The sequence below is a fragment of the Lupinus angustifolius genome, unplaced genomic scaffold (genome assembly GCF_001865875.1).
Source record: "Lupinus angustifolius cultivar Tanjil unplaced genomic scaffold, LupAngTanjil_v1.0 Scaffold_520, whole genome shotgun sequence".
NCBI lineage: Eukaryota > Viridiplantae > Streptophyta > Magnoliopsida > Fabales > Fabaceae > Lupinus > Lupinus angustifolius.
In genome coordinates, this window is record NW_017727878.1 from 71,449 (window position 1) to 143,537 (window position 72,089).

General features: G+C 32.5%; 4 protein-coding genes and 1 long non-coding RNA gene across 6 annotated transcripts; 2 read left to right on the forward strand and 3 right to left on the reverse strand.

The window, feature by feature from the left end:
• Nucleotides 1-10,434: 10,434 nt before the first annotated feature.
• On the reverse strand, nucleotides 10,435-13,738 carry LOC109341603 (cytochrome b561, DM13 and DOMON domain-containing protein At5g54830-like). Its single transcript, XM_019579546.1, has one exon. It carries the CDS (start codon nucleotides 13,499-13,501, stop codon nucleotides 10,847-10,849), a length of 2,655 nt encoding a protein of 884 aa, XP_019435091.1. The 5' UTR covers nucleotides 13,502-13,738; the 3' UTR covers nucleotides 10,435-10,846.
• Nucleotides 13,739-15,778: 2,040 nt separating this feature from the next.
• LOC109341612 lies at nucleotides 15,779-16,373 on the forward strand. Its single transcript, XR_002106970.1, has 2 exons — nucleotides 15,779-16,004; nucleotides 16,116-16,373. It is a non-coding gene; the product is annotated as an uncharacterized LOC109341612 (long non-coding RNA).
• Nucleotides 16,014-35,750, reverse strand: LOC109341611 (F-box protein SKIP19-like). 2 transcript variants are annotated; one of them, XM_019579552.1, is made up of 3 exons: nucleotides 35,330-35,750; nucleotides 32,762-33,374; nucleotides 16,014-16,144 (listed from the first exon to the last, which is right to left on the reverse strand). In XM_019579552.1, the coding sequence occupies exons 1-2, from the start codon at nucleotides 35,677-35,679 to the stop codon at nucleotides 32,771-32,773; spliced, it is 954 nt and encodes a 317-aa protein (XP_019435097.1). In that variant the 5' UTR covers nucleotides 35,680-35,750; the 3' UTR covers nucleotides 16,014-16,144; nucleotides 32,762-32,770. The 2 variants fall into 2 exon arrangements, with proteins under 2 accessions (XP_019435097.1, XP_019435096.1); XM_019579551.1 differs by lacking the exon at nucleotides 16,014-16,144 and adding an exon at nucleotides 32,370-32,608.
• On the reverse strand, nucleotides 16,067-19,527 carry LOC109341609 (putative F-box/LRR-repeat protein 23). The gene is made up of 3 exons (XM_019579550.1): nucleotides 19,023-19,527; nucleotides 16,270-16,894; nucleotides 16,067-16,215 (listed from the first exon to the last, which is right to left on the reverse strand). The coding sequence occupies exons 1-2, from the start codon at nucleotides 19,394-19,396 to the stop codon at nucleotides 16,306-16,308; spliced, it is 963 nt and encodes a 320-aa protein (XP_019435095.1). The 5' UTR covers nucleotides 19,397-19,527; the 3' UTR covers nucleotides 16,067-16,215; nucleotides 16,270-16,305.
• Nucleotides 35,751-50,234: 14,484 nt separating the features above from the next.
• Nucleotides 50,235-51,399, forward strand: LOC109341604 (RPM1-interacting protein 4-like). Its single transcript, XM_019579547.1, has 3 exons — nucleotides 50,235-50,481; nucleotides 50,617-50,805; nucleotides 50,990-51,399. Exons 1-3 carry the CDS (start codon nucleotides 50,473-50,475, stop codon nucleotides 51,017-51,019), a joined length of 228 nt encoding a protein of 75 aa, XP_019435092.1. The 5' UTR covers nucleotides 50,235-50,472; the 3' UTR covers nucleotides 51,020-51,399.
• Nucleotides 51,400-72,089: the final 20,690 nt, after the last annotated feature.

Consider the following 72,089-nt stretch of genomic DNA (forward strand, 5'->3'; position numbering starts at 1 on the left):
TTTCACCAAACCATCACTTATATGCTACTAACCATTTTGATTCTCCTTCTTCAATTGACTATTTCTTTTGAGTCTTCACTTTTTTGGCATGATTCACATTTTATTTCCTTTCATTGCTTCCTGCTCATCATTCACACATAATTGAAGAAGGAGAATTTTCGATTCACATTCTAACTCAGATAGATAAATCATAAATTCATCCATTGCCCAACATAACAATTAAAAACCATATGAATTAATGATCTTTCTCCATGGGGATTGATGTATTTCATCATGACTTGGGTGCATGATTTTCAAAAAGAAATTTTCAGCTCAAAGGGGCTACAAATAATTGGATTCATGATTCATAAAGGTTGGTTTTTTTGCTGTAGCTTAACTCTCCTAAAACTAGGCCTTAATCATTTCCACGATATTCCATGCTTAATGGCAATTAACACAAAAATCAAGCAAATCTAATTGACAGAACCCACCAAAATCACTTATTTGTGTTTGGATACACTCTCTCACCAGTTTGAAGGTTCTCTTCCTTTGAGTTAACTGTTCATTATTCAACCTATCTAGTTTGTGTCTAATTTATGCGTCCACGTCCCTAATCACTTGCTACTCACAAGGTCTACACAAAAGAAATTCTAGCTTGAAAACACAATTGGATTTCTTTTTTGATTTTCTTATAACCAGACACACTTTATTGAATTAAACATATTACTACATACAGACAGACTAACACATACATAATTAAACACTTGAAACAAAAACAGCTATATACATAGTCACACATAACTACTTAAACATAAATAACTTGAAATAAAAGAACTTGAAAAAAGGAACCAGATTGTTGTTTTTATCATATACTCATCATCATCATCACATCATTTCTTCATCTTCTTCATTTGCATCATCATCTCTATCTACACCAAAACTAGATGGTCTGCCAACTTCTCCTACTCCACCATAAATGTAGGCCTAACCCCAGGCCATGGGAATCGGCTAGCAAAATCCTTTGGGCTCATATTGGTTATCTGGATACTGAAGCTGATATGCTGCATAAAAGCCCTGTTGTTGGGGCATTTTCCCTTGTCTTAGGATGACAATCTGCAACAACGCATGCTCCATATGAACTTTGAGCTAATTAATTTGTTGCTCCAATGTCAAGTTTTGAGGTTGATATTGTTGATGGTATGGTTGTTAGTGGTGGTGTTGTGGTGGATGTGATTGTCCCGACCCCTTTTGTCAACAGCATCCTTTTTCTAGTTTTGCTGGTTATACTGCCTAGTTATAGGCAGAGATATCTTCTCAATTTGGTTAACCTGCACTCATTGTTGAGCACACAACGCTATAATCAACTATGGGAAACCCATAGTCCATTTCTTGCCCCCCTTTAGCTGTAGTTTTGTAGATTTCATTGGCAATTGTCTCAGCAATATCAATATGATACCCTCCAAGATGTTGTAGATGAGGTAGCACTCATACAGGGGTAGGGAGGAGACATGGTTGTTTGGGATAACATTATGAAGCAAGAAGATCATCCAGATTTGTGTCATTGTGGTCATGTGCTTCTTGTAGATCCGCAAGGGTTGACCATCACTGTTAGTACTAAATGACCTCCCCGGAATGCAGAGAAGCGCATTTGTGGCATCATTTGTGAACCCATGAGAAAGGGTTCCGGTCTCTGCCAACATCCGGTGGTAATCATCCAGGAAGTCATCACCCTTATCATAGGGTTCATTCAGCAATGCATTGATTGTTTCACTGTCGTATATGATGATCTTACCTATAACCCAGGACTTGTGTTCGATCATTTCCCCGTCCTCCTCCGATGGTACACGTTAGCATAAAACTCCCTCACTACATCTGGATCAAACTTCTCATTTGGAGATGCTAACGACCACCATTTCAATCTGTTCAGGTGTCTAGTGAACTGTGGGTAATCATTTGACTCCAGCTGGACCCGTCTCTCAGGCACAAAAACCCAATTGAGGAGGATAATAAAATGTTCCACCCTCTCTTTGGTGGTAAACTTGCGCCTGTCAAAGGATAGAACAGTTTAGCAACCGTTTTCATTCGCATTTGTTGGCTTATAGTGGATGAGTGAGTGTATGCACTAATTTGAGGAAGAAACTAGCTTTAGAGCTCTTGGGAAGTATTTTTGTCTTCTTCTCTCTTGTTTTTGAAAGGGGGAAATTAGGGGTTAGAGCCATTATCCCCCTTTTTAAAAATAGAACTTGTGCCCTCTCGCTTGAGTGAGGTGTTCTCGCCTAGGCGAGAGACTCAGAGTTTTAAATTTGTTCTTCTCGCTAAAGCGAGGTGGTCTCGCCTGGGCAAGACTGGGGCAGAAAAATTGGGTCCTTTCATCGCTTAAGCGAGGCTAGCTCGCTTGGGCGAGAGGTTCAGGGTTTTGAACATGTTTCTCTCGCTTGAGCATGGTGGTCTCGCTTGGGCTAAAAATACCCATTCAAAACCCAGAAAAATAACTCATGCATATTTTTCTTCTTTTTTTTTCACTCACTCTCACACACTTTATGTACATCATGTCTTTTAATGATTTATATACAACAAAAACAATAATGGACACAAAATTAAAGAAAAACGAAAACCGTTAAAGTTGGATTGTCTTCCAGGTAGCGCTTGTTTAACGTCATTAGCTCGACACCTATTACTTTATGCATTTGAAAGATGGATGATTGTGGTGAGTTGCTCGATGTCAACAACCAAGTATGGTTTAACCCTCTGGCCATTAACTATCCAACTTCTCTACGATGATGGATCCTGCAATTTGATCGCCCCATGTGACTTTACTTCCTTGACCAAAAAGGGTCTTGACCACTTTGATTTGAGTTTTCCAGGAAATAACTTCATCCGAGAATTTAACAACAATACTGATTGGCCTGGATGGATATCATTTTTCCAGATCTTCCGGTCATGGTATAGCTTAGCCTTTTCAAGTCTCATTTCCTCTAGTTGTTGCAGTTGTACCTTTCTTTTCTCTCCGGGTGTTTTTTGATCCACATTAAGATGCTTCAGGGCCCAGTATGCTTTGTGTTCAAGCTCCATGGGGAGATGACATGTCTTTCCATATACCAACTAATAAAGAGATAGTATAGTAGGTGCTTTAAATGTTGTCTTGTAGGCCCATAGTGCATCATTAAGGCGGAGAGACCAATCCTTTCTTGAGCTTGAGATTATCTTCTCTAGTATTATTTTGATCTCTCTATTGGAAACCTTCACTTGTTCATTTGTTTACGTATGGTAGGCAGATGCAACCTTGTGTCGAACTCCATAGTGTTGAAGGACTTTTTCAAGTTGTGCATTGCAAAAGTGTGATCCTCCATCATTAATAAGAACCCTTGGTGTGCCAAACCTATTGAATATGTTTCTCTTTAAAAATTTCACCACGGTTTTGGCATCATTCCTTAGTGCAGCTATGGCTTCAACCCACTTGGACTCATAATCCACCTCCACAAAATTATACAAGTGAGAATGTGGTGGTGGTAATGGTCCCATGAAATTTATTCCCCAACAGTCAAAGACTTCAATCTCCTGAATACTTGACATAGGCATTTTATTTCTTTTAGAGATTCTGCCCGACCTCTGACAATTATCATATTGTTGGTCAAACTGGTGTGCATCCTTGAACAATGAAGGCCAATAAAATCCTGAATGGATGACTTTGGTAGTTGTCCTCTCTCCATTAAAATGTCCTTCATATGGCGAACTATGACAGTGTCATAGGATACTTTTGGCTTGTACTAAGGATACACACTGCCTCAACAATCCATCAGACTCGATCTTGAATAGATGAGGTTCATCCCAAATATACTAACGGGAATCTCTAAAAAAATTCTTCTTTTGGTGCCAGTTGAAATCATCAGAGATCACCCCCGCAGCTTTGAAATTGGTCATATCAGCAAACCATGGCCTTTCTTGTATCACCAGGAGTTGTTCATCAGGAAACCCCTCTACCACCTCAACTTCATTACTCGTCACCTCCTGATTCACTAACCTTAACAAATGATCTGCTACGTAGTTCTTGCTTCATTTCTTTTTCTTGATCACCAAATCAAATTCTTGCAATAACAACACCCATCGAAGCAATCTCGGTTTTGAATCTGATTTGGTTAGCAAATACTTAATTACAACATGATCTATGATTATTATAACTTTGGATCCAATCAAGTATGATTTAAATTTTTCCAATGCATACACAATTGCTAGCAATTCCTTTTCTGTTGTGGCATAATTAATTTGTGTCTCATTTAATACCTTGCTAGCATAGTGAATGACATGGAAAACTTTAGATCTTCGTTGTCCTAGTACAGCTCTGACTGCATAATCGTTGGCATCACACATCAGTTCAAAATCCAAATGCCAGTCAGGAGCTACTATGACAGGAGCAGAGACGAGTTTTTGTTTTAACATTTCAAAAGCTTTTACACGCTCGGCATAAAAATGAAAAGAAGTGTCTTTGTTAAGCAAATTGATGAGTGGTTTTGCAATTGTTCAAAAATCTTTAATGAAACGTCTATAAAAACCTGCATGTCCAAGGAACTTCTGATTCCCATGACATTTGTTGGTGATGGCAGCTCCTTAATGACTTCGATTTTAGCCTTGTCCACTTCAATACCCCGAGAAGAGATCTTATGCCCCAAGACCAATGTGTGAAATTTAAGAATAGTAACTTTTATAATTTATCGAAACTTTTATAAACCAGAAAATGGTAAGTTTGTCCAATAAACAGTATTTGACATTTCTTGCTAGTGACTTTTTGTATAAAATAATTTGAAAGCTCGCTGATAAATGTTGTGTAGAAAGATTATAAAATAATTATTTGACAAACAAAATACGTAACTCTTGTAAGAAGTGAGGTGGCACACATAAAAGAATAAAGTAGATATTATCTATGATACTAGATGGAGATCCTAATATATGACATAATATTTTTTTAAAGTTCAAATTTTAAAATAAAATTATATTAAAAATTATCAAACTTATTATTTACCTCATAATTCAGTATTGGTCTCTTCAATACTATAAAAATCTGAACCCAAAAGAATTGATGTAGTTTCCTATAGTTGCTAGTAGGAATTTTTATGGTATCTCATCCTCTGCATTTCTTTTTACTAAAGATCGGACTTATAGAAGGTTATTTGAAAGGGTTGGGATATTTTTTTAGAACTTTAAACAAGACAAATCACTTCATGAACCAAATTTATATTTGGAAGAATATTAATGCACATTAATAAGGTACATACATAATATACTAAGTATATAGGCATGGTTTGACATTTGAGTTTTACCCAATTTCCTTATTGAAGCGTAAATAACAATATAGTATATTATTTCAAAACAAAAAAAAGCAATCAGACTTAATTTATGTGTGATAAATATCAAAATATCAGGTATTTAGCGATATAATAATGAAATGTATCTAATAGAAATGTTAGCAGCATATAATTCGCAGCACTTACCAAATTGTATCATGTTCAAGTTCAACCTATTCGATTGCTAAACTAATTAATCTAAACATATAATTTTAAGCCCAACTCACTTGGTTTTATAAGGTAAACAAACTAATATGACAAATTTTCCCATTTTGTTGATTCTGCCTTAATTTCACCTGATTTGCCATCTGATGAATATAAAAAAGAGGGAATAACATGAAGTTTTCACGTAGAAACAATTTTAGTAGATATAAAAGTAGAATTCCAAAGTTTTAAATAAGGGTGCAAATAATTAATTTGACCTTTAAGGAGTTTAGTAAAAAATTACGTATATTATCCTAAAAAATCAAGGTTCCTATCCAGACCTTTCGCTATATCCATCTTTTTGTTGGAAAATCTAGAGAAAGAAAATAGCCTATTAAATCTGTAATAAATGTATGAGTTTTTAGAGTGAAACAATTCAAGATCGATGATAAAATGACATGAAATATGAAAAACGAGAATTTTTATAATAAAAACAATATAAATAAATAAAGAATTATTATAACTTGAAATCTCGTAGATCGCTTTGTGAGCAACAATGCTCTATTTGCTTTCCGCCCTCGTTTTCAACGATTATTCACTTCTTCACACCAAAGTAAAGTTTATTAAAAATATATTTAAAAACTAGTCATATATAAAAAATGAAAGATAGATAAAAATCTAAGTTGGTGTCACCATATGTAAGTAATGGAGTTCTCTAAAAATAAATCAAATTTATGTGATCAGATGTTAAATAATTGTAAATAATTTTGATATAAGGTGATAGAAAATAAACCTAAGACGAATCTGTGAAATTTCAGAACAATACATATTATAATTTATAGACTTCCTAAAATATTATAAACCATAAAGGAGTGAGTTTATCCAATAAACAATATTTGACATTTTTTGCCATTGTCTTTCTATATAAAATAATTCGAAAGCTGATTGGTAAATATTATATTAAAGATCCTAAAATGATTATTTGAAAAATAAAATATGTAACTTGTACAAAGTGAGGTGACATATAAAAGAATAAAATATAAATTATCTCCAATACTAGAGGGAGATGATGATACTTGACATGAATTTATTTAACAGCTCAAATTTTAATTATTTAAGTAAATTAATATTAAAAATTATTAAACTCATTATTTACTTTAGTATTTGACTCTCCAATATTGTAAAAATCTGCACATAAAAGAATAGATGTAGTTCGCTATCATAGCTAGTAGGAATTTTTATTTCATCCCATCCTTTCCAGTGATTATACATTTCTTTTTACAATGAGACTTAATAAAAATTATGTGAAGGGTTAATACATTTTTAGAATTTTAAACAAGACAATCGCACTTCATACACAAATTTTATGTTTTGAAGAATATTAATTGCGCATAAATGTGATGCATACATAATATACGAAGGATTAAGGCATGGTTTGACGTTTGAGTTTTATATCCAATTGCCTCATAGAAGTCTAAATAACAATATATTATTTCACAATAATTCAAAACAACAAAGGAATAAGACTTAATTTATGTGTGGTAAATATCAAAATATCAGGTATTTAGAGATATAATAATGAAATGTACATAATAAAAATGTTAGAAGCAGAAAATTCTCCACACTTATTGAGTGAATTCGTAGGAGTCACATTACTCCACTTTCTATTTAAATGGTTACACACATATGTTCCATAATATTTAATATTTAAATTTTTAACTTAAACATATTTTTTTCAACCAACCAATTAACTCATAACATATAAAATATCACAAGATGTGAAAGAGAAAATATGCTCTAGTTTGAAAGAGAGCTATGCTAACTAAGGAATAATCCACTTGCATAAAAAAGACAAAAGTAAAATTGAGTCTTAAAACAAAATATTCTTTACACACGTGGTATGAAATGAATGTTTTACATCATGTTCAATCAATCAAAAACATGCTCTCTAAAATACAAACAATTGATAGTTTCAGCTCATAGTTAAGGGATGAAAAACATAATAAGCAATGAAAAATGTAATAAACTAAAAACAGTCCTGAAGGATATCCATGTTTTTTTAATTACAAGGGTATCATCATCTTATGCTAAGGAACTAATCGCTTTCGGGATGTGTGACTGCTCTCCCTACAAATGTTGTTTATATGAATCGAACCTTGACCAGTGCTTTGTTGGTAAAGGATATCTATGTAAGAAAACAATCCTAAAATCACCAGCCAAAGGGAAAAGAGAAAATATGACGAATTCAAGAAATAGGTCATGATAAATCTGTTTTTATGTTATTGAGTTCTGACATTTACTAAGAACTAAAATATATCTACATTTAGAGTACCAGCTTTATAACTATCCTTGTGAAATCTATTGTGCATACATGCATCAGACAAAAATACAACTTGTAAGCAACATAGGAAGAAAAGGTGTGCTATCATAAGCTACAGACACATGATACAGCCATAGCATCATTTTAGTCCTTCAGGGCATATACATGTTATTCTCCCATTGTAGACATGACAAAAACAACAATATTTTCCCCCTTGGCTGTACTTCAAAGTTTAAACAAGACCCACATTAAAAATGGCTCCAAGTTTATGTTTTCCCCATTCCATTTCCATAAAAATGCTTCAAACTTTATGTTTTCTCCATTTCATTTCTATAAAAATGCCTCCTTTAAACAAATTTCATTCTTTACTCAAAAGTTTAAACCCCAAAACAAAAAAATGCAAGGTTGATCCACTCTAAAAGTAAAAGCCTTACCTGGTGGGAAGAATCAGTGAGCTCAAACTTGGGCTTCTTTTGTTTCTGTGTTTTTGGTTAGTCCTTGTTTTCGTTCTTCATACATGTTCAGTTTTGCTGGTCTATACCTCTTGGACCTGAACTTTATGGTAGTATGGTGTTGTTGTTACATGTACAGAGGCTGATCTTGACCTAAAACTTCGGGATAAAGAAATATGCATAATTGTTTCAAAGTTTCAAAATAACAATAAAAGAGGTTAGAATGTAACTTCATTTAAAGTATGTTTCCCTTTCCTTCTTTTAAAAACAGCGTCATCCATGATTGAATCAGAGGAAAAAGTTGGTAAGATAAGACAGGTCACTCGATTAAACAAGTAAACATTAATGCATCATTCGCTATAGAGTAGTCTAACTATGAATGAATTCATATAGTCTCTACTCATGGTCTATTGTTTTATGGTGATAAAATATATTGGAATGAGTTCATCCTTAATGCAGCAGCTTTAGGCATGACTTCTTTAGAGGATAGACACTGGTTTACTGCACCATAGATTCCTATGGTTTTCACGTTGCCACTTGCAACATTTTTGCAGCAATAGTTAAACATTACTGGTCAAGGGTTATGGACCACCAGTTAATACAATGCTAGCATTCTTAACTGAAGAAGGATCATGTTTAAAAAATGCTCCCCTTCTCCTCACATTCCTTTTCTATGGCAACATATATCTAACTCAAGATTATCATGTCCTTAATTCCTTTTTTCTCCTCTTGATGCACTAAATAATCACCTATGTGGACTGATGTAGATAGAGAGAAAGTGTCAACGGTTATGAACCAAATCTACCTTCGAGAAATTTCTCTAATAGACAACCTATGATTTTCAGAATGGCAAATCTTACTACTATATTACTGGTTTATGTAACTCCTAAAGCAATTACCACTGAACCATAACAGCAGAGATTGAGTTTCATGCTTCCCATTTCAAACATTCTCCTTTATCCTTTTGGTTTTACATTATAGCAATACAATCAGAAGTAAAGCAGCAAATATACAGACATTATGGTAGTGAGAACCGAGAAGGCTCAGAACAAGACATAGTCATAAATATGATGTCAAGATAAGCTGTAAACTAAAAACATAAATAATGAAAGAGATAGTACAATAATTGGGTCCACTGTGTATTTTATTTCATCATAAAAGTATTTGAGCTTTCCTGATCAATGTAGTAGATCTGACAAGTCTCGTTATAGATAATGGCTCCAAGTTTTCAATGCAAAGATCACAGCTTTCATCTCTGTGTTGTGGGTAGGAAAGTTTTGTTCATGCATATTGAGCAGACCAGAAGCATATGCTATCATCTTATCCAACTGTAAAGACGTCACAATACACATCACTTGTAATATCCTAACATACAAAAAGAAGTATCTAATCTGTAGGAATAAATCCTGAATGTGATATGGCCAACTCAACATGGCCCCCATATTCTGATGATCCAGAATTTCAGATAAATACCATCTTTAGCTATCACATACTAAGCACCTGATAATAGTCAATTGAAGTTTTCACATGCTAATTGCACTCCATTTCATTCATGGAATAGACCAAGATGTCCTCATGCATTATAAAGGTCGAGGTGACATTAGATAATCTGGAAAGTGCCACTAGAAAGCCATAATGGCCTCAGTGAGCATAGAAGGCTGTCTTTGTTACGCTTTCTACAAAATTTTGATATGATGATATTAAGCTGACTTCCTAGTCTTAAAGTCTAAAGCCCTAGGCAAAAGCATGTTCAAGTAAACAATGATCACATCTATAACATTAAAGAGGAAATTCTTAGTCAATTGTAAGAAACATTTTCTTTCTCAATGATGGTACACTTAAATGATTAGTTGAAAAATGAAATGATTATCAGAAAAGGAAGGATCCTAAGCTGCCCTTGATTTAAATCACATCAAATTACAATGATATCATCTATACATATCATGCTTCAGTCCTCACGAGTGCTGATTGCAAATATTGTAAGCTTATATAAGACCCCTCTCCTAATAACTAAAGATATTGTAATGATTCCAGGAGGTACTTCTATAGATTTCTAAGCTCAAAAGACTTGCCTGGAGTTTCTTTTATTTATTTCTAAATGTCAAACTTAAGATTGATATCATGGAAGGCTCATGGATCAATTAAGATAAACAAAGACGAAACACACAATCATATTGAATCTAAAATTATGAAGTTATGGACAAAATGAACGGTGTTGCATAAATATTCTGCATCTCATAATTTACAGCAATGTTTTTGGTCGGATGGCAGTCATCTACAATACTGTCAAACGAACCATACAGAACCTACATTAGTCCACAAGAAAGTGCCCACCTTGTAAAGTTATAATTTCTTCTTCTTTAAAGGGGCCGGTAAGAAATTATATAACCTATTCTGCCAAAGATGTATCACTATAAAAAAATATATGTTGTAGAGAAGCTACTCTTCATAGAAAGCACATGTGACTGAAAAAGAGATTGATATGTGCCTCCCTTTACACCTCAAAAACACCTCATAACTGATTCAAAAAGCCTAACAACTCTTAGATTAAACTAGAAATTTGCAAAATTGGTCTGGAATGGTGGGTTTCCATCAGAACTTTGAAAATATATCTATCTGTTCAAAGGTTCTAACTGGACTTCCATTCTCACAGAGGGTTGTGACTCATTATCTGCAGGTGTTCTGACTGGGCTCAAGAGATCAAGTGAATCATCTTCGTCAAGATTACCAAGCACCCAATTGCTTCTTCCAAATATATGATCCCTTACTCGCTGTTTTTCACGGTATTCTAAATAAATAACAACCAACACGCCAATTAAGAACCAAATCGCCATAGCCCAGTTTGGTCCCTGGACATTCTGTGCACCATATCTGTCTCCCAGATGCTTCACCCCGCTAAAAAGTGCTACAACACTGACAACAATGGCTGATCTACCGACAATTACGTGAAAATATTCCCAAATAACCCTTGTGAGGGGAGCCTGCTCCCCAATTTCTGGTTTTTGAGGACTTAGGAATGCATTTACGGGCTGCATACAAGCTAAAAATATTGCAGCAATTCCAAATTTAACATGTGCTGAGCTGACATGAAATCCCCTAAGCTCAGCCACAGCAAAAAGAAGGGCAATTAGAACAACTGTTAACCCTGAGTATTGCAAGTAAACATGAATCCGATACCATCCATTGTTCTTAACATGTTTTAAGTATCGGGCTGCCAATATCCCTCCAGGAAGCAGGATACCCCATGCAAGAAACATCATAAAACCATGAACAGTCAAAACAGGAAGTAAATCCTGCTCAGCTTCAGCAGAACCACGCATCAGCAGTATACGGACAGGCCTACTACTTGTAATGGAATGCATATTACTATCACTAAGATATTCATTAGTCCATTTAGCACCCATTGCCCAAACAACTTTAAGTGGAGTTGTGGGATCAATAATATTGTTACATTCTGGCCTATTGCTCTCACTACAGGATGGGTTTAAGGGACGTATAAACTCCAACGTAATGATTCCATTTTCTGTTTTACATCTCACATATGTCAAATTCTCATATGTAGGGTGTATACTCAAAGCATTCTTTCCATCAATCCAGTAAGTGTTTACACGACCAATACCAGTATCATCGATCCAACCTACATACGCATAACTGTTTTCCATACCACTTCCAAACCCTATTGCTAGATAACCACTTTTTTTCTCAGCACGAGCTGCCATAGATATGGAATCCTTTGACAGTGTCCAAAAGAAGGTAACTTGTTGATCATCCAGAAAGACACTACTATTATACATGTCCGATAGACCTCCATCAACCACCTCAATCCTCCAACCCATTTTCTGTTCATATAATGAATGGTAGAAAATGTGGTCAGGTGTGTTCCTGTCAGGAGCCCAAACTAACTCTGTAGGACTGGATTTAACTCCACTGGCGTCCGAACCTCCAGCATAAATAGTCTCAGTCACATTCCTTAATGTAGCATTTCCACCGATTGGATCTGAAGTTATATAAAGGGCAACATCATGACCAGCCTGCATAGAAAACTTGACCGGCACCCCTCTTTCCACTCTTAAGACAGGAGCTTCTTTTTTATTAATGTAAAGAACCTTTGCGGGGTTTGGAGGGTTCGGATAATGTAATGCAGGACCAGATGTAATAACCAATGTTACATTTGCATCTGCTGTGATGAGACCTTGATCCTCCTTGTCTTCCGCATCCAAGGGACCTATACACTCATTAACATGCTGTGATACATTCAGAACCAAATGGGAATAAGTCTGAGATGGAAAAGGCCCGTGATTCTGAGGAAGATAGTAAGGACTAATAGTATCAGGTGGTTTGATTTTCCCTAAAGCCCAAATAACTTTCATATCTGCTGAATGATTCACAGGGTGGTCATACTTCCCATCCACCCTAGCCAACGGCCTCCGGTATCTAACAAATGATACCCCATCCCTCCTATGACCATAAATCAACATTGAATTGTTCTTTCCACTATTTGATCCTTCATAAACTGAATCAGGACAAACCCCTCCGGCCGATCCATCACTATTTGTAACACACTCACTATACTTTGTAATGAAGAAATCGTCCACGAAGGGCAAACCATTCTCCTTAAACCCTGCCACAGCCACATCAGCCCCAATCATGAGTTGAGAATCATCACCATTCGGATTCGCCCACCCGAAAGCCATGTAATTCATTATCCCAGTTGCAGCCTCCAACCCTATTTCAATTGAATCATTCTCCACATCCAAACTCCACCTCAACCGAAAATCATTCGACAAAACCTTACAATTCTCGAACATAGTAGGCTCCATGTGAGCAACCCCAATCTTTGGATCACTCACTGCCGAACTCTCCAACACTGCATGGCCGAAATCGGAGGCCGTGGTGCGATCCCAAACAGCCAACACCTTGATCATCTTCCATGTAACATTGTCCATCAAATGCACAACAAAACTTGAATTCTCGTAGGTGTGGTTCAATTGATAATGTGAAACGACGAAGCCAGTGGTTAGGTTTTGGAAATCAGGGGCGCGTGCACCCCACCACTGAACATAGTCTGAACCACGGAGCATGTCGAATCGAGAAACCCTAAAGGAACAATCATCAATGATTTTGAGAGAGCCTCTGAGCTGGTGTTGAACCATTTTGAATTCGGATTCAGAATCAACGAGCGGATTGACCCGAGTACAATTCGGATCAGCATCCGCATAGCCGAATAAGAGGAAGAAGAGTGCTACCAAGATGGATTTGAGAACCATGAGGGCAAAATCGTCTTAGTATTTTGAGAATCGTATTATGAGTTTGGATCCTAATTGGTTAAGGAAATGGGAAGAGAGTGGAAGTGAAGGAGATACGTGGTGATCGGAGAAACGCCGTTATGAGCGGCGGCGGCGGAGGAGGAGGAAGATGAGAAAGGTGACGTGAGTTGCACGGCGGGTTTTTTAAAAGTTTGTTGGATGCTGGGGATGCGCGGCGACAAGTTTCTGTTATTCAAGTGGAGAATTTTAAGTGAGTTTCTATTGTGGTTTGAAAATAAAATGAGATATTATATTACATGGTGGACCATCATCAAATTCATTCTTCCTTCAAAGAAAACAAAAGGATGAAAATAAAAAGTAATAAATTGAAAAAACAATATTGGTGCATGGTTATAAATAGTTAGATATGCTATTTCAACTTATAAACTGATCATCGTACATTTTGTCAATATATGAATATGTAAAAATCAGTCAAAATTTAAAAATATTTATTAAAATATATTTTTTCTTCATCCTTTTGTTGATTTGCCCATGAAAAATTCATATTTTGTTCAAAATTACACATTCAAGATTCAAATCTCAAACAGTTATTTATAACAAGGTCAATCATTATCCCATATTAATAATTGAATTATCTCTTGTAAATGATAATAATTTATAAATTTATTATAAAGTATATAAATTAATTGGTATGTGATTTAATTATTAAACTTTTATTTGAATCATTATCAATCTTCTAACCGTTATGATGATTGGTATGATATTAATCACATTTGTATTAATGTTTGTTTATTACCAAATGACTTTTCCATGTTAGTATATATAAGAAGAAAAAACATTTTGGTCTCACTAAATTTTTAATGGCAGTTAAAATATTTATGATAAATATAAAAGTTTATCTACATTTTATTCAAAGAAAGACTAATTTGATTAGTGAGTTGAAGTTGGGGTTTTTCTGAGTGGTTTCTAAGAGGGGATTAGAAACAAGTCAAATTAAAGCTCAATTTGATATAGCTTGATAAAAAATTGTTCTACTCAAAATCCAACTTAGTTTGAAACGAGCTACTTTTGCATCTTGAGTTTAGCTCGATTGAAGTTTGCTAACTGTTAGTTCTGACTCGTCAGTTCAAATTAGTTTAACTTGTCAGTTCAAATTAGTTTAACTCATTAGCTCAATTTATTCAATCTGTCAACTCAAATTATGATTATTTATTTAATATATAAAAATTAAATATTATATAGACATATTTATACACATTCATAATCGAGCTAGCTCATAATAAACCTAACGAGATGAATTATATTTAATAAGTTCAACTCATTTATTTAACAAGCTTAATTTGTAGCTCAAATTCAATTCATTTGGTTCATAAATCAAATTTATCGAACTAGATAAAGAATCGAGTTTCAAATGGATGTCGAATTGATTTAATTCATTGTCTACTAAGAGGCAAAAAAATATATTATATACCATAGATTGGTTGTGACCTACATGTACAAAATGACAATGACAACAAGATGTCTTTAATGATAAAGATCTCATGATACTTGTTGTCAAGATTATGTTTTTGGTGACTCCCAAATACACCGGAAACGAAGGATGAAGGCAATATCCAAGTAAAAGTTTATGGCCAATAAGAAATAAGGAATAAGGGGTACATGAAATAATATAAAATTTAAGATAAAAGATGTGACTCTATCCCACAAATATAATTGTGAGACAAAGAACACAAAGTGACAAGGTGAGTGAATAAAAGTTTTCACAAAAGTGACCATTATAGAATTCAAACCCCTAAAATTCATTTTAGAGAGCATAGCTCACTTTGACCTTAACCACAACAAAACACCATCAAGTTTACATTTTACTTGTGTTATTGTTACTTTTTATGTCATTTTCACTAACATCTCATCCGTCCCTATACAAATTTATTTAACAAAAATTTGGACAAAATCCCAAGTATGATTTTAGCATTTCGCCAACTATTGAGTGCGCATTTCGCCAACTATTGAGTGCAAAATACGTATCTCCCATTGCTTTGATCTCATACCACATCCCCAAATATATTTCAAACCCAAATTAATTTCACCATTTAAAAATAAGTTAGAATCATTAACCCAGAAAACCAACAATACATTGGTCTAGTGATGTAAGTTAGAATAAAAAATAAGCAAATATTTTGTGAGAGGATCAATCACACACCCGAAAGAAATTAGTTTCTTATCCAAAAGATTAAAAAATATTATTAGTAGTACCCAAAAAAACCACAAAAACAAAGCTCAAATGAGAGGCCTTCTGGGGCTCTTGGCAAATTTAAGCAAATAGTTTTGCACGAAGAGAACTACTCCAAATGATTCTAGCTTCTAATTTTTAAAAACAGGTTTTTGAGAGGGTATTTTAAGAACATGCAAGTTAAAACTTAAATTAAACAATTAGCCAAACATAGTCTGGGAAAGATGCACACAAATGTTAATGGTACTATCCAAAACATGAAGAAAAGTAAAAGTTCAGAGTCAGAGAAATGCTTCTTAGTATTTAGATAAAAACAGCTAGCACTCTGTGCAATGCACCTAACAAAGGTTCCAGATTATAATCAACAATCTTTTCATGTAAAAGGGAGCAAATATGCCACATGCTGTCTCCACCTACAAAATTCATTAAAATAGAGTCTATGTAAGAGATCAATTGGAATGCACTGATAAGGTTTTTATGGCTGTACTTCTATCCGAATGTTAAAAGAGAAAATGAAGAGGAGCCAAGACAACTATTCACTTCACCTGTTTTCCTCAAGCTGGATGTTTCAAATTTATAACAATCCAAGATAATCTTCAACATCACACACTACTGTGTCAGATATCCCAGACGAGTAGTCATCATAATGAAATTCAGGATCAAATTCGTAATCAAATGCAGTATCAAATTCGTAATCAAATTCAGGATCAAATTCATAATCATCAGTGGGAGCGTTTGGATTACGAAAATCCTTGATCTCTTCAGCACATCTCTTTCTCAAGCTTCCATCCAAACAAACATTGAAACACTGTCTTATGTCAAGAGATTCAAGGTGAGGACAACCATCAAGAATAGCAAGCACACCATCATTAGTCAGCTTGTTTCCAAAAAGCTGGAGATGGCGTAAGTTAGGCATGGTTTGTGCAATAGCAAATGCCTCATCATCAGAGGCAAATTGTGGATGTCCACAAACTTGCATATTGAATTTCAAGGATTTCAAAAGAGGGCAACAATGGCCAATAACCTCCAATGCATCCTTAGATAAGTTGCTGATGGTAATATCAAGTTCCTCCAACAGAGGAAGCTTTTTTGCAGCTTTAATCATTCCTTCTTCTGATATATCATTGCAACTTAGAAGACGCATGCGTTGCAAATGATTTGTGCTACAAGATGGTAAAAAATATACAAAGTCTCAGCCATAATACAACTATTAAAAACAGTTATCATTAAGGACATGTTTGGGTAAACAACTTACGTAATCACTTTTCAAATAAGCGATAATTAATTGAGCGCTAATGGCCTTCATATAAGCTCTGTTTAGCTTATTTCATATGCTTCTCCGATATGCTTAGGTGTATTAAAATAAACATCTTAATTATGCACCTCAGATAAATTGTCTCCCCACTTGTGGGGGTAAGCTGTGTATTTACTTTCCCTACACCCCACTAAGTGGAAACCTCATGTAATTGGCCGCCTTTTTTTATTCAATGAGTTTCTTGAAATACACTAAAAATAGTTTATGGGAAGGTCATAACTCAAGCAATTTTCACAAGTTAAACGTGTATCCAAATAAGCTTTCTATAAGCTCTACCAAATGCACCCTATTGAAATAAGCTAAAAAGAGCTTATAGAAAGGTCATAACCTATTTTTATAAGCTCTTCAAAAAATGTGCATATATGATAAGAAATGCTCATGTAAGCTGTTCCAAATGCCTCCTAAATCGAAGTATAATTTTGCAACCTAGTCATAATAAAATCAATCCCAACCAATGAGGAAAAGGGGCATGTATTCTAGCTTCACTGTCTTCCAAACACATAACAGCAACCACTTAGTGCAGAAATTCATTTTGCATTGTAATTTTAATTTTTCCAATCCTTTTCATAACTAGACTCATGTATTGGACTGCCTTTTTTCACAACTAGACTCCATTGTTCTTCTCATTTAAGACATTTGTTCTCATCCTCAAATGGATATCCTACTCTTTGTAAACTATTAGTCTAAATATCAGACCTGGTTTGTCTGACCGTCTGAACCTACTACAACAGACAACTTTTTACTTTAACCCTAAACCCACTTCCATCCTCTATATATGCTTCGACTTCGTACATGAGCATGTCTTCATATCCTTGACAAAACTCCATTTCATTAATGCCAACAACCAACCGTTCTAGAGTTTGTTCAGCTAAGGAGAGCTAATGAGGGAATGGTAGTGGATAATTCCACTTATTTGAGAGTTAAAAGTTCATGAACCATTCACCCTCAACTATCAACTTTTATGAGCGATAGTTTCTTAGGTGTTCCCAATGTAAAGAGCATTTTCTAGTGTAAAACGGTAGACAATGATCATCCACTACATTGGCATGACACATATTTGATGGTACATAGGAAGAAAAATCTTACTTCATGAAAACCTTTGGCTCTGCTTGTGAGGAGGGAGAAGGGAAAGAGAAGACTTCAGTACCATCTTACAAGTGTAATGCATGACTCCTAACTTTTCCATCCAAAAGTTGTTGTTTTGTGAGATGGGTCTCAAGTCTTCACTTTTAGTTCTTTCTGCTCCAAAACTCAACTTGCAACCTGAGCCTAAGAGTTTCTTCATTTACTTTTCCAACTCAAAATTGTGATGAATGGGGAGGAATAGCTTTGCTTGTTATTTTAGAACTTGTCATTTATGATTTTACCTCATTAGTCTCACAAGTTACAAGCATCCAAGTTACAAACTTGAAACTCTTCTATCCAATCTCATTCATCTCATTATATTTAAGAACTAACCATCAAACCCTTAGGTTCTTTTTGCGAGTTGTTTTTTGGAGCGTAAGGAAATGAATGGAAAGGATTGAGAACTATTAAATACACTCGTAAGTTGACTCTCAAATCCAAGAACTAACCATCAAACCCTTAAGGTCTTTTTGTGAATTGTTTATTTGAGTTTAAGGAAATGAATGGTTTGGGAGTCATTAAATACACACGTGACCCTTCCAAGACTAAACTTCCAAACAGACCCTTAGTAAGGTTTGTTTGACAAATGAATTTTGGAGGGAGGAAGAGAAAGGGAAATTTTGAGGGTCATGAGACACACTTCCAGGATGGCTACACATCTCCAGGATGGCTACACACCTCCACAGGATGGCTAACGTATTTCATGTCTTCCTCTTCCAAAACTCAACTCACAAACAGACCTCGGAAAACAAAATAATCTAAACAAGTTTGCAAAAATGAAATGATATCCATCAAATAGTCAGCAATCACATTGAAATTGAAACCCGGAACAAACAAAACGGTGAACTTACGAATCAGTGATGTAAGTAAGAAGATCATCGGAACAATAACGCTCAAGAGTGATATCAACCAAATTGCCGCGGCTGCGATCGATAGCGTGGCGACACATCTTCTCCAAGTAATCGAACTGCATCTCGTAAGGATCATAAGAATTGCGCATGTTAATGGTGTGCCACATGGCGGGGTCATAGGAGATGGTTCGCCACTGCGTGCACACGCGCTGCGCGTTGTTAAGGATCTCGATTGAACCCAGTTTCAGAAGAATCGTTAATGTAACGTCGCGTGGTAGATCGAGCCAGTTACGGGTTTCTGGATCTTCGGAAATGGGAGGTTGGGTTGAAGAGGAAGATGAATTGGACATTGAAGAAGAAGAGGAAGACAACATTGGAAATTTGATGCAGAGGTTTCACTCCATAGGCATTTTTTAAGATATTATTTATTTGAAATTTGAAACTGGAGAGAGGGGTTACCAAATCAGTTTCGTTTGCCTTTTTGTTTTCTGATGTTCCAAAATACAAAGATAGTAAGTGAGGAGAGAAAAAAGTAACTACAAACAGAAGAGGAAAAAAAAAGATGGGGGCCTCATGATGCAACACTTTTATGTAAATACTTTTATTTATATCTATATCTATACTATATATAAAGTCAAAACTTGAAATAACTTCCCTCATGATGTAATTTTCATTTCCTATTTAGCCATTCACATTATTTAATTTTTACAAAAAAACTATATAATCCTAAGCAATCACCACCAATACATTAATTAATCATATATCTCACCTTACATTAAACATTATTATAAACACACACAAAATATAATATAAAATACACCGAACACAATAAATACATTCTAATTCAAAAAAATGAAATATATAAAAATTGAATATGTAGTAGTACACAATATTCGTCGGCAGGCACGAAGTGCCTGTACACACTAGTTATCTATAGTGGGAAAACATCTTTTAACTGCCAAGATGGAGTAACTTTTTATATCCCATAATAGCCCTTCCTAATAACTATACCTCAAAAATCAGAAATAGAGTTTTCACAACTCCACCGCTTAAATTTATCTTCTTTTCTCTAATTTTTCAATGATAGTTAACATTTTATCTATCCTATTTCAAAGTGCATTCTTTTCATTCTATCTTCTTTCTCTAGGCTAATGGTAATGGTTGATGACACATCCACCGAGGAAACCCAAAGATGGAGATAGAGAATGAGTTGGAAACAACAAAAACTAAATTTTTATTTTTTATCTTCTATGTTTTTACTTCTTTGTTAATGAAGAATGAGTACTATTATAACTGCTCATCCTTTTGTCAGTAAATATTTTTAAAAACCACTTCTTCAATTCATTCTCTCTGTTTAATTTGGTGGAACATTTATTATAATTGTGTGTTTATGATGAATATGTTAAGTGGTTCATTATTCTTTGATATTATGCTTCTTTTTTCCCTTTTTGTTTCATCTTCCTTACCCATTTCTTATCTTTAATTTCTACTTTATTTTGGTGTAGTTTATAAAGAAAAGTGTGCACAAAACGTGTTTGATGAAATGCTTCACCCGCTGCATGCAAAGACAACAACCATAAATATGTAGAGGTATGCACATTTTTTCCCAATGTTTGGTGTGGTTATGGTGGTACCTTGACTATTAGCGATTCAAATTTTCTACTTCAAGCTTTGTAATTTTTATTTTATTACTAATTAGTTGATAATAAATATATTATACATATTTTGTTTTCTAATAAATATGAGGGTAATGCAAGCATTTTATAATATCATTTTTTATTTGGTAGCATTTCTAATCTATAAATTTAATACATTGAGTAATAATTTCATAATGAATCAATGAAAGGATACAACATATCAATTATTCACCGTTAAATTGCTCTTACCATATCCTTACTTGAAGGTTATATGTGCTCTTTGTAAAAAGAAAGGGTGACTCTAATAAGATCATCAAAGTTGTGATATAATATTTATATGGGATATGATGATAACTTTGCAATTTGAAGATAATGTTTTTGTTCACAACCCCATTCAACATGGTTCATGGTTTAGAAGATTATTGGTTCACTAAAATATGGAGCAATATCATTCAAGTGAAAAGAGAAAAAAGTAATATCAAGACTACGACATGTTAAAATCTGGTCATGAGGTATGTGCTCAATCTGAAAAGCAAGAGTTTCTGGAGTGTAGAATTGTAAACAAGATTTCACAGGGTAGGTTGTATACAAGCTCTTTGGTAGGTAGTTGAACTTTGTACAAGTGACCATGCTAAAGTATATTGTATACAAGATTGAGTACATACCAGTATAAATAATTTTTTATTACATTTGGTCTAAAGCACAAGTGAACATTTGACAACTTATTTTTTCTTATACATGTGTAATCATATACTGCCATGTAGGTCAATTTGAAGTTTAATATTAAAAAGTTGGTTAAATTTTATAGATTCAATGGTATTATTGATATCTGCTGGTGCAAATTAGCATACATACAACGATTTTTGGAAATGAACATGCCAAATAGAAGAACTCATAAACCTTTAGATAAGAATAGAAAAGGGACAGGAAGATGGTTCTAAAATTTGTGTGCTAATTTCTATAATCTTGTAAACTAAAATAAGTTCATAAATGAAGAAAAAATCATAAGTTCGATAATTAATCCACAAAGGTCATTTGCACAGAATATGATATTCAAAAAGCAAGATAAAATACAATTTTTTATAATGCACCAACCGAAACAGAGAATTGTCTATCAAAATTCTTCTAAATCCTTCATTGAATTCTCTAGATAGTAGTCCTTGGATTGTAGTCAGATTCGACTTATTAATAAACTACCATTTCCCCACAAATCTGGTGAAAATTATACAGCTAAGTTTGCACATATGCATTCTTGAACCAACCATCATAACAGTTAGCAATCATGCATTCGTAGAAATAAGAAAGAATTCAATGAAGTGATTTCTCTTGATGGTTGAAATGCTCCTGAAACTGTATGACATAAAATATGAGACTCCCACTTAGTGACATAAAATCCTCTATACCTAAAATATTTTAGATTCAATGCTATAGTGATAATTAACAATTTTTCTTGCGTATTGTTGGAATTGGCAGAATCCTTGAAGTACAGTTTTGCAGTATCAACTGCTCTTGCTGTGGTATTTGTTGGCATATGTTTTGGGTTTACAATTGTTGCTCTCGTGCAAGGGATTTTTTTCAAACTCCAACGTTATTTCCCAAGTTAGGCTATCAAACTTTTTTCTTTGATCTCTTCATTGCAGTTCCTATTGTAGTGACAAACCTTCACATTTCATTTTAACAGTACTACTTAGCTTGCATTACCTACCAAGAGTGATTCTGAAAAAACCTTACATGATGTAAGACTAAGAAAATATTCCTATTCTCAATCATTTAACATTTAGCTCATTAGTGTCATGTTTTAATAAGTGAGTCTAATTTTGTCATGTTTCCAATAGTCTATTTTAACATATACTGATACTAATCCAGATTGAGTACGTACATATCAATATATAATTACATAGATGGTCATGGAGTAAGTCACTATATGATTACATATTGGTCATGGAGTAAGCCAATAATCTGATGGAAATTGATTGTTTAATCATATATTGCATTAGGCTTTCAAATGTAATCATATATTACACTGCCATAATAATAGAGATATGTAATCACATAAGATACATGTAATCATAAACCGCACTACCAAAATCTAAAAAAACCACTATAGGTAAAACACAAATAGATCAAAACTTATGGATAAATTGCAACATCTTATCAAAGAATCCTACAATGCAAGCCACATACATTGTTAGTAATGCACTTTTTACTGCAATTTCAGCCTTAAAATTTGTAAGTAGTGCATTCCTTTAGTTTCCAGTTTAGTATGAAGTCATGAACCACTTGCACTCTTCGGGACATGATTTCTTCACCAAGTTTAATAAAAAAATCATTATTACTATGTGTGCATATTTTCTTAAATATTAGAAGCTATAGTTATATTAATTTAGTAATATCACTACTATTAATTACTACGATCATAATTTACAGACTAGCAGGATCGAATCTATGTAGGTAAATGTTCTATATAAAGTATAGGAATAAAATTGTATATTAACTTCGAGATTAATATCAGCTTTTAACAACTTCTACCATAAATCATATGTATATTAATATAGAACGTATCTAATACTTGATGTACTAACTCTATACAAATAACTACTAAATATTTCCCTACCTTCATATCATATGGTCAAAATTTTCTTAACTAATTACTTTAATTCTCTCTCCTTAGAGTTAAAGTAACATACATTTAAATCATTACTTCAAAATTAACGAGAAGTACATTGCCTTCTTCAACGTACTAGCAGTGTACCCGTGCACTTGCACGGGTCGCTTCTTTGTTTATGCATAATGCAAATATAATATACATATATTTTATAATATCAATAAATCATGTATTGAATCATTATATTTTTTTCCATTTATATAGTTGCAATATTAACATTGATTTTTGAGTGTATATGTAGAATATTAACAATTATAAATGTATAAATATTTGAATATATTTTTAGCATTCAAATATTGTATAATTAAATGTTATTTATTTGATTATGTTTTAGCTAATAATCATTGTATAAAAATAACTCATAAATTAAAAACACATTAAGTTAGGATTTGACGAATATTTTTTTCTGATAATTTTAATCAAAATAATAAAAAGAGTCTAATAATTAATTTGTTAGTCTTATATATTCCTAATTAAAATACATATATTTTCCATGAATATATCTACCATTGTTATCTTTTAATTAAATAATATAATGATAGTAATTAAATATTTTGAAAATTCTCATTCGTTATATTCTCATATGTTATACTAATATATATTCAAAAAAGTTATGATTTTTAATCTTCAGAATCTATGAATGCTAATAATATATTCTTTAGTAATTTCAAAATATGAAATAGTATTAATGAAATTTGTTACTTGAAATAGTATTGATGAAAGAAGAGTGAACATTTCCTTCAATAATGGTGTCATTAATGGTATGATCATGCTTCCACAAGAATTGATAATAGAATTATTGTGATAATTATAGTCATTGCTATTAATGCTAATAATATCCTCATTGGTAACATGCTTTTGGTTGGTTAGATTTTTAATTTTGTGAAAATTAGACATTAAAGTTGAAATCGAATTATTCTCTTACTGTTGGCTAAGGAGGAAAATGGATTAACATCTCTCAATTTAATTTAATTAATATTGACATATTATTTCTTAGAAATCATCTTTCTAGTAAAGCAAATTTCTAAAAGTAAAACAAATTCTGAACAACATATGATAATACAATATTGTTTTTCTCTAACAGTAACTAAGAGAGAGATGAATAAGTATGAAAATAAAAGGAGATTGTGGAAATTAAAAGTTAATATTTTAAAAGCTAGTAATTATCATTATCATTATTAGAATTTAATATTTTGAAAACGTTAATTTTTTATGTACAATTATTATGCACGTTAATTGTTTTAGGTAACAATTGTTAATTTAACCACATTAACTTTGGAAAGTTTAATATTTGAATCATTTAATATTTTGAACACTTTATGTATTCAGATTATAATAATAATAATCATTTAATATTTTGAACACGTTATGTATTCAGATTGTAATAATAATGTGTAATAATAATAATAATGTAAATAATTTTGAATTATTGATAGTTAACACGTTAACAATAGGCAAAATATTAAATGATTTATGCAAAATATTATTTAACCACGTTATAGGTTAACTTTTTTAGGCAATTGTTAATTTAGCCATGTTAACTTTTTGGAAGTTTAATATTTGAAGCATTTACACACGTTATGTATTCAGATTATAATAATAATGTAAATCATTTTGAATTGTAGATAGTTAACTTTTTTATAGCTAAAATATTAAATGGTTTATGCAAAATATTATTTAACCATGTTAAGATTATTTAGGTAACAATTGTTAATTTAACCACATTAACTTTGGAAAGTTTAATATTTGAAGCATTTAATATTTTGAACACTTTATGTATTCAGAATATAATAATAATAATCATTTAATATTTTGAACACGTTATTTATTCAGATTGTAATAATAATGTGTAATAATAATAATGTAAATCATTTTGAATTGTAGATAGTTAACTTTTTTATAGCTAAAATATTAAATGGTTTATGCAAAATATTATTTAACCATGTTAAGATTATAAAAATAATGTGTAATAATAATAATGTAAATCATTTTGAATTGTAGATAGTTAACTTTTTTATAGCTAAAATATTAAATGGTTTATGCAAAATATTATTTAACCATGTTAAGATTATAAAAATAATGTGTAATAATAATAATGTAAATCATTTTGAATTGTAGATAGTTAACTTTTTTATAGCTAAAATATTAAATGGTTTATGCAAAATATTATTTAACCATGTTAAGATTATAAAAATAATGTGTAATAATAATAATGTAAATCATTTTGAATTATTGATAGTATTCTTCTTCATATATAATAATGAGGTCATGACACATATCATAGATGATGTGAATTCAGGTGATGACACATGTATGTGTAGAATGTAATTTTTGGAGGGAAAAACATAGATTCAATGAGGTCATGACACATGTCATAGATGATGATGCAATTCAATGAGGTGATGACATATGTATATGTAAGAGGTTTGTTGGCAAGAATTTTTTGGAGGGAAACCATAGATTAAATGAGGTGATGACACATGTGATAGATGATGTGTCAAATCAATGAGGTGATGACACATATGTGTAGGAGTTTTTTTCTTAAATAGTAAATAGATAGATAGATTACTATTATGTTATTTATCTCTCACAACTATTCCACTACATCAATTGGTGTTGGTAATTAAATATGTCCTCCCAATTGTTTCTCAATTTGATCATACCAAATAAAAATCATTTGTCAATCTATAATATCTACTAATTTGTACCATCATTACTACAAAAATAAGAATGTAGTTGATAAACATTTCATTTCATCACAATCTCACATATTATGTTCTACATATGAGAAGTTTATTTGAATGAATTAGCTTTGAATTATATCATTTATATGCTCTACCTACTTTACAAATGATTCAGTTAGTCTAATGAACAAATTAAAAAAATAAGATTGACTAATTACTCGATCGAACATACTCAACTATATGTTACTATTTTGACATTTATAGCATATAAATTGTATATCTAATCCTCAAACAATAAGAATGTGGATTGACAGGCACGGTAGTGTCTGTCAACACGCTAGTATATAAAAAGTTAAAACTACAAATAGTTATTAAGATATAATTTTTTTACATTTGAAAACTACTCTTTTGTAACTCCTCAAATAATAATAATCATAAACTTTCAAATATTATTTTTATTCTTTTTCACAATACATCATTATTCTTCCACATATTTTCTTATTTTTATTTTTCTTCTTCAATTCTATATTTGATTAATCTTCTGATATATTTGGTCTCTATTGAGTTTCTATGTAACATTTCTTATATTAACTTTAAAGAATGTAACGCAAAAATGATACATATAAAAAAAATAAGAATGCGGGTCGATAGGCACGAAGTGCCTATTGACACAATGGTTCTTAATAAAGTCAAAACAAGTAATAACTACCACCATAACATAATTTTTATATTCTAAAGTTATCTTTTTAACCTCTTCTTAATAACTACTATAAACTTGTGCATACTACTTCTATTGCTTTCATTTTTTATATTAATATATCACTAATCTTTCACACATTCTCTTATTTATATCTTCACTCTCTATTAAGTTCATATATTGCATTTCTTATATTTAAATTGTTTTTCTTAAATAGTATAATATGATGATGATACATACTATATAAAAAAATAAGAATGCGGGTCGATCGGCACGGAGTGCCAATCAATACGTAGTATAAATAAAAACAATAAATTTTGTAATAATATGTGTAAGTACAACACAAAATAGAAAGAAAGATAGTTAGTTTTATTTTATATTATTTTTAACTTTCTCATAAAAAATTTGGACAAATTTGACTTGATCAAATCAATTTTCATGGGAGTTGTTGGTGCATCGGAAGCGATCGCTGCGTAACGTTGGTCACAAGCAATCAAATAATATGTATAGAATAAATAGAAGATAAGAAACAAGAGAATTTGTTAACGGGGTTCGATCAATTATGCCTACATCATCGGGAGCGTTGAGCGGCTACCAAGATATTATTAGAGAATAAGGATTACAAACCTAGCACACTCATGGGTCCACCTGCCCATGAGGTGTTTTTATTTGGTGCTTATATCTGGTGCACATTACAACAAGGGACATGAGTCCAATATATAACATTGATACTCTACTCTATTCTAATACTAGGCAATGTGAGACTTCATATCATAATATATTTCAAACAATCCCAACAATTGTTGGGTTTATTCAAATCTGAAGTCTCACATTGGATATGCGTGGAGGAGTGAAAGAGTTTATAAGTAGGAAAGGCTCATGGAACTAATGCCTTAAGGTTTTGATTCAAGACGTGGTGTCTCACTTGTGACTCTTCACTCTTCCCATACCCATGTAACAATGGAATTCCCTAGTGGTTGGAGGCTCCCCGGTCCAACAAGTGGTATCAGAGCCGATGGTTCAACTGGGACATGATGGACTCAAGGGGGAGCAGACTGGAAAGTGTGTGGTACCAACACTTGATGGGGAGATTGTTGGGTTTATTCAAGTGTGAAGTCCCACATTGGATATGCGTGGAGGAGTGGAAGAGTTTATAAGTAGGAAAGGCTCATGGAACTAATGCCTTAAGGTTTTGGTTCAAGACGTGGTGTCTCACTTGTGACTCTTCACTCTTCCCATACCCATGTAACAATGGAACTCCCCGGTGGTTGGAGGCTCCCCGGTCGCAGTCTGGTCCAACAGGAGCTTTAATAGGTTTAACTAGATATGTAAGGATCGAGTCAAGGATGATTTGAGAGTGAAAATTTTAGAATCTTTAATTTAGCTCTATTAGGTAAATGGAGATTGTGTTGTCTAAGTGAGAAAGACTATTTTTTAGTTAAAGTTTTGGAATCCAAATACAAATTACAAGGTAGGTATGAGTTGGATGTTAGGGAGTCAATTGGATATAAGGAATCACTTTGGTGGAAAGATCTTAAGAGGGTAATGGGTCGGTCATGTCCTGACCAATTGGGTTGTTAAGTCGTTTTAAAAAAGTGGTAGGGAATAAGGAGAAAACTAGATTCTATATGGATTTTTGGGTGGTGAAATATCCTTGAAGGACTCTTTTGAGAGACATTTTAAGTTGAGTAGGATAAAGAATCATGTGTAAATCAAATAGGTCACTAGGTGGGGAGAATGGAAATTGAATTTAACATGAGGAAAAAACTTTTTGAATGGGAGAAATATAGGATAGAGGAGTTGGAAAAACTTATTAGTCGTGTTAGAATTAAGGAAGATGTAAATGATCGATGGAGTTGGATTTGTGATGTCTCAAACACATATAGTTAAATTTGCATATTAGATTACTCGGCAACACAATGACCTAGAAATGTGAAAGGAAAGCTTCTTAATATGATTTGGAAATTCTTGGCACATTTGAAGACTCGAACACTAGGTTGGAGAATTATGATAGATAGAGTACCGTGTAAGACAACTTTAGCTCTAAGTGGTATGGTTGTGACTCGTAATAATTTGAATTGCATCTGGTGTAATGTCCTACATGAAATTGTAGAACATCTCATTTTTCTTGTACCTTTTTCTATCTTGTATGGCAAAGGGTATACCAGGGGATGAGTTTAGAATCAGCGCTACCTTCAAGTGGGAAAGCTCATTTGCTGCAACATTCACTCTCAAACAAATGTAAGAGCTTGAGAAATGTGTTTTTTTTTAAATTTGGATGGTTGGGATTTGGACCTTATAGATGTGCATGAATGCCTCAATTTTTAATAACAAGCAAGTGTGGGTATTATTGTTGATGAAATCATGACCAAGTCATGGCAATGAATCAAAGTAAAAGGCAAGTCTTTCAACATCTCTTCATATGAATGGAACTCTAATCATGATATTGTGTTTTCTTCTTGTATCTTTCTGGTGTTCAGTTGATGACATTTAGGTAGTTGCTACATGGAGAAAACAATTTTATAGTCTATGGAGGAATTGTATAGGATTGAGTAGGTTTTGGTTTATGAGCTTTTGTATGTTGTACTATTAGGTTGGCCTTTTTATGTTTTTCTGCAACTATTTGGACTCTTGATATTCTCTTCCTATGGTAACGCTTTTACTACACCTTTGAATGAAATTTTACTTATATAAAGAAGAATCAATCATATAGTGGGCACAGAGATCCATGAGTCGAAACACTAAAAGGCAAGGTTCCATCTCGGCCGTACAAAATAGCACTCGAGCATGATCTAATGGTGTCCCAAGAATTAAGGTAGTTCATTTAATGTGCACATGAATCAAAGCGACTCATTTAATGCACAAGCTGAAAAGACTTGAGGGCAAGTCACACGTCATCAAACGCCACCATCGTGCACACGGTACAAAACCCTAGGTTCCCCTAGCTTACCATGTGTCGAAGATTCGACAAAGCCCTCATACATTAAACAAAGATTGTCATAGAAGATCAAATGGCATCCGGATTATTGCGAGATTTAGGCGAGCAAACCATTCCTCAAACCCAACCATTTACCCAGTAGATCCCATCACCCAACCACGTAGTCAAAGTCTATTGACACGCCCGACTTCTGACCGTACCAACAGTCAAGAAGCAACTTTACTCCCTCAATTTTATATAAAACTCCACTTTCCTAAACCCTAAGAAACCAAAAGATCCAACAAAACAACAAGGAAGATAGAAAAAAAGATAATTGAAGGCCATAGAGGAGGCGTACAATAACTGAAAACACACATGAAGCAAACAGAGAAAATAAAAAGGAGGAAATACATAATCAATCAAGTCTATTGGCATGCACGACTTCCGGCCATACTAATAGACTAGGGCAACTGTTCTATTCCGATCCAAAAGACCTGTCATAGTCGGACAAGAGCAACATTTGTCAACCTAAGGTGGGACAAGGCGAGTCCATTCTTAGCACTCGTGTATCTCGATCGGTCAATCAGACAAATCAGAAAGATATAATGTTGACTGAACAAGATCCAAATGATAGTAGAAGGACCACTTTTGTCATCCGTCTGTCACGTTGCCTGTATAGGATTGTCACACCGTCTGAACAACACAAACCTCTGCCACAAATTGCATGCCGCATGCACACTACACCCACATTCTTCCAAGCGAAAATGATAGCCTACAATACAACTACACATCTTATGACAGACTATAAGCCAATCCACATAGTACGGACCTGCTAGAGCCATCCAACATAGGGAAAACAACCTCTACTTGTTTGCAGTAGACCCAACAAGGCCAGTTGGATGGCCAAACCAACAACATCTACAAAGAAATATTTCACACACCTTTCCACTATAAATAGGGGACTCCCTCATAAGGAAGTTACATCCTATCTCTTGATCTTAATTCTCTTACTCTTACTCTGACATTTTATATTCTCATACATCTCTCAAATACTAACTTGAGTGTTTGAGAACCTAAGTAGTAAGCATGTGTTTATTCAATGTTGACAAACCTCTTAATAAAATGTGTGTATCTATCATTTCAAAATGTGACCTCATATATAATTATTGTACATCTTTCAGAGCGACAATATTTTTCCATTGGGTACGGTTTCCACCCGTACTTGAGCTACTCTATGAGGGACTCAACACGTATGAGAGCACACTAGCATGTAGCAGTATCTACAATTGGTTGGGATCAGTTTTTAAGTAAAAAAATCATCTGATTCAAATACATAATTAACTTACAATTGGATCTATTTATTTATATTAAGATGTCTAATCCAATCTGATCTAGATATTATATGTAGTTTTGACTCATTTGTTATAAAAAGTTGACATGACACATACATTTCAAAACTCATAAAAATGACTAATATATTAAGCGTAATACACTTTAAATATTAAATGTAATTTAGAGGAAAAAACAAACAATGAGCACCAACAGCAAAAAAAATAGCATTTAACAACAAAATAACAAAAAAAAAATAATGTTCAGCAACAACATAATAGTAGCAAAATAATATTCAATAATAGCAAAACAACATAAAAAATGTTCAACAACAACGAAAATAGCAGCAAAAAATAGTATTTAGCAACATCTTAACAACACCAAGTGTTATAATTTAAACTATAAAATACAGAGTTTTGTCATATTACTTCAGTGCAATTTGGATCGATCTAGATCCTAGAGTTTAAACCAAAAACCAAACAGGATTGCTGTTTTTTTTTTTAAATCCAACACAACCAAAACATATTTGATTTTTGCAGTTTCAATTTATTTTGGATTAGTATTCGTTTTTATTTTTTGGATCCGTCTAGTTTTCGATAGCATCATGTGTGTGTACTAATAGAATAAAAAGCAAAGCCTGATGATCAAAACCCAACCAGGGCCAACTTTGGTCAGAATATACAAACTCTTGGGTTGGGCTAGAAATGCTCGGATTTAATTTGGGCTAAAATTTCATTGTCTAAGTCCTACTTTTTACAGGATTAATCAGAACGGTTCTAGATAAAATCATTTTTTAACCAAATGCACCCTTTACACATTAAGTAAAAAATTAATCTTTTTTGAGACATATAAGTAACTCCAAACAACTATGGCTCATATTTGTCAAACTTTAGCCTTTGTCTTAAATGAAAACCTGCACAAACTCTAGATGAATCATTTTCTCTTCAATGTTGTAAAATAAATTATTTCGAATCATTTTCTCTAGATGAAATCACTCTTGATAGTTAATTTTTTTACTACATAGAATCCAAATCCGGAATATGAGGAATAATAAATTTGAAACATTTACAGACAACCCCAAGACGAAGGCAATGTTTATGAGAGGTCTGTGCGGTGAAAGTTTTGCAAATAGTTTAAAACCAAGAGAACTACTTCAAATGGTTCACTTTTAAATTTTAATTGTTCAAGACAAGTTTTAGGGAGTAAATTTAAAAAAATAGGTAAGTTAAAACTTGAACAAATATTTTATAACTTTTATGTTACTCAAATTAATTAACATATAGTCTGGGAAACAGAACCAGGTCCTTTCCATTTTCTTGGTAGCTAGGAGGCTTTCACCCCTTAAATAATTTAGTTATATGATAAAATAGTGAATCAAATTTTGGTTAAAAAATTGTGACCAATTAGAGATGAAGAAATGAAAGCAGAAAATGAAGAGGATCTCCACTCTTGCAAAACACAATGCCCACAAATAGTAATGGTACCTTCCAAACATAGAAAAATTCTGAAGTTCAGATTCATAGCTTTTTCATATAAAGCAAAAGAAAATGATTTTTTACATACTTTAATAAAAACAGCTAGCAAACCATGCATGCACCTAACAAAGGTTCCATAAGATTATCAGCAATCTTCCCATGTAATAGAGGGCTGTCTCCACCTACAGAATTCATTAAAACAATATTAGGAAATTAGAGTCTCTCTAGAAGATCAAATGGAATGATGCACTGGTAAGCTTATTTTTCTGGTTGTACTCTGATTCCAATGTTAAAAGAGGAAAATAATGATGAGTGGAGACAATTAATCAGTTTACCTGAATGTTTCAAACATGTAAAAAATCATCATAAGCATCATAATCACTTCCATCTGAAAATCCATAATATTCATACTCATCATCAGAAAGTATATCTATGTCTGACATCCCATAAGAGTAGTCATCATCGAATGATTCATCAGTATCGAATTCAGCATCATATGGGTAGTCATCAGTGGGAGCATTTGGAATACGTAAATCCTTGATCTGTTCAGCACATCTCCTACCCAAGCTGCCTCCCAAATTAACATTGAAACACCGTCGTAAGTCAAGAGATTCAAGATGAGGACAACCATCAAGAATAGCAAGCAAGCCATCATTAGTCAGCTTGTTTCCAAAAAGCTGGAGATGCCGTAACTCGGGCATGGTTTTTGCAATAGCAACTGCCTCCTCATCACACTCAATGTGCGGATCTTTATAAGCTTGCATATTGAATTTCAAGGATTTTAAAAGAGGGCAACATCTGCCAATAGCTTCTAATGCATCCTTAGATAAGTTGCCAATGGTAATGTCAAGTTCCTCCAACAAAGGAAGCTTTTCTGAAACTACATTCCATACTTCATCTGATATGTCCCAGCAACTTACTAGGTGCAGGCGATGCAGATGACTTGTGCTGCAAGATGATATAAAACATACATGTTTTTAGCCATACATACATTTATTATAAATAGTCACCATCAAGGAGATGTTTAAGTAAACAAAACAGTTTTCGAGTAAGAGCTTATCACATGAGAGCTTAAGAAGTTATGATCTTATAAACTCTTTTTAGGTTATGTCACAGGCTTCTTTGAAACTCTTACGGTGTGTTAAGATAAACATCTAAATTAGGGGCTTATTCAATAAGCTTTTTCAAATAAGCTAAACACAGTTTATTTTCATAAGCCCAAATAAGCTATTTATAAGCTCTACCAAATGTCCCTTATTGAAATAATCTAAAAAAAGATTATAGAAATGTTATAAGCTTTTCCAAACATTTTCTTAAGTGCTTATATGCTGCGATAAGCTCTTCCAAATGCCCCCTAAATCAAGGTATCAGTTTGCAACACAGTCATTATAAAATCAATCTGAACAAATGAGGAAAAAGGGCATGGATTCTATCTTCTTTATCTTTCAAACACATAAAAGCAATCACTTAGAGAAATGAAATTAACAGACATTAATACATATTGTTTTAATTTTTCAATTGTTTTTTCATAACTATACTCCATCATTCTTCTCATTTAAGACATCTGTTTTAATCTTAATATTGGATCTCCTACTCTGTACACAAGCATGCTAGAAAAGACCAAAATCCAGCAACTTTTAGCAACAATTAACCCGAAACTCACTTCCATCCTATATAGCTGCTTCAACTTCGTACACAGGCATGTCTTCATATCCATGGCAAAAGTCCAGTTCATTACTGCCAATGGTCAACCCTTCTAGAGTTTGTTCGGATGAGGAGAGTAATGAGGTTAATGGTAGCAAATAATTAGACATCTTTGAGAGTTAAAAGTTTAGGAAGGGGAAAGTGATGGAATCATTCCCCCTCAAACTATCAAATTCTTTAGACATTCACAAGTGTTCTTGAAGCAAAAGTTTTTCTTCTTTTGTACCATCAAGTATTCGACAATTAGTGTAATGGGAGATGATGATGATGATGATAGCCCACCAGGCTGGTATTCAACACATGCAATAGTACATAAGATGGAAAATTTCTTTCTCTAGAAGCACCCACGTAGTATTTGGTTCATGGAATGTTTCTAAATTCCCGAGCATCTCTGCTTGGGAATGTAACCTATCCATGTTTAGTAGAAGATAAGGAAAAAGATGTCCAACAAAGTGAGATCGCTTTTACATTCCCTGGCAATACATTTCCAAGAATGTGCTCAGAATTATGCAGGCAACCAAACACTACCTAAAAATTTCTCCATTTTCTTTTCCACCTTGGGGGTAATGTGGGGGAATAGCTTTGCCTTTATTCTATAAACTTGTCACTTAAGTTTTTTAAAATCTTACACTTTAAAAAGTTACAACCTTTTCCCTCATCCATGTTACAACTCCAAATTATTTTTCCATTTCATTCCATGTCTATTCAATATCATTCATCTCCTTCCATCTCAGAACTAAAAAACATAGTCTTAGAGTCTGTTTGCAATTTGGGGTTTCCGCAGAGAAGAAATGGAAAGAGAAAGCTTCTGTGTCATCTCCATCTCACAATTGTATTCCACAGCTCTAAGTTTTTTCCATTTCTTCTATTACCCTCCAAAGACCAACTCGCAAACAGACACATAAATCTATTTGAGTTAGGTTTTGAAAAGAAAGGTTTGAGAGCCATGAAGTAGATCGGTGAAAGGACTCTCAAGTCTTCCTTTTCCTTGCCTTCTCCTCCAAAACTCAACTCATTTGCGAATTAGGTTTTCGAGACAAAAAAAAAAGAGAAATGGAAGGCTTAAGACCCGGCTAAAGAATGTAAACAAAATATGCAAAAAATGAAACCCCATTCATCAATGAAATTCAGAAAAAACACAAAACAAAACACAAATTCCATAAAAATTACAACACTGCGTAAGAAAATGACGAACTTACGAATCAGTAATGTAGTTAAGGAGATCATCGGTGCCAAACTCCTCAACACTGATATCAACCAAATTGCCACGACTGCGATCGATAGCGTGACGACACATAATCCCTAAATCGAATTCCATTTTGTGAATATAACTCGAATTAGACATGTCAATTGTGCGCCACATAATAGGGTCATTGGAGATGCTTCGCCATTGCGTGCACACGCGCTGCGCGTTGTTAAGGATCTCGATAGCGCCAAGCTTCAGAAGAATCGTTGCGGTAACATCGCGAGGTAGATCAAGCCAGTTCCGGGTTTCGGATTCTTCAGAATTGAGAGCTGGGTTTGAAGATGAAGGTGAAGAGGACGACATAGAAAAAGTGCTTTTTTTTTTGTCTCTCCTTTTCTTTTCTGAGAAAATGGTTCAAGGGTTTCACACCTTAAGATTTTAAACGAACATTAAAATGAGGAAGCAAATTAGTTTCGAATTCCCATTCCCTATATCTTTTTAAAACTTTTTTTCTTGATTACGTCAACGACTACATTATATTTAGAGAATTAAACAAATCATCTCAATTTTAATGAAATTATATAAATCACTCAAACCTTTTTAAAACCTACACAAATTACCTCCAAGTATACATGTATATTATATTGACTACCCTGTAAGATATATAAATGTAATTTTTTAAACAAAAAATAATGACGAATGTAATTAAGTCAAACAAAATATGATATATTGTGAAGAAAATTTTAAATTGTATAAAAGTTGATGTACATTCATTATTTTTATGTGTTATAAAATGCATCAATAAGTCTAAGGAGATATTTAAATTAATTTTATATTATATTGTATCTAACCAAAATAAAGAGTAGACATCAAATCTTATACTATTTGGACTTGTCTTCACAATATATTATATTTTGTTTGACTTAATTATATCGTTACAATTTTTTATTTAAGAAATTACATTTATCTATCTTACATGGATAGTCTGTGTAATATATATGTATAATTAGGGATGATTTGTGTAGGTTTTAAAAAAATTTAGGTGGTTTGTGTAATTTTACTAAAACTCAGATGTGTCAATGTAATTTACTCTAATATTTATTACAATGTTATTTCATTTGTAATTTTTTTGAAAAATTAATAATAATATAATAATAATGTATAAAACTTATATATTATTCTTGTACACATTCTTTCTCAATTAATACTAGTATGTTGACAAACACTATCGTGTCTCTCAACCCGTTTTTCTATTGTTTGTAACGTGTGATCTACATGTTTTAAATGTCAAATATATTAGTTGAGGTGAAGTATATGATTAGAGTGAAATAATTGAAATAAATTTATCATGTTTAGAACGTAGTATGGAAGGTCATCATGAAATAGTTTTCAATTGCGTTCTTAATTGTGTATTAATGATTGCACAAATTAATAGATATGATAAACCAAGTAAAGAATTTTCTATAGGTTATGAATCATGAAATTGAGAAATAATTCTTTAATTTAGACATAAGTTGTGAATATTGTAGCCACAATGTCCCATTAAATGGACACTAAAATTGATATAATTTTTTTGGTGAAGATATAAAAGGTAATTTGCCTAATATAATAAAATTTGGTAAAGTAAATATAAAATGCATACATGATTTGTAATTCAAAGACAAGAAAGTAGTAGGATAAGATGGAGAAAAGAATAATGTATTCTCAAAGTAATGATGACACTATTCTTGATACCTCATTTTAGGAAGAAACAATTTTCTGACCGGAAAACTTATTGCACATGAAATAGTAACTCTTATGCATAGTACAGAATAAGATATGGTAAATTTGTGACTCTCAATAGATGTGTGATTGTTTAGAACCGTTGGATTGTTCCTTACAATCTTTTGTTGTTATTGTTTCTTACAATCCTTATTATTCTACAATATCCTATAGCAAGGTAGAATGCTACCTTGACACCTTCTGCGATAAGACCCTCAGCAAGAACAACAACTATGGTGGTTCCATCACCAACCAAGTTGTTTGTCTTACAGCTGCCTGTATCACCAACTTAGGTCCAATGTTCTCAAATGGGTCCTGTAATTCACATTTAAAAGTAACAAAGTATTAATAAAAATATTTATAAATTCACTCAAAAAAATCACACAAAACATAATATTCCTAATATATAGTAAAACTAAAAGCATTAGATAATATTCATAAACAATCATCATAATCCTAATATTCCTAATACACAATAAAACCAAAACATTACTTATTTCACCAACTTAGCTCCAATGTTCTTAATTGGGTCCTCTAACTCATCCCTTAAAAGCAACAAAGTATTAATAAAAGTACCCATAAAATTCGCTTAAAAAAATCAAACAAAACATAATATTCCTAATACAATAAAACCAAAATCATTACAAAATATTCCTAATACATGATAAAACTAAAAGCATTACATAATATTCATAAACAATCATCACAATCCTAATATTCCTAATATACAATAAAACCAAAAGCATTACATAATTCAAAATCAGATTTAGATTATAAATTTAAATGTGACAAATATATCATCACACAACATATTACACACCTCTTTTCGAAAATTGCCCATTTTGCTTTCCAACAAAACATTTTCTCAAATTTGGTCCAAGTGTGACATCGACCAGATCTGCAAACTTGTTCACACCACTTTGAAAGTCTGAATCACAAAAAATAAAAAACAACAAAACAAATATTACATGAAAATGTCATGAACATCTTCAAATACTATTAGATAAAATTACCAAAAAGGATTCAATTCTCATCCAAAAATACTTAACAGAAAATTAATTAATTGTTCATCTCCATTGAGTTTTATTTCAGTTATTTCCAATAATTCCCTGATTCCACTTGAATTTAAAAACCGCTCAACAACTTGATGACTATGACTTTCACTACAACTACTATACCTGGAGCTTCCTGATAGTAGAGCCATCCTTATTGAAATGCAACTCCTTAGCCACATGAGAAACCCTATCATATTATCACTTTCACATTTGCTTGATATAATAGTTTGAATTTATACATTAACCAAACAAAAATAACAATAGAGCCTGGAAAAAATGAAAAATTCATTAAAAAAATCAATTCTTTGTACATGAAACTTATTAACATACACAATAGCAAACAATGTAAGCTTTACTAATTACGACTCTAACGTGAACCTCATAAATTGAATTAGTGTGCTTGTCATACTAATAGAATAGAGGTATGCATTGTATTATATCATCTTATTAATGAGTGTAACATTAGGTTGACTTGATAGTCATATGAATTGCCTAAATGGTGATGAAAGAATCTCATCCAAAGTTGAAATTAAATTATTTAATAAAAATGACCTTAGAATTTAGAAGGGAACTCATATTTGTTTGATTGTATTCTGTTCTCTCCAAATATAGTGAGTGAAATATTTCGTCAACCATATTTTGCTCACAGATTTCTTCATCCACCTATTCTTCTCCGTGTTATAGGAATGCAAAAGAGATGATTGTTAAAAATTGGGAAACAAAGAGATGATTGTTAACCTTTTTATGTATCAATGAAATGCATTCATGTAAATTTGCTTCCAACTGATTATTTGAGTTCCATTCCTCTAATGAATCTGAATTCTTTCCAACTGTTTATTTGCTTCCAACCATTTATTATTCATGTAAATTTGCTTCCAAACAATTTATTATTCTCTGTATATAATTTATTTTATTTTTCAGAAAGTCTCGCTGCATAAATATATATATGTATATGTATATAAAATTTAGTTTTCTACAAATATTTCAACTATCATGTAGTTGTTTTATGTGTTTCTAATTTCTATTAGTATTAGTATAGAAATTTATATAAAATATTTCATCGTTAGTTATTTAATGTTTATTAGTATTAGTATATATGAAGATGAAAGAAGTTATAAAATATAAAATATGAAAACATAAACTACTTCATGGAAGTTATTTTATGTTTCCCCTTTAGTAACAAGGGCGTCTCTTCACTCTATGGGTAAAGAACTAATCTCTTTCGTAATATATGGATGTCATTCCCAACAAGTATGACGATCATAAATCGAACCATTGACCTTTCAGAACCTACTCCATTAGTTTTTAGTTGAAAATATGTAAAAGTTTTATTATATTTATATATTGACAATGTAAAAAATTATATATAGTCAGTGTATTATTCATCATTCATTTAGATTTTTTTATTTTTAGAATAAATGACAAATGATAGAATGACAATATAAAAAACTTCTAAGCATACATTTTTTTCTCTTTACAAAATTCTTAATTTTGGGTTTATGTATATTTTTAAAACATGATTGAGAAGTTGATGTACACATAACAACTTTTCTACTCCCATTTTTTTTGTAAAACACAATTGAAAAGCCAATATAGGTTGTATCGAATTCTCATTGTTCAATTTATAAAAAAAAATTAAAACACATTTAAGATATCTAAAAGATCATATTAACATTTAATGACACAATTCTTTAAAATAGTTTATAAGTCAGTTTGGACTATATTAATTACACAACTAACCTTTTTTTTAATATTAGTATTATTTATAGGGGAAAGATCCTCTTACTCTAAAAAATAAGTTTTTTAAACATACTCTTCATTCCTGCCATTAATTTTATGAAAATCCAATGGTTTGAATTAGTGAGTAGATCTACTCCTCGTCTCTCCTCTTATTTATATTACAACAAAATTTTGGTTTTTGAAAGTAAAAATACTTATATCATAATATATATGTATTTTAAATATAAAAATTTATATACAATCAATATATTATCATTTTCATTTATATTACTCTTTTTGAAAAGTTAATGATAATTAGACTTGAATGATTGATGATACAATAATAGTGTATCAAACTCATGTAGGAATGATTATACATTTTTTCTCATATTTATATTATAAAGTGACATTGGATTTAGTTTTTTATTTTATTTGTAATTCAATTTTTTTACTTTAAACGGAAAAGCTTAGAATAATATATTAAAAGCTAGGAAATTGATTATTTTTATAGATTCGTTAATTAAAATTTAATCTTACAATGACAAGTGAGATTAAAAAGGTAAATTGTATGACATATTTCACACCGATGCTAGTTTTGTATTGAATACACAAACCGATTAGTATTGTATGACATATGTTCACACTTATGCTAGTTTTGTATTACATGGTAGAATTAATGTTTATTAACCATGACGTTACCAATTCAACTTTGGAAATTCTCCTTAACTTTGGAAAATTCTCCTTAACTTTGGAAATAAGATTCTACATATCTATCATTTTCATACCCCACTAATGAGAGTGATATATATGAGGCTGCCATTTTTTAGTGGAACATAATAAACACAAAATTGGATGCACCCTTTCCTTACACTATGTTTGGTTTAGGAAAGAAAAGTTAAGGAAAGAAAAGTTGAGGAAGGAAAAATAAAGAAGAGAAAATGAGTAGAAAATGTGACGATTTTTTAGTTGTTTGGTATGGTAGAAAATGGAGGGAAAAATATAATTATAATTAGAGAGAAAAATGTATAAATTTTATACATTATCGTTATGTTATTTACCATTCATGTTTAACATCATTGACTTTTCCAAAAAAATAAATAATACTAATTAATGTGATAATATATTGAATGTGTATAAATCTTTACATTGACGGTACATAGTTATTACACTCTTATAACTAATAATGTAAAAGACGTGGACAAGAACATGAAGACATAAGTTCCACTATATTATTGTATTTGTTTGCTTTCTTCACTTGAATCTTCCATCAAATACTGAAAAGAGAACATAAATGTATGAATCATATCATCTTTTCTCGTAATATAAAAAATAATCAAAGCAATAAAAATAACTTAAATTTTTTTAATACATCTAAAAAGTTTAAAAGATGTAAGAAATAAATTAATTATTTTAATAAAGTTATAATTTTTGTGGTAGATAATAAAGTTTTAATTTTTGTAGTAGATAATAAAGTTATAATTTGATTTATATTGTATTTGGTTTAAGAGGAAAAATGTATGAAATGAAAATTGAAGAAAAGAAACATAGTAAAAAAATAGTGATTTTTTAATTATATGATATGAAAGAAAGAAAAAATGTATATAAATGAAATAAAAATTGTTTAAACAACAAAATACAAGCCTTATTAATATAAGTTAAGAGTCAATTTAATTTTTCTATTCATTTTCTCTCCATATATGAGAGGAAAAGTTTTTCCCAAACTATTTTTTCTTTCACCCCTTTGTTTTCTTTCAAACCAAATAATGGAAAATAAACTTTTCTTCTCCTTTTATCTCCTCTAAGTTTATAATAAAATGGGGCAATGATAATTTTGCCAAACTAATGATTTCACACAACTTCCAACTCTAGATGGTAAGCATTTAATGCACTTTCCACAATGTATATATCACATATGGCCTCTACTTGACGAGTCTAATATTGGACTCAGATTCCGGGTATCTAAAAAAGCTTAAGAGTCTTGATTTAATTTTTAAAAAATTAAATAAATGAAAATTTTAAAAAATTATCCCCTTACATTCGAGTAATGAAGAGTTTAGTATTAAAAATGAGTTCTATTGATCATGGGCCGGACTCCTCTCCAATATTAAAGAGTTCAGTACTGAGCCTAGATGCTGACATGTGACATCCAAAAACGCTTAAAAGTCCTGATTTAATTTATTTTTAAATTAGATAAATGAAAATTTTAAAAAAATTATCTCTCTCTTCACATCACTTGGAGAGTCTAGTATTAGTAATGGAGAGGAGTTCTCTTAATCACATATAGTTCTCATGCAATTAAAAGGAACTTTTGAACATGCAGAGGAAATGAGATGCTTGAAAGAATCTGCACTCACATTGTCAAGCATATAAGTTAAGTAATTTATTTATACCCTTAGTGATACAAATACTAGGTTATTTAGTTCATTAAGTCTTTTCCTTGTTCCCGTTACTATATCCTCCTAGAAAACGTGTGATTAGTAAAACTAGTGGCCTTAAACTCTTAATTACATTAGAACTCAAAAGGGAAGAAAATAGACTTATGCATCAATAATATTCAATATACTTCTAATGCCTAGAGAACAACTAGGGCAATAATAAAACATTGGGATGTACTATCCATTATTATGTTGTTAGTCCTAATTAAATTACAATTGAAGATTGTTGTTTATGTTTCAGGGAAACCTTTGTTGCTCTTGCTTATGCATATACTACAATTTTATCCTCTAGCATTGGTTCCTAAGGCTGCTCTTGCACTGAACAACCTGATTGAAGGGCTTTTATGAGGTTGAGCTTCTCTCAAGTATGGAACTCAGATTATGATACATAGTAGCTAAGAAAATGTAAGGGTCCAGATTTTCTTTAATTTTCTTAATTAGATAAATAAATAATATATAAAAATATCTCCTTCACATATTTTAATACGGGAGAGGAATTCATTTCTTTTTTAATGGTGGTACCCATCAAATACATCAAAACAGTAATAAAATGAGGAATTGCCACCTTAACAACTTAATAACATCTATATACAAAAAAATGGGGTGAAAAATTTATGGTGTGGGTTTGCTTTGATCATTTTTTATTTTCATTTTCAATAAAATCAGAAAATGAATATGGAAACATATTTGCGTTGTTGTTTTCATCTCATATTTCAGAAAATATGAGCTTCATTTTTTGAAATTTGGAAAATGAAAAAATGTCATTTTCAACAATGAAGCAATGTCATTTCATTGAATTTTTAAACTTTTTACTTCATTTGTTCCATATCCTTCGATGTTTTAACTTTTCCATGTTATTGCAAATATTTTGATGTTTTAAAAACCTAATACACATTTATATTTTACTTTCCAACCATACCCTTATATATTATCTATTTTTTCACTACATGTTCCTTTATTTCTTTTTTTAATACAATTTTCAAAATGCATTACATATAATTATTTTAATTGAATTGTATCGAATTTTTATATAATTTAATAATTTCTTAAGTATGTACACAATCTTAAACATCATATGATATTGCTCTATCACTTGTCAATAAAACACCAAAATCAATCAATGAGTACTTTCATACCATCATACATCCTCATAATATAATTTATTTCTTTATCTCTTAACATTATAACTTTTATTCATCTCTCTTATGATATTGTTAAAATAGTTCAACGATAAATATGATTATATATGATTTTGGTATAAAAATTGACGTCTCTTACCTTAATTAAATAATAGAGTACTTGTATATTACAATATTTTTGTTAAATTTTAATTTTTTTGGAGAGCACATACAACTGCATAATGTGTGTTATGACATTCCACATGTCTTTGCGGTAGCTAATGATTAAGTCCATCAATTAAAAGTGATTAATATATTATTTATATAAAATCTGTTGAAAATGAAAATATCAAATATGAACATTCCATGAAATCCATTATGAAGTTTACGGTGAATGGTTTTAAAAATAAAAATGAAAATGATAATAACAAACATATTTTCAATAAATGAAAACATAAAAATGGAAAAAAAGTTAAAAATAAAAATAGAAACATAAAATATTTCTTGAAACCAAACATATGTGTAGAAGAATTTAGATACATACCAATCCAAGTAGTTTTGTTGGATAAATGAAACAATCATTAAGAGCACTGGAAAGTTCAAGTTTGTATATTTGATTGGTGTGTTGATATATGTATATTTTGATTTTGACTTATAATCAACTATTATAACATTATTTGATTCATGTCGCAAGAAATTTTAAGGCTTGATTCTTGTTTTATATTAGTTTCATATTGTAGATTTGTACTGTAATGTTATGGAAAACTATTGCATATTTTTTTTACCACAAATTGATAACTATAATTTGTAACTTGAACATGGTCACTTGCCTTGGGAAGGGGATCAGTTGTCCCCAAACTGGGACAAGCGTGTGTTGTTTCAAATGGTGTTTCAAATAGGAGCACATCTATTGTCCCATTTTTTGTACCACTTAATGTATTATCAATTCTGATTGGTTGAATTTTTTTTATTTAAGTTAAAATTATAATTATTAAATATTTTTCTGGCAAATCATACATTCTGACACATGGAGTAACACAAAATAGTGAGATAGTAGATGTACTCACGTTTCAAACTATATCACAGACTAATAATATTAAAGCAAAAATAGAAAAAATAATGAACATTTAATTATTTTGGTTAACATGACATGTTTATATTAGTCCGAGACATAGTTGGAGACACCATTTGAGACAATAAATCCTAGTCCCCCAAATTGTATCTCCAATTGTATCACATCCAACCGGATTCTGATATTTATTAAAAAATGAAGTAGTGAGAAGCAAAATTTAAATTGTATAATATTTTTATTATATGTCAAAATCTTATTGAACGAGATTTAAAATTTAAAATTGTGTCTCCAACTGTATCACATCCAAGTAGGGAAGTTCGATTGATTAATTAGTCGGTTGATTGATTACTCTGTTAAACTATTTCGGTCAACAAGACTTACAATGTAGACAATAGATGGTAAGATCAAGAACTTTCATTGATAAAAATAGCAAGTACAAAATACAAAAACAAACAAAGAACTAAAACTAATCTCCCCTGCCACCGCTGGCCGGAACTGGGAGGACAATAGGGCCTTCATCTTCGTCCACGACGAGCTCACCCTCGGGGGTGACCCGAGCATCTATCCTCGTCCAAGACCAATTGGCACTAGGAAAGACGAAGTCAACCTGGGAAAAAGCATTGTCCCAGCCAGCGTTGGCCGCCCCATCAACCTCATCTTCCAGCTTCAGATAGGCAGTCTTCAAGTCTGCGATCTCCTTCTGCACCCGAGCGGTTTTATCCTAGGCAGCATCCCCTCGACCCTCCGAGGTTTTTAACTCGTCCCAAAGTTGAAGCCTCTCATCTTCACCCATCTGAAGGAGATCAGTAAGAGAGGTCACCTCCCGTTGAGCGGCGCTCAAATCCACATTGGCTAACATCGCAGCCTCCCGAGCATCCTTCAGTTGAAGGGCCACCGTGGAAAGTTGCTCAGTAGTAGAGAGGTTCTTGGCCTCCATTCTCTTCAAGGCCTCGGCATGCTTATCCTTCAGCTCATGGATCTCGCATGAGTGAAGTTCTTGGAGGTGGGCTAGAGCATTTTGACCAACCAAGGTGGCGAGCACCGCCTCGCCTCGCGGTGCTTAATAACTGATGTCACCAAAACCTCAGCCTCACGGGTTCTCCACAACAGGCCCACCAGAGGAACCCCATATATAATCTCCTTCACTATTGGGTTGACCAGACCTTCCTCGACGGCCCTGAGAATGTTGTAAGTAGATTTGAGGCGATGAGGGGCCGATTTGCTCTTGTCTAAAGATTTACCCGACCCTTTTCTCTTTGGGCATGCATCCTCCACCTCAATCACTTCAGAAGGTGTGGCAGTTTCAACAGTCAAGTCGATCAATGGACCAGGAGATGGTGCAGGGGGCATGGCGACGATAGGCACTTGCAGGCCTAGGGCAACTTCCTCCAAACCGTCGACATGACCACCTTCTCTTCGAGGAGTGGATGGTGGACCCTCAGATCGGGTTGATGAGCTCTGCCTGGGTCGCTTGCTAGTTTTTGTGTCCCTCCTTTTCAGGGCAACCCATTTCAAGAGCCTGCTTCGGTCAGCTTGATCCCACATGGCCATTGCTGAAAGAAATAAGCAAGAAAAAGTTAGACATGGGTTATCATGATAAACTAAAGTTACAAGACGAATACGACCGGAAACCTACCGACTGCTTCCTCAAACACCTGGTCACCTTGGACAAGCTTATAACACGGGATTACTCGCTCCTCCTCAATCCATGACAACATCTCATCTGTCGTCCTATTGGGCTTTTGGTGGATTCCACCATACCAAGAAAAAAGGAAGATGAGGAGATAGTCGAGGCCATATGCCCAGGTGTAGCGTGTCCCCCGACCTTCTACACGGAAGAAGCCTCATTTCCCATTTTTCACCGATCCTTCAAAGGGAAGGAAAAGCGCTTGGCCGTTCCGAGATTGCAAGGATGTCCACCCTAGGCGCCAAACCCTCACTTCGCCTTTATTGGAGTTGTGCGTCACGTGGAACATCCACTATAATAACCGAAGTGTGAAGGGCCGCTCCATGACCCCACAAAACAACTTGTACGCCTAGATAAACCCCCAAGAGTTGGGATGCAGCTGAGAGGGGGCCACCTGGAGATGACGTAGTACTTCGATATACCACCCATCAAAAGGGATCTTTACTCCTATCCGCCGAAAGACGTGCTCATACATGTAAAAGCTCCATCAGTTCTTGGTCTTCAAGATGATATATTGGCAAACCCATTCCTGAGTAGTAGGAGGATACCATTGGATATCGTTCGTCGGACATGTCAAGGCGTCTACAACCGGGCGCACGTCTGGAGGGAAATAGAACGGGATGCCCATAACTTCTTAGTCGGTCCACCAGTTGTGGGAATCAAGACCTGCCATACCCTCCGGGATAGAGAACTGGTCAGCACGATCGGCAAAGTTTCGCCCCATGATAGACCTGTCATCAATAGAAGTGTCAGAGTCCGAGCTGTACATACTATCCAAGATCGGACGCCACTTCTCTGAGAAAGCCACCCAGTCCACCAAGGCAACCTCGCTACCAGCCTTCTCTCGTCTCAAGGTACGTAACGAGGCTGATATGGACAGTTGTGTTGGTCGCCTCCACGGGGACCGACTACTGCCTAGAGATGGAGCATGCTGAGCTCGCTGACGGTGATGGGGGCAACGTTAATAAAAATGGGTGGAGGTCCGGACAAGATCTCCAGCCCATCAAGGATAGACTCCCTGCCCAACATCAATCCGACTCAAAAGTACTTATTTAGAAAAGAAAAAGAAATGGAATTATCAAGGTGCTGAGAGTTGGAAACTTCGAATTGAGGAAAAACTTTGAACTTCTCAAAGTCGGGATCAGATAATATGAGAGCTGGGCAGGAGTATAATGTCAAGAAAAAACTAAGTGATGAAGAGTGAGGGAATGAATCCCATATTATAGAAGAGAAGTTGGGCCCAAGCCTAACCCCAAAAATCCATCATGTCCATCCATTGCTACTCAAGGCGATTCGACGGTGGCCCAACAAACGAGGAAGAGAAACCGAAATGAACTGACATGTCGGTTGAACACCCAAGGACACCAAACGTAACGCTTCCGACCCCCACGTGTTAACCCAAAGCAGACAATCATCATAACCTATCCATAGACGCATAGGCTACTCAAACAGGAGGCCTAGATAGGTGAGGAATAGGGACTACAATCCCAACACGTGTTGGGCAGAAGACTATGAGTCTACTAGCCCGCCCAAATTTAGGTGCCCTACTAGACTGGGGGCAACTATTCCACTCCATTTAAATCTGGGCTATTTCTAACCTGAGCCAGACAGATGACTTGGAGCATACTACCCCTATTTATCTGCCTAAGGCATGCCAAGCTCGTGTTAGTGCCATAAATGTCTCTGACACATCATCAATACGTCTCTGACTCCGCCATTAATGTGTCGTTGGTTCGCATTTAATGCAAACTGACATTCCACCTGCCACGCTGCCTGCACATTCCGCATGCCCCCCCCAGCCTTACAGAATGAACAAGTACAACCCATCAAACCTTCTTTATACGCACCATGTACTAACCAATAGTCAGACACCATATAAGCAACCCCAAACTCTACAAATAGAGGATCTCACATAGAGAGCAAATTAATGATCATTCCTCTCATTTATTACTATACTTATTGCTATTTGCTCTAACTTCACTCTTATTTACTCTCATTCTTTCTCTAAAACACTTTATTGACTTCATCATCGAAGAACCTTTTCAGGTACCTCCCTCGGCGGGTCCAAACGATATTCTGACCAAGACTCCTAATCTCCTCCACTCTACCGGACATCTTATACTGACCATCCCTTTTGAACACTAAAGAACAATAATAACAAACATGTTTTCAAGAAATAAAAACATGAAAATTAAAATAGAAACATGAAATATTTCTTAAAACCAAACATATATCTAGAAGAATTTAGATACATACCAAAACAAGAGGTTTTGTTGGTATAAATGAAATAATCATCAAGAGCACTGAAAAGTTCAAGTTTGTATATTTAACTAGTGTGCTGATATATGTATATTTTGATTTTGACTTATAATAAACCATTATAACATTATTTGATTCATGTCGCAAGAAATTTTAAGGCTTGATTGTTGTTTTATATTAGTTTCATATTCTAGATTTGTACGGTAATGTATGGAAAACTATTTCATATTTTTTTTACCACAAATTGATAACTATAATTTGTAACTTGAACATGGTCACTTGCCTTGGGAAGGGGATCAGTTGTCCCCAAACTGGGACATGCGTTTGTTGTTCCAAATGCTGTTTCAAATAGGAGCACATCTATTGTCCCATTTTTTGTACCACTTAATGTACTATCAATTCTGATTGGTTGAATTTTTTTTATTTAAGTTAAAATTATAATTATTAAATATTTTTCTGGCAAATCATACCTCCTGACACATGGAGTGACACAAAATAGTGGGACAATAGATGTACTCATGTTTCAAACTATATCACAAACCAATAATATTAAAACAAAAATAGAAAAAATAATGAACATTTAATTATTTCGGTTAACATGACATGTTTATATTAGTCTAAAATATGAGACAACAGATCTTGGTCCCCAAAATTGTGTCTCCAATTGTATCACGTCCAACCATATTCCGACATTTATTAAAAAAAAATTAATAGTGAAAAACAAAGTTTAAATTGCATAATATTTTTTATTATTTGGCTTTTTTACTTAATGGTGCACCTTGGCCAAAAAATTACAGTTTTGGTACACCTTTTATAAAAATTACCAAAATAGTGTAAAATTAAATACAATCGGCGTCTGCGTTGCCGATTTATTTTTTTTGTTTGCTCCCCCCAAAATCGTCAATTGGGGAGGGAGTTTATATATTTTATTATTTTTTTTCCTCTCGCTATATATTTAGTTATAATTTATTGTATAGTATATTTAGTTATAGTATATAGTTATATTATATATATTTATAGTATATTTATTTATAGTATTCACTTCACACAATTGTGTAATATATTGTTTTCTTAATAACTTGTGTTGGAAGAAAAATATACATTAGTGTGTTGTGTGTTGTTAGAGTTAGGGTTTGAAAATTTTAATTATACAAAAAAAATTAAAAATTGTTGTGTTTTGTGTGAACAATCATAGGGGGAGAAAAAATTACAAAAAAATTAAAAAACTCCCCCACATTGCCACTTTAGGGGGGAAACAAAAAAAATGGAAAACTCCCCCATTATCGATTTAGGGGGAGACAAAATAAATAAATAAATAGAAAACTCCTCCATTACTGATTTAGGGGGGGCAAAAAAAAATAAAAATAAATAGAACATTCCCCCATTGCAGATTTAGGGTGAGGAAAAAAATAATAAAATATATAAACTCCCTTTATTGACGATTTTGGGGGAGAAAACAAAAAATATGTAAATCGGCAACACAGAAGCCGGTTGTATTTAATTTTACATCAGTTTAATAATTTTTATAAAATGTGCATCAAGATCGTAATTTCTCGATCAAGGTGCATCATGTAAGTAAAAAAACCTATCACAATCTGATTGAATAAGAAAGTGCTTACTTTACAATTGACGGATATCTAATCTCCATTCGAAGCCTTAGTTATTACCTATTTGTATTTGTGAGTCTCTATTTTTAGTATATGGCCTCAAATGCTGGGACTCTAACCCTCCACTTTCTGTTACCCTTTTGAAGGACCATTCCCCTAAAAATAAAATTGAAACAAACAGAAAAACAAAACCAACCCATGTATTAGATGAGTTAGCCACGCAGAAAGGTAAAACCGTAACAGTTAGCTTGTGTTTCGCTTCATTTCCTACTCCATCACCTCCTTTATAAAATGCTTCATTCCAACCTTTTCTTTTTCATCCATTCATATCAATCTCTTCTCTTATATTTTCTTCTTCTTCCTCCTCTTCTTTGTTGTCTATTACTCTATCATTCCTTCTCAGAAATTTGGGTAACCACTAAACATCACAAAGCTTCAATATTATGGCTTCGGTAAGTTAATTCCTCGTACCATGTCATATAACAACAATACCTATTGTTCCTCTTACCATGTCATTTATCATGTTCAAGATTTTTTGATAATGTTTATTTTATCTTTTGTTCATATTTTCATGGACATGCATGCAGGGTGAAAACCAAGGAAGGCCTCTACCCAAGTTTGGGGAATGGGATGTGAATGATCCTGCTTCAGCTGAAGGATTCACTGTTATATTCAACAAGGCCAGAGATGAGAAGAAAACTGGTGCTGGAGGATCAGGTCGAATTACATCACAGCGAAAACATGATAGACAAAAGGATGAAGATAAATCCTCCAAGGTACGTAACCTAATGTCAAGCCATTTTTTTTATCAGTAAATGTTAGTATTTGTTGTGGGTGAGATTCGAATAATAAATACTATAATTAAAGCTCATATAATTAAATCTTAATACGATAAAAGTACGTGACAATATGATTATGATTATTGATATTGATGGTTATACATATATATTTTGGACGCAGAAAAAATGGTTTTGCTTTGGACCTTCTTAAACAAGGATGTGTTATATTTGTGCTGCTTGGGAGGTATATCATGATTCTAGTAGTTTTGTTTTGTGGCCCTACATCTGTCACCAGATCGCAAAGAATAGAGAAGAAAAGAGAATAGTTGAAACCATCTTGGTTGAATCATCGTTTGTAGCTTCTACTAGTTGTTTTTCATTTCCCAAGCCTCCAACCTAATATTACAATATTTCATGGTTTCTTGCTCCAACCAAGAAGATAAATGTAAAAATAGATGAATCAATGACAACTTTTTATGTAATGTTTTGTTTTCTTTTCGTGATATTGATGTACTCATCAACAAGGAATTTGTCTATGGTGTATTAGAATAAGACTAAAAGTCATCTTTATAGAGGCATATTTTATTTAAATATACGACGAATATATATGACTGGGATTGTTCTTGTTGAAGGAAGATCAAATGAAATTCCTTATGCCAGCATCATATTGCCGATGATGTTTGTTTGAAGTGATGATTATGATGGTTACTGAATGTGTAAATAATTTGTATATATATAATGTATATGGTATACTATACATTAATAGAATGATGATTATTTCTTATTTAATTTGTTTCGTATTTAACTTTTGGCAAAGAAAATTCTTCAAGCTGAAGATAGTGGTTTGGGTTTTAGAATATCCAGTTAATCAAATTGGTATAGTCTGGATGGATTATATTTACGCTACTTAAGTTAGGAACATAGACATTTAATTATTGAATTCTTCAAAATGAAAACATGATGAATGCGTAAGGATCCATTCAAAGTTAATTTGTGGTTAGGCATTTTTCTTTGGGTGTAAGATTTGCTATCCACTTTTCTCATGTCATCTCTTTCATTTCAAAGTATTTGATAAAATAAGTTGAATCAAACAAAATCGTACGTGGAGGCTTCAAACTAAAAATTCCTTAATTCAATTCATTCTTCTTATAACTCAAATCTATATATAATGGAGTAGCAAGCAATAAAGAATCAAAGGTTACACATCCTTGAAAAAAAAATACGCATGGACATCTTTTTTCATCCTAAAATAAGGATTCTACTTATAATGTATAAGGTTATATATCATCCTCAAACTCCACCATTTGAAAATAGTATGGGTTCTGGTTCTTCATTTCTTAAGGAGATATATGTTATTGGGGAATTGAAGCTCTTAGGCATTTGATATTTTTTTCTATTAATGAAGAGACAAATAATTTAAAAAACAAAGGAAAATACAATATTCAATAACATATTTATCTCTTTTATTATAATAAAATTACAATTTTATCATTAAAAACAAATAAAAATATATATTTCTCTCCCTCTTAATATAGAAAATTCTTCTTGGTCGAGCATATGGTTGAACATCCGTAGAAAAGTCTAATTTAGAGAGGGATTTTATATGCCAAAACAAGTCTCTGCATCTGTCAGGGACAAAATTAGTGATGAATAAAATGAGAGATTCAATGTGAATCATTCATATTAGACCCCTTGAAATTTCTTTGGTTTGGAATGTCTAGACGCCATGTTACAAGGAAATTCTGAACAACTCTACAAATACCTCCTGTGTTGTTGAGTTATATCATATAAAATTTATTTGTACCATTGGGACTATGGGTCCAGAAACGCAAGCATTTAATTAATGTAACCAATTAATATGTTGAATCGAGAGTTTTAAGGTAGTTTGATAGTGAAGTCGTAAGGAATGAAGTGTATGGGGCTATGGGTTCAAGTAGTTTGTAACAAATAAAAAATAATGAATTGACATCAACTCTCATACTATTTGGACTTGTTTTCATAGTATATCATACTTTCTTTGACTTAACTACACTCGTTACTATATTTTGTTTAAGAAATTACATTTATCTCTCTCTTACAGGGGTAGACTGTGTAATGTATATAGATAATTACAGGTAGTTTGTGTAGATTTTAAAAAAGTCTGGGTGGTTTGTATAATTTCAAAAAACCCTCTGGGATGTCAGTATAATTTACTCTTATATATTTAAAAGAAGGACTCCACTCTTACAAGGAGATTTTATTGGTACAAGGATCATACGTCCTTAACTCTGTCTCATTTCTTGTCCCAAGTCTATCATAATTTGCCACATGAATAAATAAAAAATTCTACAAAAAATAACAAAAAGTCACATTTTAATTAATTTGGAACATGAAATTGGATATCGTTCAACACATGTGATCCTACTCCATTTTATTGACATAAAGTTGCATTTGTCAACCTCCTTTTCCGAAAAGTGTACCGCCAATAATAATTTGTGTAGCTTGAAAATTGTAATTTATTAGTGACAAAAATAACTGAAAGATATCATTTTTTTTGTTAATATGAACAACGTTATATCTATCTATACTATATATATAAAAGAACTTTTTATAACTACCTAAAAACTTTTTATATCTATACATAAAGTTGCATTTTTTTGTTTGTTAATATGAACAATGTTATATCTATCTAAACTTTTTATAACTTTTTATAACAATATTTTCTCACATAATAAAAATATTAATGAAAATTAGAGTAAGTTATATATACAAAAAATATCAAACTTCCAATGTAATTTTTCATAATATCACAATTCATTTTCATATGTTTTATCATAAAAATTATAATATCATATACACTTCAATGCGGGTCGGTACTCGGCAGACACAAATACTATAAAGAATATAATTGATGTGTGATATAATGTATTTTTTTTTGCTATGTGTAGTATGATCAACATAATTTGTGTAAAAATTGAAATGAAAATGCTTATATGTAACTCTAATATTGAATTAGAAAAGCAAGTATGAAAATAATATTGGATCTAGATGTAATGTTGAAAATAGTGAAAGGAGTGTAATGTAAGAAATTTTGGGTGTGATGTTCAAATGTGTTTATGGTGATTATTTTATATAGTCAAAATAATGTGATATAATCAAGTAAGATATATGATTATAGACATGATTCTCATAAAAATATTGTATAGATACCAAAAGTCTTATTTTCATTTTATGATGGACGAAATTGGAATAAGAACATTAAGTAGCATCACCCTTTATGGAATGGTATACACTACTTATAAATAGGGGGTTATGGTCCCTAATTATAGACTAATAACACAAACAATATTAACTACAGCATATCAAGTTATTCTCTTCATCCTATTAGAGGAGAAACTAAGGATAATGATGGTCTACAATTGGAAGGTCAAATAACCTACATATTCTACTGTGAACACGCATTTGCATACAAGGATAAATGACATGAAGTTGATGCATATATGATGAAGAATGGTATACAGTTCATGCATCATATTCTCAATGAATATATTAAGGTACACTTCCGCTCTAGTTATATACATATGTTCTTGAAGATTTGACATGAAAGATCTTGACTATATGCATTATGTATCTTAAGTATATAAAGTCTCCCATCAATAAAGTCTATATTAAATATTTTTCCAGCAATTTGAATCATAGCCACTTCCATGTCATGTCATTGGAAAATATGACTTCTAGTTATCATGAAATCATTTTCTGAAAGTAGGATTGTCTTTATAGAAATTCATTGTCTTATATAGATATCATGCTAAGATTAAACTTTGTTTACAATATCTTAGAAATCTTGCTATTATATATGTTTGTTAGAATCTTTATCTAGCATCATAAGAACATGTTCTATTTCATTGATTTAGTATCATTTTCATGAGAGCATGGATTTTAGTTTTTTTTTTGTAAGGTGAAGATTTTATTAAAAAAACCACAAAGATACACCAAATGAAATCAAAATACAAAATAAAAAGGCAATAAACAGCTCCTTTGAACAAAAGGAGGCCCCAAACACTTAAGCACCAAAAGGAAGGTTAACAATAAAATTCCAAACAAACATTTAGATTAGAAATCCATTCAAACTAAGACATTGAAGAACCATTGGTTCTACTTTTGATCCACAACCAAGAGTTGAACTTAATTTCATCCAACAACTCCTCCAAACTCATCATCTTGTTGTTAAAAATGATTTCATTCCTACACTGTCAAATAGACCAAATTCCAGCCATCCAAATAGCAAAGCCTATCCCTTTCGCCAAACTTACATTTAAAGGAATAACATGTTGGAAACAGTGAGATTTAGCTGAAGCAGGTAAAGCCCCTGAAATCCCCAGCCACCCATAAAGAAGTTGCCAAACATGGTAAGAAAACTGACAGGAGAAGAAGAGATGATCAACAATCTCTGGATGAGAATAACATCACACATACATAACATCAATACCAGAAAAGTGACTACCCTTCTTGACTAGATTCCACTTATTAGGAATCCTATCCAAAATAACTCTCCAAGCAAGCACTCGAGTTTTCAACAGAGCCCGAGATTTCCAAACTGAATTCCACAATCCACAATCCTCTACATTAACCTCTTCCATATTTCAGAAAGCTTTATACACTGATTTGACTGAATAACAATTGGTAGCATCACTAGTCAAAATCCATTTGTCAACACCATCTTCTATCAACTGAACCTTGACCTTGCGTAGAACAACCAAAAACTCTTGGAACATGGGTCTTTCCCACTCAAAAGGCTCTCTTCTCCATCCAATCTACCAGTTCTACTCCCCTCCCTCTACGCACCTTAGCCACCCCTCTCTAAACACAAATTATAGAGACTTGGGAACAAAGTCTTCAAGGAGCCTTCCCCACCTAGTGATCCTCCCAAAAATTAGTGAATTTCTCATCCCCCACAACTTTTTTGAAGCCCCCCTGGACACCAAAACCAACCTCATACAAAGAGAATCAATTAGGACCCCATATTTAAAAGGCAAAACTTTAGACCAAATAGCCTCTTTCTCAGTGACCAACCTCCACCACCATTTACCTAGGAGCGCATAGTTGAAGGAATCAATATGTCAGTAAGCAAAACTTTTGATTCAAGTTGACATAAGATTTGTTATAGTATGGATTTAGTTCAGAATGATGATAACAAATTTAGAAGGAAGATTCATCTTAATTCCTGCATATGGTGTTTGTATACAATTTGCAAACTGTGAATCTATTTTAATCATCATAGTTGTGTTCACCATAAAAGGGTTGATAAACGTTAAGAAACATTTAAGTTTCTTGCCAAAACTTACCATCAATTTGTAAAGATGCATTGGTTGGGTTGTAGTGTTTCATAACAAGTCTTGTGATCAAAACTCGCCTTCTTAAGAAGATGGCATTCATATGAATAGGAAAAGAAAAGAAACAAGGAAGAGAAGGAAGCTAAGGTGAGAAACTTACACCTTGTGAATGAAACAATGAAGAACCGAAAAATGACAGAATGAGGGAAAATGTAAAAACGGGATATACCTCTCTTTTATTCTTATTGGAATTGAATGCCATATACAAATATACAAGGTTCTTTATATAGAACAACCAAAGGCTCTAAGAAACTAATCCTAACGACTAGTTAAACAACATAACAAAAGGAACTTGCCTAATATAGAAAAACAGAAAATAACTGTAATAGAAATAAACTATCAGAAAAGGAAAGAGTTAAGATACAGTATTTTCTTCTTAAACTAGATGATTAGAAGCATGTTTTGACATCCCCGCAAGCTGGAATGTGGATATTACACATTCCCAGCTTGAAGATCATTGTATGAAACAGAGTATTTGGCAATGGGTTAGTGAGACAATTAGCAATTTGATTAGAAGATGATATAGGAAGGAGGTGCACAATTCCATCTTGAACTTTTTCGCGAATTGAGTGACAATCAATCTCTATGTGTTTGGTCCTTTCATGGAAAACAAGGTTGGCTGCTAAATGAAGTCACAATAAAGCATGATGAGGTGACTTGAGATACTTGAAGATCTGGAAGGAGATAGCTTAACCATTTGGCTTCACAACCAGCTAGAGCCAAGGCACGGTATTCAGCTTCTGGTGGAGATCTTGAAACTATTTTCTGCCTTTTACTTTTCCAAGAAATGAGAGAATTTCCAATGAAGAAGCAAAAACCAGTAATGGATCTTCTAGTGTCCAAGCAAGAACCCCAATCTGAGTCACTGAAGCCAATTGTCTTTGTAGTGTTCTGAGATGGATAAAAGAGTCCTTTGTCAGGTTCATTCTTGAGGTATCTAACTATTCTCAAGGCAGCTTGGTAGTGAGTATCAGTGGGATTTGCAAGGAATTGACTTAAGTGGCTTACTGAATAGGCAATATCTGGCCTGGTGTGAGTGAGATATATCAACCTTCCAACAAGTCTCCTGTATTTAGATGGATCAGTCAGTAGATTCCCACATTTTCCATAAAGCTTGGCATTGGAGTCCATAGGTGTTGTGCAGGGTTTTGCTCCTAGAAAGCCAACATCCTTGATTAAATCCAAAGCATATTTCCTTTGACAGATATTGATCCCTTGAGCTGCTCTGGCCACCTCCATGCCTAGAAAGTATCTTAGTTCTCCTAAGTCCTTGATGCTGAATTCCTTGTTCAGAAGCATCTTGAGATAATTGATTTCCTTCATGCTATCTCCTACAACAAGCAAAACATCTACATATACCAAAACTGCAGTGAATGTGTTAGAGATAGGTTTTGTAAATAAAGAGTAATCTACCTTAGATTTGATGTACCCATGCTGAGTTAGTATAGCAGTAAGTTTGGTATTCCATTGCCTACTTGCTTGCTTTAGTCCATACAAGGACTTTTGTAACTTGCAAACTATTCCAGTTTTATTCATTGAGAGATGAGGAGGAGGTTTCATATACACATCTTCTAGCAAACCTCCATGTAAGAATGCAGTGTTCACATCCAATTGGTGAATGTGCCATTTATTGATAGAAGTAAGGGCTATAAGGGTTCTAATTGTGGTCATCTTGACTATAGGGCTAAAGGTTTCAAAATAATCCAAGCCAGTTGTTTGAGTATACCCTTTGGCAACTAGCCTGGCCTTATATATATCTATGGTTCCATCCAAATTGTGTTTGATCTTGAATATCCATTTGCATCCAATGACCCTTTTTTCTTTAGGGAGAGTGGTGAGAGTCCAGGTATCATTATCATGAAGGGCCTTTAGTTATGTTTCTATAGCAGATTTCCAACACTCATGCTGCATTGCTTCCTCAAAGGAATGAGGTTCACTATGACTATTGATATTGAGGATGAAGTGTTTGTGTTTGATTGACAAATTCTCATTAGACATATAATCTGATAGAGGGTATTTGGAGATATGCTTATCTGAGGATGAAGGTGTTAAAGACATAAAGCAATGATAGTCTTGTAGGTGAGATGGGGCACTCTTAATTCTGGTAGATCTTCTAAGATTTTAATCTTGGTATGCAGTTACAAGAGGGATAGAAGCAACATCATTCTGGTTAAGTTTAAGCTATCTTGTCTTCCACTCAGATCAACTATTTCATCAGGATGGGTGTAATAATCAAGAAAATGGTCATTATTGTTAAATGATGAAGTAGGTAAGGACAAATCAGAATCATTGTTGTTATTAGCATCAATATCAATATAGAAAAGCAATGAGTGTTCATAGAAGAATACATTTCTTGAAATGAAAATTTCTCTTGATTTTAAATCATAAATCTTATAACCCTTAGTACCAGTTTTAAAGCCAAGAAATGGTTGATCAGGTGATGGTTTAGGTAATGTACCATCTATAAACTGAAGTTTATTCTTGGTTTTTAGTACCATGGACATGGCCTTGGACCAAGAATGGTAGTTGGCTCCAGTTAACGGAACAGATACAATCATTGCTCCATGGTTTTCGTTTGGGTGCATGAAGTATGGACTGTATTGATCACTCAAAGGGTTTGTGGCCATTGTAAAGATTAAGAGAAATGAAAGAAGAACAAATGGAATCGGAAGGAGTGAGGCGCAGCAGAGCTTTATATATTAAAGCTCTGATACCATCTTAAGAAGATGACATTCAGAGAGAAAAAAAAGAAACAAGGAAGAGAAGGAAGCTAAGGTGAGAAACTTACACCTTGTGAATGAAACAATGAAGAAACGAAAAATGGCAGAATGAGGGAAAATGTAAAAACTGGATATACCTCTCTTTTATTCTTATTGGAATTGAATGCCATATACAAATACACAAGGTTCTTTATATAGAACAACCAAAGGCCCTAAGAAACTAATCCTAGTTAAACAACGTAACAAAAGGAACTTGCCTAATATAGAAAAATAGAAAATAATTGTAACAGAAATAAACTACCAGAAAAGGAAAGAGTTAAGATGCAGTATTTTCTTCTTCAACTAGATGATTAGAAGCTTGTTTTGACACACCTGGTGCGTTGATTGGGAATTTTACGTTATCAAAATATACAACATATTTTATGTGGTTAAAGTTCATAACAGTTATTCTGTAGATGCACTGGTTGGAATGTTCCTATTAGAATGTACACTGCTTGTAAATTTCGGCTCAACACCCATTTATTGCATTTTTGAAATTTTAATATGATACGTATGTATAGACTATAGTTGCCAAAACTTACCAATTGGTAAGTGGTTGCAATGGTTGGTGATAATGTTTCATAATACTGATCTTTTGTTATACACACATCAGTTGCATTGCCTTTTTTAAAGTTGAATTGTTTTGAAAGAATGGAATTAAGTATTAGCAATACTTGTTATTAAGCATTGCATTTGTTGGGGGTGTATTGTTGCAAGTTGGGTGTAGTGGTTTTACGCTACTGTTTTATTTTAAGGTCTCTGGTTGAACATCTTTTGAATACATTGTTTTGGTACTTGATGTTTGAAGAGGTACAAAGAAATTTGTGGTTACCAAAACCGTACAAGTGTACAACAGTTAATTATTGGTTGCACTGTTTCCGGATGTTCATATTAAAGTCTTGTTCTCGGTATTCAATAATCAATACCCACTGGCTACATGATTTTACTTTTCTTTTCAAAACTTTTGGTATATCTTATATTTATTATCAATCAATGAAACTATATGTCACCATCGTGCTGGTTTGGTGCCTTATGCTAAGGCACAGTGTTGTTGCGAGTTCTAAAATGAAGTTACAACAATTATTATTTGTTTCTATCAAATTTTGCTTATTCCCTAATCTAGTGAATAAAATGTAACACCTTTTTTTGTTGTCTCATACTTTAGGTGAGTGTAAAGGAGACTTACCATTAAGCTACCATTGGAACACGAAAAAATGTTCTCCAAAGTCTATTTATATGTTGAGTATAGATAGGATATATTTTATATTTTAGTTAAATGTACAATCAAATTCAAGTAAATATGTAATTTTAGAATACTGGATTATTTAACATTTTAAGTGAGCATATAAAAAGAAGTCACTAAAGTATTATGTAGAATGTTCATAATAAATGTTGAATATTAGTGTGTGTATGTATCCATGCAAATATTAATCGGTTTAAAGGAAAATTATTATTTGACCCGATTATATATACACATGTGATAATAAACATGTGATAATTATAAGATTACATATGTGAATGATAAATCAGTCCAAAGAATGATTTATTATTTGATATGCATTATGATCAACGTTTGACCATTACAACAAGAATATCATTATCAATTAATATAGAATATCAAGCCAGATTTATGTTTGCAGTTTTATGCATATATTGATCGGCCCAAAGGAAGATTACCATCTGACCAAAATTATAAACATACTTATGGTAATAAATATGTTATAATCATATGATTTTTCATGTGAATAATAAGTCGGTCCAAAGAAAGACTTATTGTTTGACATAACTAATTATCAATATTTGATTACTACATTGAGTGTATCACTTACAAGTTAATTTTTTTTGTCTAAAGACAATTAATGTTGTGCTACGTAACTCGTGATGTGTCCCCACCATTATTTGAATCTAATGTTTAAAGTTAATTGTGAGTTTAATTGCAAGAATGATTGCAATTTATTTTATTCTTTGTTCTATTGACTTATCTGCTTTTAGAATGTGTGCAAATATATATTCTAGAATCTTCCTAAATTGCACTAACTTTAAGAATTAAGGATAGAACATTGTATTTGTTCTCGAATGCATGGATCTAGATCTTGCACTTTAGAAAGGAACAACTCATTAATTTTAAGGAAGTTCTATTAAGGATAAATGGAACTATGAGGAATGAGAATGTTCAAATAAACATGAGTCTTATGCAATTCCAGGAACATTCATGAGTGCATGAGTGCAACTCATTTGGTATGCAATTCCACGAACATTCATGAGTGCAATGTTTTAGGAAGAAACTTTAAAGTTAAAGATATATAGTAGCTTCCTTATGCATTGGCTAAGTGAGTCTAACGTATATATAAAGTTGTGCACATCAAGATATTGTGTATTTTGTTAGAATGCAGGTTTTTAATTAATTCAGTGACAAAAAATTGGAAGACATCCAATTAAGTTATAAATTACTTACAAAGAACAAAGAAATTATGTTATCACAACATATAATGATTCAGTTAGATATCATTAGGTATGATTATTTAGTCTTTTTAGATATCAGTAAGTTGAAAATTCATGTAAATCTATATCTGCCTATTAGGTGGATGAGAAACTATTTCGAAAAGTGCTAAGCAAACACTTATAATTTCATCTATTATGGTAGTGATTTTCAAAGCTTATTATGAGGTATCTAGTTATTGGATATTGTTATACAATTATCACTTGAGTGTTGATTTGGAAATATTGAAAGACCAATAAAGTTATATTGTGACAAAATATTAGCATTGCTATATCCAATTTAAAGAAATAGTTCAGAGTGGTCAAATGTCTATAGAGCATATAGACACAAACTCCAAGTTGTAGAGCTGCTCATTAAAGGTTTATCATCTAAAGGCTTTCACAAGTACATTGCTCATATGAATATTGTATCACTTGAGAATATTTTGGTTCATTGAGAGTTTGTATTTGGGTAATATCTTTTTATAGACATGTTTATGGATATGAATATATTTTTCTGCAGAATAAGATTTATGGTGATCTCACTAAGTAAAAGATGACCAGTTGAAAATCAACATGTAGAGATCACCTTTCTGTGATTTTCATATTGCACATTTCATGATTGATCTAATGTCATTTAGTTATGCTAATAATAGTGATCATTGATTATGTTTAGTTATGATCGATATAATGAAAACCTCTTTGGTCATATATATTAATATAATTAATGGACAATATAATGATATGTCTGAGGTTTATAATGACATATTTTTTAGCTCATAAAGAGTAACACAATTTGTAAAATATATATGTGACCAGTGAGAGATTGTAAGAAATTTTGGGTCATACATATGATGTTCAAGTGTGTTTATGATCATTATTTTATTTAGTCAAAATAAAGTGATCTAATCAAGTAAGGTATATGACTATAGACATAATTCTTATGAAAATTATTGTGTAGATACCGAAGTCTTATTTCCATTTTATGATGGGTGAAATTGAATAAGAAAATCAAGTAGCATTACCCTTCCATGAAGGGTATGCACTACTTATAAATATGGGGTTATGGCTCCCAAGTGTATACTTACAATACAAACAATATGAACCGAGACATAGAGGTTCACTATGACTATTGATATTGAGGATGAAGTGTTTGTGTTTGATTGACAAATTCTCATTAGACATATAATCTGATAGAGGGTATTTGGAGATATGCTTATCTGAGGATGAAGGTGTTAAAGACATAAAGCAATGATAGTCTTGTAGGTGAGATGGGGCACTCTTAATTCTGGTAGATCTTCTAAGATTTTAATCTTGGTATGCAGTTACAAGAGGGATAGAAGCAACATCATTCTGGTTAAGTTTAAGCTATCTTGTCTTCCACTCAGATCAACTATTTCATCAGGATGGGTGTAATAATCAAGAAAATGGTCATTATTGTTAAATGATGAAGTAGGTAAGGACAAATCAGAATCATTGTTGTTATTAGCATCAATATCAATATAGAAAAGCAATGAGTGTTCATAGAAGAATACATTTCTTGAAATGAAAATTTCTCTTGATTTTAAATCATAAATCTTATAACCCTTAGTACCAGTTTTAAAGCCAAGAAATGGTTGATCAGGTGATGGTTTAGGTAATGTACCATCTATAAACTGAAGTTTATTCTTGGTTTTTAGTACCATGGACATGGCCTTGGACCAAGAATGGTAGTTGGCTCCAGTTAACGGAACAGATACAATCATTGCTCCATGGTTTTCGTTTGGGTGCATGAAGTATGGACTGTATTGATCACTCAAAGGGTTTGTGGCCATTGTAAAGATTAAGAGAAATGAAAGAAGAACAAATGGAATCGGAAGGAGTGAGGCGCAGCAGAGCTTTATATATTAAAGCTCTGATACCATCTTAAGAAGATGACATTCAGAGAGAAAAAAAAGAAACAAGGAAGAGAAGGAAGCTAAGGTGAGAAACTTACACCTTGTGAATGAAACAATGAAGAAACGAAAAATGGCAGAATGAGGGAAAATGTAAAAACTGGATATACCTCTCTTTTATTCTTATTGGAATTGAATGCCATATACAAATACACAAGGTTCTTTATATAGAACAACCAAAGGCCCTAAGAAACTAATCCTAGTTAAACAACGTAACAAAAGGAACTTGCCTAATATAGAAAAATAGAAAATAATTGTAACAGAAATAAACTACCAGAAAAGGAAAGAGTTAAGATGCAGTATTTTCTTCTTCAACTAGATGATTAGAAGCTTGTTTTGACACACCTGGTGCGTTGATTGGGAATTTTACGTTATCAAAATATACAACATATTTTATGTGGTTAAAGTTCATAACAGTTATTCTGTAGATGCACTGGTTGGAATGTTCCTATTAGAATGTACACTGCTTGTAAATTTCGGCTCAACACCCATTTATTGCATTTTTGAAATTTTAATATGATACGTATGTATAGACTATAGTTGCCAAAACTTACCAATTGGTAAGTGGTTGCAATGGTTGGTGATAATGTTTCATAATACTGATCTTTTGTTATACACACATCAGTTGCATTGCCTTTTTTAAAGTTGAATTGTTTTGAAAGAATGGAATTAAGTATTAGCAATACTTGTTATTAAGCATTGCATTTGTTGGGGGTGTATTGTTGCAAGTTGGGTGTAGTGGTTTTACGCTACTGTTTTATTTTAAGGTCTCTGGTTGAACATCTTTTGAATACATTGTTTTGGTACTTGATGTTTGAAGAGGTACAAAGAAATTTGTGGTTACCAAAACCGTACAAGTGTACAACAGTTAATTATTGGTTGCACTGTTTCCGGATGTTCATATTAAAGTCTTGTTCTCGGTATTCAATAATCAATACCCACTGGCTACATGATTTTACTTTTCTTTTCAAAACTTTTGGTATATCTTATATTTATTATCAATCAATGAAACTATATGTCACCATCGTGCTGGTTTGGTGCCTTATGCTAAGGCACAGTGTTGTTGCGAGTTCTAAAATGAAGTTACAACAATTATTATTTGTTTCTATCAAATTTTGCTTATTCCCTAATCTAGTGAATAAAATGTAACACCTTTTTTTGTTGTCTCATACTTTAGGTGAGTGTAAAGGAGACTTACCATTAAGCTACCATTGGAACACGAAAAAATGTTCTCCAAAGTCTATTTATATGTTGAGTATAGATAGGATATATTTTATATTTTAGTTAAATGTACAATCAAATTCAAGTAAATATGTAATTTTAGAATACTGGATTATTTAACATTTTAAGTGAGCATATAAAAAGAAGTCACTAAAGTATTATGTAGAATGTTCATAATAAATGTTGAATATTAGTGTGTGTATGTATCCATGCAAATATTAATCGGTTTAAAGGAAAATTATTATTTGACCCGATTATATATACACATGTGATAATAAACATGTGATAATTATAAGATTACATATGTGAATGATAAATCAGTCCAAAGAATGATTTATTATTTGATATGCATTATGATCAACGTTTGACCATTACAACAAGAATATCATTATCAATTAATATAGAATATCAAGCCAGATTTATGTTTGCAGTTTTATGCATATATTGATCGGCCCAAAGGAAGATTACCATCTGACCAAAATTATAAACATACTTATGGTAATAAATATGTTATAATCATATGATTTTTCATGTGAATAATAAGTCGGTCCAAAGAAAGACTTATTGTTTGACATAACTAATTATCAATATTTGATTACTACATTGAGTGTATCACTTACAAGTTAATTTTTTTTGTCTAAAGACAATTAATGTTGTGCTACGTAACTCGTGATGTGTCCCCACCATTATTTGAATCTAATGTTTAAAGTTAATTGTGAGTTTAATTGCAAGAATGATTGCAATTTATTTTATTCTTTGTTCTATTGACTTATCTGCTTTTAGAATGTGTGCAAATATATATTCTAGAATCTTCCTAAATTGCACTAACTTTAAGAATTAAGGATAGAACATTGTATTTGTTCTCGAATGCATGGATCTAGATCTTGCACTTTAGAAAGGAACAACTCATTAATTTTAAGGAAGTTCTATTAAGGATAAATGGAACTATGAGGAATGAGAATGTTCAAATAAACATGAGTCTTATGCAATTCCAGGAACATTCATGAGTGCATGAGTGCAACTCATTTGGTATGCAATTCCACGAACATTCATGAGTGCAATGTTTTAGGAAGAAACTTTAAAGTTAAAGATATATAGTAGCTTCCTTATGCATTGGCTAAGTGAGTCTAACGTATATATAAAGTTGTGCACATCAAGATATTGTGTATTTTGTTAGAATGCAGGTTTTTAATTAATTCAGTGACAAAAAATTGGAAGACATCCAATTAAGTTATAAATTACTTACAAAGAACAAAGAAATTATGTTATCACAACATATAATGATTCAGTTAGATATCATTAGGTATGATTATTTAGTCTTTTTAGATATCAGTAAGTTGAAAATTCATGTAAATCTATATCTGCCTATTAGGTGGATGAGAAACTATTTCGAAAAGTGCTAAGCAAACACTTATAATTTCATCTATTATGGTAGTGATTTTCAAAGCTTATTATGAGGTATCTAGTTATTGGATATTGTTATACAATTATCACTTGAGTGTTGATTTGGAAATATTGAAAGACCAATAAAGTTATATTGTGACAAAATATTAGCATTGCTATATCCAATTTAAAGAAATAGTTCAGAGTGGTCAAATGTCTATAGAGCATATAGACACAAACTCCAAGTTGTAGAGCTGCTCATTAAAGGTTTATCATCTAAAGGCTTTCACAAGTACATTGCTCATATGAATATTGTATCACTTGAGAATATTTTGGTTCATTGAGAGTTTGTATTTGGGTAATATCTTTTTATAGACATGTTTATGGATATGAATATATTTTTCTGCAGAATAAGATTTATGGTGATCTCACTAAGTAAAAGATGACCAGTTGAAAATCAACATGTAGAGATCACCTTTCTGTGATTTTCATATTGCACATTTCATGATTGATCTAATGTCATTTAGTTATGCTAATAATAGTGATCATTGATTATGTTTAGTTATGATCGATATAATGAAAACCTCTTTGGTCATATATATTAATATAATTAATGGACAATATAATGATATGTCTGAGGTTTATAATGACATATTTTTTAGCTCATAAAGAGTAACACAATTTGTAAAATATATATGTGACCAGTGAGAGATTGTAAGAAATTTTGGGTCATACATATGATGTTCAAGTGTGTTTATGATCATTATTTTATTTAGTCAAAATAAAGTGATCTAATCAAGTAAGGTATATGACTATAGACATAATTCTTATGAAAATTATTGTGTAGATACCGAAGTCTTATTTCCATTTTATGATGGGTGAAATTGAATAAGAAAATCAAGTAGCATTACCCTTCCATGAAGGGTATGCACTACTTATAAATATGGGGTTATGGCTCCCAATTGTAGACTGACAATACAAACAATATGAACCAAAACATATCAAGTTATTCTCTTCATCCCATTAGAGGAGAAACTAAGGATAATGGTAGTTTATAATTGAAAGTCCAAATAACTTACATGTTCTACTATGAACATGCATTTGCATACAAAGACAAATGACATGGAGTTGATGCATATATAATGAATAATGGTATAGAGTTCATGTACCATATTTTCAATGAATATATTAAGGTACGCTTCTGCTCTAGTTATATATATTTGTTCTTGATGATTTGACATGAAAGATCTTGGCTATATAATGATAGTATGTTCATCATCTTTAGTATGCATTATGTATCTTAAGTATATAAAGTCCATATTAAAGATTTTTCCATAAAAAAAAATCAACTTTCTACATTTTTGTAAACCATGTTATTAAAAAATTAAACTTTTAACATTGATTATTATGACCTTAACCAATGTTGATACCAAGCACTTGACATCAGTTATAATTTTGAACCAATGTCGATAGTGAATAAACATCATATATTATAAACTGTAATTGATGTTGAATGTTCAATTCCAATATTAGTTAAGGTTGCAACCTATCTTTTTGTTCACTTTCAACATCGAATCATAACAAAAGTTCTAAGTTTAAACATTTTGGCTTCAATATTGGTTCGACAATCAATGTCGAATGCTCATTTTAATCGATGTTAAAAGGCTATTATGCACTAGTGATTGGGTGTAACTATGTGACTAATTCACATTACATAACCTAATTATAGGCAAAACACCTTATAAATGTGAGATTGTTGGTTATGTAGTTGGAAGTTTATTATACTTATTTAAACCATAGTTGTTTGGAAAATTAGATGCGCAACTAGTTGAAATCTTTTAAATGACTAAAAAGGTATTCAATATTTAATTATTTAATATTTTTTTAATTAATTTTTAATTATTGATTTGAGTAATTAAATGCTAGATAATTAAAAATCAAAATTTCCAATTAATTTCAATATTATTTTCTTTAAACTCCAACTAAGTATGTTTATACATGTGTACGCCCATTAATTCATGATAGATATTTTAGTGTGCAGCAATTAATTGAATTTGGTATAATTAGCCAGATGCAAGATTAAGATAAGCTTAACATTAATGGAGAGGAGATGATAAAGAAGAGTATAAGATGCAATTATTGATGTGTATTACCATGTAATCAAATATATATACAATGCTAATTTCCTGCCTACTATTCCTAAACAAAATCTGTGTAGATTGTCATAATATCATAATAGATATTATAGAACAATTATAATAACTATAGAAGATACTAATATATACAATCTCAATGTATCTAAATTCTAAATTGAAAATATTAGTGAAATCCTATTATCCCCTCAAGTTGGAGGGTCTTTCCTAAAGTCTTGGTGGAAATATCTGTTAGTTGAGCACGAGTATGCACATGGAATTTAGTAATATTTTCTCATAAAAGTTTATCACGAATAAAATGACAGTCTACTTTAATATGTTTAATGTGTTCATAGAAAACAAGATTAGTAACAATATGAAGAACAATCATAAGGTCATCAAAAACATATTTCTCCATTAAAGATGATTTGGATCTAATAAAATACATGAACTAACTTAATTTCCTTTACTTGATATTTGTTCAGATCTTAATATGTTGATCCAACAATATGCATCAAGTCCAACTTGTCAATTCAACAATGAGCATCAGGACCAAGCAAATTGCATCAGGCTGAAGGACAGTGGCTCGGGTCAGATTAATGGCCAAGGGCTTGGCATCGGCTCATGTCCACTGCACTGACTTGAATTGCATCAGAAATAAAATGATTCTATTTTCATTGCATTAGTATGTGATATGTTTTCTAAAATGGTTTAGTGATCAATACAACACCATCAAGACCCAAGTCCTTCTCATGGAACCATTACCTTATATTAACAAGGTCTTTTACCTAGTTATCCAACAAGTCATGCCAGAAGAAGGGACAACACAAGATGAATCCAAAACCAGTCTCAACAACATAAACACAACATATCAATGGAGGCCTAAGTCAAGCAAGAACACTGGAAGAGCTTCAAAAATAGAGGAATAAAGAGAACTGCAGGGAATGGAGGAACAAGTATATTGGGCAAAGGGTATCCACCACAAAACAATAAAGTATGCACTTTCTGTGGAAAAGATGGACACACCACAGAAACATGCTACTTTAAGCATGGATTTCCCCCAAACTTCAAGTTCAAATCAATAGGGAATGGCATGGTCAACAACATCCACACACATCAACAAGATGAGAACAATCAGGAAGGGACATATCACAATGAATCAATAGACAACACACACACACACACACTCAATAAGCACAATTGACTATCCAGCAGGATCACGCTATTAACCAAATAAGTCACAACACAATCATTGATGATCATCCTTCTATCTCAAGTAATTTTCTTAACCAATCTTGAATTTTGGATAGTGAGGCAACAGACCATGTTACTAACTGATTATCAAACTTAACATATTTTCAAAACATAAGGCCTATTTCTATTAACTTACCAAATGGTTTTACCATCATTGTAAAGCACTCAGGAACCATTGCTCTATCTTATGATCTCATCCTATATAATGTCCTATACATACGTGGTTTTAAATATAACCTTATCTCTGTTAACAAGCTTTCTTGTTCTTTGAAATGCAACCTTGTGTTTGATAATGATCCTTCTCTTATCCAGGATATGACTTCCTCGAGGATGATTGGTCATGCTGATATCAAGGATAATCTCTACATATTGACAAAGCATGATCATTAAGAAGATAATATTATGTGTATCATTGGTTCTTTAGAAAACAAAACTATTACTTGCTTTGATCTTTGACATTTTAGATTAGGACATCCCTCAAATAATGTGCTTAATCATGTTTGCAAAACTTTTCCTTATGTGAAGTTTGATTATGCTATAATTTGTGATTTCTGCCATTTAGGAAAACAAATCAAGCTTGCATTTCCTAACAAAAACACACACACAACACATCACTTTGAACTACTTCATATGGATATTTGGGGGCCCTTGGGTGTCACTAGCATACAAGGATTTATCTCATGCCAGATAAAGCAAAGACCAAAAACTTAATAAAGAATTTTGTGCAATTGGCATTAGTTCAATTCAATCATAAAATTAAGACCATTAGATCTGATAATGGAAAGAAATTCACCATGCCTGACTTTTATTCTCAATCTGGAATCCTACATCAGGCTTCATATGTGGAAATCCCCCAACAAAAATCCATAGTTGAAAGAAAACACAGGCACATCCTTAACATTGCTAGGTGTCTGTTGTTTCATTCTAGTTTACCAAACTGTTTTTGGTTATGCAGTGAATCATGATGTTCACTTGACAAACAAATTAACAACACACACATTAGATTCTAAGTCACCTTTTGAATGCTTATTCAAAAGGACTCCTAAGCTCACTGACCTGAGAGTTTTTGGGAGCTTATGTTTTGTCTCCACTCTAACAGCTAATGGAACCAAGTTAGATCCTAGAGCTAAGAAGTCCATATTTTTAGGCTATAATCATGGAAGAAAGGGCTACATAGTTTTTGATCTATCCACTAGATTCATATTTGTCTCTAGGAATGATATCTTCTATGAAAGCATTTTCCCTTATGCCAAGATCATGACTGACCAAACAAGCCACATAGAGACTGCTACTAGTTCTTATTCCTTTCTTGACACCATCCCTGCTCATATAAGCTCAACCTCTAGTCAATGTTGACCTTTGTCCTAATCCTACTAGACAACCTGAGCATGACACTATCCCTACCATCACAACTGATAATCCCATCATACCTCTACCTAATTCCAGACCTAATCCTCTTCTTAGAAGATCATAAAGACCATCTCATCCTCTTGCGTACCTTAGTGACTTCCATTACAGCCTCATAACCAAAACCTCTACCAATCCTCATAGCAACATCAAGCATCCCCTCCAACATGTCTTATCTTATGCTACACTATTTACTTTGATTTAGCCTATTGTCTTTCATTATCTACACATGATGAGCCTAAAACCTTCAATCAAGCCATCAAAAGCAAGGATTGGATCCAAGCTATGACAACTGAACTAAGAGCCTTAGAATAGAATGACACTTGGATCTTAGTTCCCCTGCCCCTAGACAAACAGGTCATTGGATCTAAATGGGCTTACAAGCTTAAGTATAATTCTGATGATACTATTGAAAGACACAAGGCCAGTGATGAGCAATATATTACACACTATTCATAACCTTAATTTAGCATGATTGATGATTCTTGGTGCCTAATTGACTTTGTTTCACATGGTTTACTTTATTGGACTAATATTCCTAAAATGAGTTAATTTGGGATTATTTGGCCTGATTAAATCTATTATCATTTTCAGATCACATTTGGCACCAATGACATTTTGGGCATTATGGAAGTCGAGGATATGTGTTGAAGTGAAGATTGTATTTTTAATTTAGGAGTTACATTTTGGGCATTATGGAAGTGAAGATTGTATTTTTTTATTTTTTTGGTAGTTTATTTGTAAATTCAATTTTAGTTTTGGGTCCATTTTCAGTTTTACTCTTTGTAAGAGGGAACCCGAGTTCCACTCTCACTCTCTACATTCACTCATTTTTAGAATTTCATTTTCCCCTATTTTGCTCTGCTAGGGTTTTCTAAACATTTCCGGTTTTCATTCATCTTCTTCATTTTCGGTTTCTTTCTCCCACTCAATGGAAGGCTAAACTTGTAGACTAAATTCCTTTGGTAATGTATCACAACTCTTGAAGTTTTGTTATTAATGCTTTTTCGGTTTCTTTATTGTTGATTTCTTCTTTGTTAGAAACTGGTGTATGAGTTTATCTTCGCTTAGTTGATTTACTCTCAAGTACATGAATACTTAGTTCGTGTGAATTTGTTAATCGTTTTATACATTTACTGATTTCACTTAGTTTGATGTTTATGTTCTGGAATTTTGAATTGATTATCGCTTAGTTAATTGATTCTCAACAAATTCGGAAGTTAATGGTTGGAATCTGAAAATAATCTTTTGAAACCGAGGATTGAGTTGTGAACAAACGAACCAAAGGGATTTAGCCATTTTATTACATTGGTTAACTATTGTTTCTGAATTTGATTTATG

Coding starts and splice junctions, on each gene's coding strand:
- LOC109341603 (XM_019579546.1), bottom strand. CDS start 13,501: ATGGTTCTCAAATCCATCTTGGTAGCACTCTTCTTCCTCTTATTCGGC.
- LOC109341609 (XM_019579550.1), bottom strand. CDS start 19,396: ATGTTGTCTTCCTCTTCTTCTTCAATGTCCAATTCATCTTCCTCTTCA. Junction 16,895..19,022: donor CTTACTTACATCACTGATTC/GTAAGTTCACCG, acceptor ACCATCTTGTAG/CACAAATCATTTGCAACGCA.
- LOC109341611 (XM_019579552.1), bottom strand. CDS start 35,679: ATGTCGTCCTCTTCACCTTCATCTTCAAACCCAGCTCTCAATTCTGAA. Junction 33,375..35,329: donor CTTAACTACATTACTGATTC/GTAAGTTCGTCA, acceptor ATCATCTTGCAG/CACAAGTCATCTGCATCGCC.
- LOC109341604 (XM_019579547.1), top strand. Junction 50,806..50,989: donor ATGAAGATAAATCCTCCAAG/GTACGTAACCTA, acceptor TTTTGGACGCAG/AAAAAATGGTTTTGCTTTGG.